The sequence below is a fragment of the Aptenodytes patagonicus genome, chromosome W (assembly GCF_965638725.1).
Source record: "Aptenodytes patagonicus chromosome W, bAptPat1.pri.cur, whole genome shotgun sequence".
NCBI lineage: Eukaryota > Metazoa > Chordata > Aves > Sphenisciformes > Spheniscidae > Aptenodytes > Aptenodytes patagonicus.
The window spans coordinates 31,697,251-31,762,237 of record NC_134981.1 but is presented as its reverse complement, the minus strand read 5'-3'; the positions used below and the strand labels follow the sequence as shown (position 1 = coordinate 31,762,237).

The window sequence follows — 64,987 nt, the reverse complement described above, 5'->3', positions numbered from 1 at the left end:
TCATCGCCTCGTTGGAGCAGAGGTGAGCAGCTGGGAAACTTAAAATGGGATCGCAACTAACTAAGGAGGAGGAATCTATACTATGTATTATTAAGAAACTGTTAGAAAAGCATGGAGTTAAGTATGATGACCATACCCTCCGCCTATTGCTTTCATGGCTAAAACGAAAGGGAATTCCCCTTGATTCGGCTACTGCTTTTAACGGCGAGCGGGAGACCCGCTACAGGGCACGGGACTTGCTCAGTTAATGGGGGAGGACCCTATCAATACGCCGCAACTGCAGGCACGGCTGGCGCCTGAAATTTTAAGACAATCAGCAGACCTTGCGTTTCAAGCAATGATAAAGGTCCCTGATACAGGACGACCGGTAAAATCCTTTACTAGCATTAAGCAAGGGACCAACGAACCTTATATGGATTTTATCGACAAGCTCCAAGAAGCTATTCAAAAACAAATACAAAATCCTGAAGCCAAAGAGGCATTGCTTATGAAATTGGCTATAGAGAATGCCAATGAGGACTGTAAAAGAGTCTTGCAGACATTGCGAAATCCGACCATAATAGACATGCTTGACGCGTGCAATCGTGTGGGTTCAGTTACACATAAGAACGAGGTTTTTGCAGCCTGTTTAGCCGCTGCCTTGCGTCCCGGTAACAAAGCGTGTTTCCGCTGTGGAAACTCGGGGCATTTTAAATGGCAATGTCCTGAGAATCCTGTACAGAAGGGAGGATCGGAAGGAATTCAGCAGCCCCCTGGTATTTGCCCACGCTGCCGCAAGGGGAGGTACTATGTTAATCAATGCCGGTCAAAGTACGATCTCCGCGGTCGACCCTTGTCGGGAAACGGGAAGTCGAGCGCGAGGTGGGGGCGCGCACCGACACAAATGCCACCCCAAAATCCCCAACCCCAAAACCCCATGAGACCGCTGTCTCAGCAGGCCTGGATCACCTCAAGGCCAGAACCATCGGCAGTGCCGGAGTGGATGTCTCCACAGCCACCAATCTCTCTATAAACGATCAGACTGTGCACAGAGTGCCCCTCAATGTGAGAGGCCCCCTTGGCCAGGGGCTGAGTGCCCTATTGGTGGGGAGGTCCAGTGCTACTATACAGGGTTTGTTTGTGTTACCTGGGGTTATCGACTCTGATTATACGGGACAGCTGCAAGCGTTGCTATGGACCCCCTCTCCTCCAGTGTTTATTCCAGCTGGAAGTAGGATTGCACAGCTAGTTCCTTTTAAGAGTATGGTTCGTAATCGGGATCCTATTTCCCGGGGAGCTGGTGGATTTGGGTCCACAGGTGAACCAAATATTTTTTGGACTCAGCTTGTCCAAAGAACTCAGCCCACTTTGACCTGCACTCTAAAGAATAAAGGCAGCAAACCGGAACAACTGGTAGTGAAGGGAATGATAGATACAGGGGCAGACGTTACTATCATCAGTACTGCAAAGTGGCCTGGATCATAGGAAACCATCCCGGTCAACACGGGGCTAGTGGGAATCGGAGGCCTGTCGACGTCCAGGCAGAGTGCCAATTTAATACAGATTGTAAGCCCGGAAGGACAGGTTGCAACTATTCGACCTTTTGTGGTTCCTGTGCCGTTAAACCTGTGGGGACGAGATGTCTTGAGCACTTGGGGACTAGTGATTGGCACTGCTGATTCACATCAACATTTTTAGCGGGGGTAACTGGCGCTCGGCCCACCGTTCGACTCATATGGCTCACCGATCAGCCAGTGTGGGTGGATCAGTGGCCCCTATCACAGGAAAAGGCCGACGCACTGCAAACGTTAGTGGACGAGCAAGTGAGTCAAGGACATCTGGTTCCCACCACCAGCGCCTGGAACACCCCAGTGTTTGTTATAAAAAAGAAAAGTGGTAAATGGAGACTTCTACATGATTTACAGCAAGTAAATGCCGTGATTCAAGATATGGGGACATTGCAACCAGGTATGCCTTCACCGACATTGATACCTCGTCAATGGGACATTGTGATTATCGATTTGAAAGACTGCTTTTTCACGATTCCCTTAGCGCCGGAAGATGCTCCCAGATTTGCCTTCTCTCTCCCAGTTGTAAACCATCAAGGGCCTAGGCTGCGATATCATTGGACGGTGTTGCCCCAGGGCATGAAAAACAGTCCCACAATATGTCAAATGTATGTTGCGCGTGCGTTGTCGCCCATAAGAAACAAATATCCTGACTTAATTTGTTATCACTACATGGACGATATTTTTAATCGCCGGACGAGACCCAAAGGAACTCGTCACAGTTATGAAAGATATGTTGCAGGGGTTAAAGACATACGGCTTGCAAATAGCTCCTGAAAAGGTGCAAGTGCAAGCCCCGTGGAAGTACTTGGGGTGGAAGATTTTAGAACATACGATACAGCCCCAACCCATAACCTTGCAATCTAACATTAAAACACTGAATGACTTGCAAAAACTAGTAGGGACTATCAATTGGGTACGCCCATTGCTGGGAATAGATAATGACATGTTAAACCCACTGTTCAAGTTGTTAAAGGGTAATCCTGAGTTGACATCTCCACGAGAATTAACGACAGAGGCCAAACAAGCGCTACAAAAAATATCACAGGCGCTTACCGAAAGGCAAGCACAACGCGTAATTGAAGGATTAGGAGTTAACTTGTATGTCCTGAATCAGTCCCGACAAGCAGTGGGCCTCTTAGGCCAATGGGACACCAAGGGTACCCAGGATCCCTTAGCCATCATTGAATGGGTATTCCTGCCGCATCAAGCACCAAAAACGATAGTGACAAGGGTGGAAATGTTTTCGATGCTTGTGCGAAAGGGACGCGCGCGATGTTTGGAATTAACGGGCACAGATCTTAAAACAATTTATCTCCCACTGACTAAAGACCACCTTAATTGGTGTGAGGCTAATAGCCTAGAACTACAGATAGCGCTGGAAAACTTTAAGGGACAAATTCTAATTCACTATCCATCTCACAAATTATTCTCCCTTAATGAGGAAATTAGTATAATTCCTGAATCGTTGAGTAAGGAGGTACCTGTCGAAGGACCCACCTTATTCACCGATGGATCAGGACGAACAGGTAAGGCAGTTATAGTGTGGTGTGAAAAAGGGGAATGGAAACATCAAGTTCACCATGTTGTAGGAAGTCCTCAGCTGGTGGAAATATACGCAGTAATTCAGGTCTTTCGGCAATGGGAGATGCCATTAAATTTGGTTACTGATTCTCAGTACATCACCAACGTTGTCAGGCGCTTGGAAAAGGCTTGGCTCAAAGAAGTTGATAACGAACCAGTGTTTTTAATGTTCAAACAGGTATGGGACTTGTTGAATCGCCGCGTAAACCCGTATTACGTGCTCCACGTGAGGAGTCATACCTCTCTCCCAGAGTTTATATCGGAAGGGAATGCGCGAGCTGATCGTCTCGCTGCCCCCGTATGGACAATCCCTGTACCAGACGTTTCTACACAAGCCCGATTGTTGCACAAGTTTTTCCATCAATCTGCCCGAATGCTGCGTCGACAATTTGGGTTGACTTGGGACACGGCACGAAGTATCGCACAAATGTGTCCTGACTGTCAGCAATTAGTTCCCATACCCCAAACAGGGGTAAATCCCTGAGGAGAAAAGGCCCTACAGATTTGGCAATCCGATGTTACTCATATCGGAGAATTTGGCAAACAAAAATATGTGCATGTTTCCATCGATACGTTCTCCGGAGCTCTATGGGCGACCGCAGAGACCGGAGAAAAAAGCAAAGATATTTTACGGCACTGGAAAGGGGCCTTTGCTGCTCTAGGGGTTCCACACCAGATCAAAATAGATAATGGGCCCGGGTACATAAGCGCAAAGACGCAGGCCTTTTTGGCACAATGGGGCATTCGACATATCACTGGTATCCCTTATTCCCCTCAGAGCCAGGGTATCGTTGAGCGGGCTCATCTCACTCTCAAGCAGCTACTACAAAAACAAAAAGGGGGAATGCTAGGGGAATCACCGCAAGCCCGCCTCCATAAAGCAATATATGTGTTAAATCATCTTACAATAAGGGAAGACAGGACAGCAGTTGGCAGCCCTAACACGGTAATAGCGAGACACTTTACATCTTGTAACTCAGCTTCTCCGGTAGGAGAAAGGGCTCGGGTGTGGGTCAAGTCATTGGAAAATAGCCAATGGGAAGGCCCTTATGATCTTATAACATGGGGGAGAGGATATGCTTGTGTTTCCACAGATCGTGGACCCCGGTGGATACCTGCCCGCTGCGTTCGACCGTATCTGGACAAGGAGCCCAAGGAGCCCACAGATGCATCAATGGTTTGAAGTAGATTACTGGGACTTACACAAAGTATCTCATTCGATATTTGGGGAACCACCTAGTGGACCAGGCCGTGCCGGGGTATATAGGGGACCAAGTGGGTTGCCATTAGCCGTGGACTGGGAAAGTACCAAACGACAGTGTGACAAACGACTTGGGTGGAAACGGAACAAAAAGAGAACGTAAACCATGATGCCAGTATGGGGGCGTGTCTTGTGGCTAGTATCACTGTGTGCGGTTGCTGCGTTATGGGCACCCTCACAGCCGAAGGAAAATGTTTGGGTAACTCTGGCCAATCAGACAGGACAGGATTCCATCTGCCTGTCGATATCTTCCCCCGGTAACCCCTTTTCTACCTGCCTAGTGGGGCTTCCTTTAGATAATTGGGACTTGGGCCTGATTAGTCCTTTCAAGGAGGCCTGCGGGGGGGGACGACACGCCACTGACAATTGGGATGGAAGCCTACCACATCTTAATCACTTGCCAATAGAACCTCAGGAACTCGAGCTATTAGGGTCCATAAAAATGGATTGGTGTTTGTATTTCAATTATTCAGGGGCCAATGTTTCCCAAGCCTGGCCTGGCATTCCCTCTCATATTAAAGGTGGGCCGTGTTCGTTGGGAAGATTAACTCTACTAATGCCAAACACATCTATGATCCTAGACCACAGAAGGAGCACCCCTAAGACGCGCAGTAAGCGCAGAGCACATGCCTACACTTCACAATGTGATGATGCTGTCGACCTATGGAACCGGAACACTATAGCTGCGGTTGCAATCTTGGCTCCAGGTGTCGCAGCAGCAAAGAGTTTGGTCACATTAAATAAATTAGGATGTTGGCTAGCGAAACAATCAAATGCAACCTCTGAAGCACTAACGGGATTATTAATGGATGTAGATTCTATACGACATGCTACTTTGCAAAATAGAGCAGCGATAGATTTTTTGCTTTTAGCGCAAGGCCATGGGTGTGAAGAGTTGGAGGGAATGTGTTGTATGAACCTATCTGATCATTCGGAATCAATTCACCGCAGCATTCAGATGTTGAAGGAAGGAGTACAGAAGCTAAGAGTGGAAGACCCCTGGGACTGGTTGGATAAATTATTTGGGAAATGGGGTCTAAGCGGCTGGTTAAAAGGACTAGCCAAGCTAGGAGGGCTATGCTTAGTAATGTTCCTTTGCATCCTGGTTTGTGTGCCGTGTCTGTTACAAGGTATGTGAAAAATGATTGAAAGATCTGTTTCAGCAGTGTTTCTAGTAAAACAAAAAGGGGGAGATGTGGGGATGGGAATCTCACTAACGGACATTCCTGAGTTTGATTTTAATGAGCAATCACTGTACCACCTGGCATGACAAGGCACTTAAGCAGAAAATAACGGAGAAAGGAATGTGCAGCTGGAAGGAGAAAACAAGATAAAGACCATGAAGGCATTTCGCATGATCAGGAAGAACGGGCCAATCTGCTAGAGCATAGATGCGCGTGAACACAAGGCTATAACCTATCTGCAAGCTGCAGGTAGCGCGTGTACACTTCTGCTTGCTATAAAAGATGCTAACAAAGAGCAATAAAGGTCTTTGGTTGCCGTGTCTGCCGGAGTCCGTGCCGCTTTTCACCCCCACACTAACTGTAAGTTTTGTCATACTTTGAATGTTGTTTTGCAGTTAACGGTTCATTTATGTTCTTAATTAAAAAAAAAAGTTAAGGAGACTAAAGTTGCATACTCAAGAGATCTAAACTGTGCCTTGACTTTTAACATATACTTCTAATTTTAAGATCCAAACCACATCTAGTTTTAAAATATGAAAATATATAAGGGTGAATACAATTTAATTATAAAAGTTAAATTGAATTTTTTTCAAAGATGTTACAGCTCTACTCTTTTTAGATGGTGGTCTTTCTACAACAAAAGACACTAAGGAAGTAATCTGTACAAGACTAAAATTCGTTCTACTGTTATGTATACCAGTGTCAATTATTACAGAAAAGCTTTTGTACTGGTCTCTGAGAAACCTCAAAAATCAGCCAGAATTCATAACATTATGCTGAGTGTGTTACTATGGCATTAACCATCATGAAGCTGTGAGTAGCTAATCTAACTGCACCTGTGTCTCACTACCTTCCACAGCCTCTTCAGAGGCTCCTCACTTAAATTTTCAGGCTTCCATCCCTTTCTTCCAAAATACAATAGTTTGTTTTCTTCAAACTAAATTTTTTCAATTATGAAATTCTGCAAGTCCAAGCCTTCATTTATCACGTTTCCAGATAGAGTTAGTTTCCTTCCTAGTAGCTGGTACAGTGCTGTGTTTTGGATTTAGGATGAGAATAATGTTGATAACACACCGATGTTTTAGTTGTTGCTAAGTAGTGCTTACACTAGTCAAGGACTTTTCAGCTTCCCATGCTCTACCGACTGAGAAGGCTGGAGGTGCACAAGAAGCTGGGAGGGGGGCACAGCCAAACTGGCCAAAGGAACATTCCATACCACGTGATGTCATGCTCAGTATATAAACTGGAGGAAAGCTGGCTGGGGGGGCCGCTGCTCGGGGACTGGCTGGGCATTGGTCGGCGGGTGGTGAGCAATTGCATTGTGCATCACTTGCTTTGTATATTCTTTCATTATTATTGTTATTATTATTTTTATTTTATTTCAATTATTAAACTGTTCTTATCTTAACCCACGAGTTTTCTCACTTTTACTCTTCCGATTCTCTCCCCCATCCCACTGAGGGGGGGAGAGTGAGCGAGCGGCTGTGTGGTGCTCAGTTGCCGGCTGAGGTTAAACCACGACAACTTGTTTTCTCTCCCCCACACATGTGAGTTTGTGCTCTCCTGCTCTCTTCAGTAACAAAGAAAGATTTTAATGTAGGTAAAATTAGAGATGTGCACTGCTGGAGTCAAGGCCTGATTTTTTTTTTTCCCCTTTTTGATCTTCAATATTTCCTCTGTTTTCACTACCGATTTTGTTTCTTGTGGGGTGGAGGGGTCACCCCCTCTACATGAGTACAGTCTGCATAGCCAAGGAAAGATCTAATAGCCCCTGAGTAGGAGTTGCTTAACTCCTTTATTAGCTGGAATTACTCTCTTGCACTTTGCTAGTTCTTCAAAAGAAGAATAGAAAAATATGCAGAGAGATAAAAAACACAACTCAACCAATAAAGAAGTAGTTGCTGTCTTCAGTTAACTACAATTTTAGATGAGTATGCGTGTCCTAAATACTCCTATACAATTTTTTTTTTTTGCTAATGAAGGATAGCAAAGCAAAGCTTGTATTCAAACCACTTTCTCTCTTTTTGAAAGTAAATAAAATCAATCTCCCCTTCTTAAAACTAAATTTGCTACCGTGTCCTGCTTTGTGGATGTGGTAGGTTGACCCTGGCAGGATGCCAGCTGCCCACCAAAGTTGCTCTATCACTCCCCCTCCTCAGCTGGACAGGGGAGAGAAAATATAACAAAAGGCTCGTGGGTCAAGATAAGGACAGGGAGATCACCCAGCAATTACCGTCACGGGCAAAACAGACTCAACTCGGGGAAATTAATTTAATTTATTACCAATCAAATCAGAGTAGGATAATGAGAAATAAAACCAAATCTTAAAACACCTTCCCCCCACCCCTCCCTTCCTCCCAGGCTCAACTTCACTCCCGATTTCTCTACCTCCTCCTCCCCCAAGCGGCGCAGGGGGTTGGGGAATGGGGGTTGCGGTCAGTTCATCATGCATTGTCTCTGCTGCTCCTTCCTCCTCACTCTCTTCCCCTGCTCCAGCGTGGGGTCCCTCCCACGGGATACATTCCTCCATGAACTTCTCCAACGTGGGTCCTTCCCACAGGCTGCAGTTCTTCATGAACTGCTCCAGCGTGGGTCCCCCACAGGGTCACAGTTCCTGCCAGGAGCCTGCTCCAGCACGGGCTCTCCATGGGGTCCCAGCCTCCTTTGGGCGCATCCACCTGCTCTGGTGTGGGGTCCTCCATGGGCTGCAGGTGGATATCTGCTCCACCGTAGACCTCCATGGGCTGCAGGGGGACAGCCTGCCTCACCATGGTCTTCACCACGGGCTGCAGGGGAATCTCTGCTCTGGCACCTGGAGCACCTCCTCCCCCTCCTCCTTCTTCACTGACCTTGGTGTCTGCAGAGTTGTTTCTCTCACACATTCTCAGTCCTCTCTTCTGGCTGCTGTTGTGCAGCAGCTTTTTCCCCTTCTTAAATATGTTATCACAGAGGTGCTACCACCGTCGCTGATTGGCTCAGCCTTGGCCAGCGGCAGGTCTGTCTTGGAGCCGGCTGGCATTGGCTCTATCAGACACAGGGGAAGCTTCTAGCAGCTTCTCACAGAAGCCACCCCTGTAGCCCCCCTGCTGCCAAAACCTTGCCATGCAAACCCAATACAGTGGATACTAGGTTTTGCATTTTGTTGGTGGTTATCGGGAGGGTTTTTTGGGAAGGTTGGGGAAAATTGCATTTGTTTTGGAGGAAAAGAAAATTCCTTTGAAACCAGCTTGTATACTGAAAGTTTGCTGATGAGGAATCCACATTAGAATAATCCTTTTGTTGATGTTAATGCTTCTGCAGTTTTCCTTCATTAGGTGTACAGTGTTTCTGATTATCATGTTCTAGAGAATAAACTTGAACACCTAGGAAGATGTAGTGATGTTAAAGGGTTTTCCCTCTCACAGACAGTCTCTGTTGGAGGACTGATCATAAACCTTGTTGGTATCTGTGCCTTTAGCCACGTGCATTCCCATGGGGTTTCTCGTGGAGGTTGTCACTCACATGATCACAGCCATTCTCACCACAGGCACGGCCACAGCCATGGGCATGGCTATTCCCACAGTGACCATGGGCACAGCCATGGATATACCCACGGGTCTTCTGGAGGAGGCATGAATACCAACATGAGAGGCAAGTACAGATTGTTGAATCATAAATGATATATCTGATCTTCAGCAGACTTTGAAAATTTTTCAAAATCAGACTCAGTACTATGCATCATCTCTCCAGAAGTGATCTGACAACCATTTAATGTAGTATACGTGAATTTCTCAAACTGTTTCTTCATTAATGAGTTTAACTTGAAGAAACATAACTTAAAATGTTTCTTTGCATGGCTTTCTCAGATGTGGGTAATACCCAAGGACCAATGAAAAGCATTCATCTACAGTCTTCATTAACATTAGTAAACAGTCATCGTAAACCTTATTGAAAGAGCTTAAAGTCCTTGTTTCTAAGTTCCATCTGGAAATGAAAGTACAAGGTCTCTGTCTATAAAGATATTACCATACTTCTAGGTATCATGTGGCAGCTGGTTGTAAAAACACTGGGGGAAGAGATAAGAAGCAGAAGAACAAATGCAGACCAGCAATCTAGAATATGCTTCTATTTGTGATTCAGAAGATAAAGTGGTAAAGATGAAACTCTTTTTCAAATCTAAAATCAGAAGCTGAGAAGGGCAATATATATAAAATTTCAGTATAGCTACTTGTTAGAATCTATTTCCCTAATAGTTAGAAGGTAGTTATTTACCAACTGCCGGGCTTATAAAAAAATCTATACAGGAATTAATTTTTTTGTGTAAGTTTGTCAGAGCATAAGCATTTTAGCTAATACTCTCATATTTCATTGGTTATTTTACATCAGTCCTAATTCAGTTGACTATTCTGTTGTCTGGCATTTTTATGAAGTCTGCCCATACTCTTAACTATTTCAATATTCTCTCAAATCCTGATACTTAACTAGCACTAATCTTACAAATGGTTAGAGATTATTTTTCTATGCCCTTTGAGTATACACTGAGTATGCTACCCCCCATTAAAGCAGTAAAAAGATTATTCCTAGCAGTAACAGATACACAGTCTTATAAAATTGGAGCAGAGTTGGCATACAAAACTGTTGTGGTTTAACCTCAGCCGGCAACTAAGCACCACACAGTCGTTCGCTCGCACCCCTCTAGTAGGATGGGGGAGAGAATCAGAAAAAAGGTAAAACTCGTGGGTTGAGATAAAGACAATTTAACAGGACAGAAAAGGAAGGGAAAATAATAATAATGATAAAAGAATATGCAAAATAAGTGATGCACAATGCAATTGCTCACCACCCGCTGACTGATGCCCAGCCAGTTCCCAAGAAGCGGATGCACCCCCTCCGGCCAACTCCCCCCAGTTTTTTGTTTAGCATGACATCATACGGTATGGAATATCTCTTTGGCCAGTTTGGGTCAGCTGTCCTGGCTGTGTCCCCTCCCAAATTCTTGTGCACATCTAGCCTCCTCGCTGGCAGGGCAGTATGAGAAGCTGAAAAGTCCTTGACTTAGTGTAAGCACTATTCAGCAACAACTAAAACATCAGTGTGTTATCAACATTATTCTCATGCTAAATCCAAAACACAGTACTATACCAGCTACTAGGAAGAAAATTAACTCTATCCCTGCCGAAACCAGGACAGTATCCACCCCTTATTCTACACCATCTACATCATGCCCGGGTCCCACACTTTCCAATACATCCCAATTAATCACCACCACCTTTCCTGTCTTTTGATATATAAAAACAGATATCATTCCCTTACTCTATGGGCCACCCTCTAAAATGTCCATTGAGTTCATTTAGTCCATGACTTTGGGCTCCATATGTCATAACAGTCCTTCAGGGCAGGAGAGATGGTGTGTGGTGTTGGATTGTTGCATCCTGAAGCCAGTCCTGGCTCCATCACCGCTATGCTTGTCTGGCTCTATCATCGCTGCACTTTGCTCGGTTTCATCAAAGTTCATTCTTAATTAATCTGGGTGATTCTTATTGTAATACCGTTGATATGGCATATAACAACCATAGTAGTGATGATATACAGTATTATATAGCAGTTAACATCATACAATTTAATTAATTCGCTATTCTCACCCAAAATCAAATCCCCTTGAGGTACACATCGGACTTCCCCATCCTCCCGCATCATCCACCAAGTGCACCCAGGTCCTTGAGCAAAAGCAATCCCACGGATGGGTTTGCCTTTGCCCGAGGCAGGAATAACCCAGACTGTCTTCCCCAACATATTTTTTATGTGCACTACAGGAACTTTATTCCCATCTACAGTACGTAAAAGTTCTGACTGGGCAGGGCCAGCTCGATTGGCAGATCCCCTCGTGTTGACTAACCAGGTGGCCTTTGCTAAATGCGTATCCCAATGTTTGAATGTCCCGCCATCCATTGCTCTCAGTGTAGTCTTTAACAGTCCATTGTATCGTTCAATTTTCCCAGAGGCTGGTGCATGATAGGGGATGTGATACACCCACTCAATGCCGTGCTCTTTGGCCCAAGTGTCTATGAGGTTGTTTCGGAAATGAGTCCCGTTGTCTGACTCAATTCTTTCTGGGGTGCCATGTTGCCATAGGACTTGCTTTTCAAGGCCCAGGATAGTGTTCCGGGCGGTGGCATGGGGCACGGGATATGTTTCCAGCCATCCGGTGGTTGCCTCCACCATTGTAAGCACGTGGCGCTTGCCTTGGCGGGTTTGTGGGAGTGTGATATAATCGATCTGCCAGGCCTCCCCATATTGATATTTCAGCCATCGTCCTCCATGCCAGAGAGGCTTTAACCGCTTGGCTTGCTTGATCGCAGCGCATGTTTCGCATTCATGGATAACCTGCGCAATAGTGTCCATGGTCAAGTCCACCCCTTGATCACGAGCCCATCTATATGTTGCATCTCTTATTTGATGGCCTGAGGTATCATGGGCCCACAGAGCTATAAATAACACCCTTCTGTTGCCAGTCCAGATCCACCTGAGCCACTTCAATCTTAGCAGCCTGATCCACCTGCTGGTTATTTTGATGTTCTTCAGTGGCCCGACTCTTGGGTACGTGAGCATCTACGTGACGGACTTTTACAACCAGGTTCTCCACCCGGGCAGCAATATCTTGCCACAATGCGGCAGCCCAGATGGGTTTGCCTCTGCGCTGCCAGTTGCTCTGCTTCCATTGCTGCAACCACCCCCACAGGGCATTTGCCACCATCCATGAGTCAGTACAGAGATAAGAGCACTGGCCACTTTTCTCGGTCAGCAAAGTCTAAAGCCAGCTGGATGGCCTTGACTTCTGCAAATTGGCTCGATTCACCTTCTCCTTCAGCAGTTTCTACAACTTGTCGCATAGGACTCCATACAGCAGCTTTCCACCTCCGATGCTTTCCCACAAGACGACAGGACCCATCAGTGAACAGGGCATATTGCTTCTCATTTTCTGGTAGTTCATTATACATTGGGAAATCCTCAGCACACGTCACCTCATCCTCTGGCGATATTCCAAAATCTTTGCCCTTTGGCCAATCCATGATCACTTCCAGGATTCCTGGGCGACTGGGGTTTCCTATTCGTGCCCGTTGTGTGATCAGTGCGACCCACTTCCTCCACGTAGCATCAGTTGCATGATGTGTACATGGGACCCTCCCTCTGAACATCCAGCCCAGCACCGGCAGTCGGGGTGCCAGGAGGAGCTGTGCTTCAGTACCAACCACTTCCGAAGCAGCTCGAACCCCTTCATAGGCTGCCAAGATCTCTTTTTCAGTTGGAGTATAGCGGGCCTCGGATCCTCTGTATCCCCGACTCCAAAACCCTAGGGGTCGACCTCGAGTCTCCCCTGGTGCTTTCTGCCAGAGGCTCCAGGTAGGGCCATTCTCCCCGGCTGTGGTGTAGAGCACATTTTTTACATCTGGTCCTGCCCGGACTGGCCCCAGGGCTACTGTGTGAACTATCTCCCGTTTAATTTGTTCAAAGGCTTGTCGTTGCTCAGGGCCCTATTTGAAATCGTTCTTCTTTCGGGTCACTTGATAGAGAGGGTTTACAATCAGACTGTAATTTGGAATATGCATTCTCCAAAAACCCATGATGCCTAAGAAAGCTTGTGTTTCCTTTTTGCTAGTTGGTGGAGACATGGCTGTTATTTTGTTGATCACATCCATTGGGATCTGACGACGTCCATCTTGCCATTTTATTCCTAAAAACTGGATCTCCTGTTCAGGTCCTTTGACCTTACTTTGGTTTATGGCAAAACCGGCCTTCAGCAGGATTTGGACTATTTCCTTCCCTTTCTCAAAAAATTCTCCTGCTGTGTTGCCCCATACGACGATGTCATCAATGTATTGCAGATGTTCTGGAGTCTCACCCTGTTCCAGTGCAGTCTGGATCAGTCCATGGCAAATGGTGGGGCTGTGTTTCCACCCCTGGGGCAGTCGGTTCCAGGTGTACTGAACGCCCCTCCAAGTGAAAGCAAACTGTGGCCTGCACTCCGCTGCCAAAGGGATTGAGAAAAATGCATTAGCAATATCAATTGTGGCATACCATTGGCTGCCTTTGATTCCAATTCGTATTGAAGTTCTAGCATGTCTGGCACAGCAGCACTCAGCGGTGGCGTGACTTCATTTAGGCCACGATAGTCTACTGTTAGTCTCCACTCTCCATTAGACTTTCGCACTGGCCATATGGGACTGTTAAAGGGTGAACGAGTCTTGCTGATCACTCCTTGGCTCTCCAGTCGACGAATCAGCTTATGGATGGGAATCAAGGAGTCTCGATTGGTGCGATATTGCCACCGGTGCACTGTTGTGGTGGCGATCGGCACCTGTTGGCACCCTCTCCTGAGGTAGTCTATGCCAAGGATGCACAGAGCCTCTGGGCCAGTCACAATGGGGTGCTTCTGCCACTCATTCCCAGTTAGGCTCACTTCAGCCTCCAATACAGTTAGCTGTTGGGATCCCCACATCACTCCAGAAATACAGATGGGTTCTGCCCCTGTATAGCTTGATGGCATTAGGGTACACTGTGCACCGGTGTCTACTAGAGCCTTATACTCCTGTGGGTCTGATGTGCCAGGCCATTGAATCCACACAGTCCAGTTAACCTGGTTGTCCCTTTCCTCCCCCTGGCTGGAGGCAGGGCCCCTCTTGTCCTGGTCATAGTATCTGTTACTCACTTCTTGTAAATGCGAATCAAAAGTCCCTTTATTAAGATCGGAAGTAAAATCAGCCCTTCTACTCTGTCTGGGGAACTGCCCACTGGAAACTGGAGCAGCAATTTTCCTGGAAGAACCTCTTTCTGTGATTGTTTTCCCTTGCAACTCATGTACCCGTGCCTCTAAGTTTGAGGTAGATTTTCCATCCCACTTCCTCATGTCCTCTCCGTGGTCACGTAGGTAAAACCACAGGGTGGCCACTGGTGTGTATCCACTATATCCTCTCTCTTGAGCAGAGGGACGCTTACACCTAATGGCTGAGATACTGGTCCGTACAGGTGGGGAGTAGGACCTATCCTCTCTGAGTTGCTGGATCTCCCAGGACAGTTTCTCCACAGCCGAGACGAGGGAGGAAGAGAGACTTTCCTCATATTGCCAGAGTTGGCCAGCCAATTCATCCACTGTTTGTTCCTCTCCGTCTTTCCAGGTCATCACTGCCAATGAGTTGGCATATGACGATGGTGAGCTCCTTATAAACTTCCGCCACATGGGTCGTGTGCACTTGACTTCATCTGGATCTTTGGATAACTGCTCATTGTTCAGGTCACCATAAATCACCTCCAGCACAGCTCATTCCCTCAGGTACTGGATACCTCTCTCCATGGTGGTCCACTTGCCTGGGTGACATATGACATCTTCCTTGAAGGGATACCTTTCCTTCACCCCTGACAGGAGTCGCCTCCTTTTCCAATTGCTTTGTCAATGCCCCCTTCCCTGGAAAGGGATCCCAGCTGCTTGGCTTCTTTACCCTCTAATTCCAGGCTACTGGCCCCATTATCCCAGCATCGGAGCAGCCAGGTGACAATATGCTCGCCTGGACGACGACTGAAATCTTTTCGCATATCTCGCAGCTCACTCAGGGACAGGGATCGGGTAGTTACCATCTCATTTATAGGTTCTGCCTCTTCCTGCTCCTGTTCTCGTGATGGCCCTGGTTCATCTTCATCCCTTACTAAATGAGTTGATTTTCTTGTGTATAGGGGCGACTGATACCGGCATGGGTTGGTTCTCTGGTTCAGCCACAGCGCCTGTCGCAGGGGTTTAAGTAGCCACAGTGCCTGTCACCGGGGTTTGAGTAGCCATAGTGCCTGTCGCCGGGATTGATCTCTGGATGGTATTCTTAAATAATTGTTTAACCGTAAACAAGATCAAGGCCTGAACCACATTCAGGTGACAGAGCAATGGGACCATGCTGGTTTGAACATCCCAAGGCTATTCAAAATTCTCAAGAGCTGTTGTAGCTTGCCTGAAGGAGAAAGGGAAGGTGAAGGAGCAGGGGAAAGTGTCCCCCCGCATCTCCCCCATAGATTGGTTCCCCGAGGAGAAAAGGTAAAAGGTGTCATTATTAATAGTTTCCAAAAAGTGACTCCCGAGGTACGGAGATGACGGCAATACTGAGTATAAGTACAGAAGTACAAATACAAAAATTAGTCTCACAACCAAAAATTCTATCACATCATAAACCAGTAGTGTTACACAGTGCAGCAAAATGATATCCTTGATCCAGCTCCCAGAGGTGATAGACAGCACAACAGGGAACATATACAGCAAGTAAGGGGTTACATAACACAACTGTGAGAGCAAGCACGACAACTTTGAGAGTAAATTAATCAACATTGCGACCAGCGGCTGTTAAGCCAATATGATGAATGCTTACAACAAGTTTGCCTTAACACGCTCTGGTCAGATCTGTCGTTATCTCAACCCTTCGTGCCCCACATTGGGCGCCAAAAGGACTGTTGTGGTTTAACCGGCAGGCAGCTAAGCACCACACAGCCGTTCGCTCACTCCCCCTCCACCCGCAGTGGGATGGGGGAGAGAATCGGGAAAAAAAAAAGTAAAATTCGTGGGTTGAGATAAAGACAGTATAATAGGACAGAAAAGGAAGGGAAAATAATAATAATAATAATGATAAAAGAATATACAAAATAAGTGATGCACAATGCAATTGCTCACCCCCCGCCGACCAATGCCCAGCCAGTTCCCGAGCAGCGGTCACCCCTCCCCCAGCTAACTCCCCCCAGTTTATATACTGAGCATGACGTCATATGGTATGGAATACCCCTTTGGCCAGTTTGGGTCAGCTGTCCTGGCTGTGCCCCCTCCCAGCTTCTTGTGCACCTCCATCCTCCTTGCTGGCAGGGCAGTATGAGAAGCTGAAAATTCCTTGACTTAGTGTAAGCACTACTTAGCAACAACTAAAACATCAGTGTGTTATCAACATTATTCTCATGCTAAATCCAAAACACAGTACTATACCAGCTACTAGGAAGAAAATTAACTCTGTCCCAGCTGAAACCAGGACACAATACTACGTATTTCTGTATACAACTTAGCTGGAAATCTGCTTTGCTCTACAGCTTCATTTTCCTGTGAAATATTTGCCACCAATATCCATGTACATGCACAAGTTTAAATGTGTTCTTAAATTAATTTTTGCTAATGTAATTTCTTTATAGATTAAAAAAATAGAGGGAGTCATATCCTACAGAGATCCTCATTTTTGGTGTCACTCTGCGAGTGTTGTGGCAGGTACAATACATGTGCAAGTGGTATCAGATGTGATGGAAAAGAGAATTGGACAGCAGGTAAGGTGCAAGGTTTTTAGACCCTAGTGTCTTCATTTCATACTCTGTAGTCCTATTTCAATCATAGACTGAAGTTTGAAGCTGATGTTTGTGATCATTTTTGCAGCTATTAGTTAATGTCTCAGAGCTGGTCTCTAATGCTGTACTTCCCCTTGCCTGCTAGCTTCAAATTACTTATATAAAGAGTTTTTTGCTAAAATGTCTGCCAAAACAAAAAAAAAAGGTGGTGTTTTTTTTCCTCACTCACTCTGTTGAAAGTGGCACTACATCTGCTCTGAGAAAAGGAGTAGGAGGTTGATTTCATGCTGCAAAACACGTAGTAAATGGGAAGTAGGGATATCTGGATGCTAATCGTGGGTTTATAACTGGCTTACTAATATCTATCTGTCTTCGGTTTTTCTCTTCCTTAAAAAGATATTTATTTCCTTATGCAAGGCACTGAGAATTACCAGTTATGCAGAAGTTGCAAAGCCATACCCTCTGAAGATAGCCTTCACTTTCCAGAAAATTGAATTCTTTATGATGGTATTTTTAATCTGCAATATTTCAGAGCTAGAATACTGTAAGTTATTGTTAGATGCATATAAAGTATAATACTAATGTTAACCGTACTGTTATATTCAGGTTACAGTGATTCTGAAAGATGCTGGTGTAAACAACCTAACTGTCCAAGTGGAAAAGGAAGTTTATTTTCAACACTTCTGGCCTCAGTACAGGATTTCAGGATGTCCTTGCAATGATACGGTTGGACTCGATGATCTACGGTTGGACTCGATGATCTTAGAGGTCTTTTCCAACCTCAATGATTCTATGATTCTATGATTCGGCAACTGGAATCCATGAAATACTACAAAGATGGTAGTATATGCTGCTGGCCCAGGAGAGACTGCGCGGATGGACCGCGCGCTCTCGTGGAGGCCGGAACCCCCGTGAGGGGAAGAGCCCGAAATCGCTTCAGAGGCGCGCACGAGCTGGGTCACCACCCCGCCGCGCGGAGCGGGAACAGCAGATGGTCGCGGCCGGAACCCCGCCTCCTTTTCGAATGCCCAGAGCAGTCCGGCTCTGGTCGCCACGGTAACGCAGGGGGAGGGCCCGTCGGCAGCCAATAGGGAGGCAGCGGGCGGCCAATGAGCGGCAGTGGGTGCGTGGTTTAAACCCGCGGCGGCTAGGTTGGGTTCTGCACTGTTCTTATTAATTCCCTCCGCTGTGGCTCTCACGGTCACCAGGGTAGGTGTGGGCTAGGCAGAGTGGCCTGGTGGGGCCTTACTGTCACGTAGGGGAGGGGGTGGCTGGGGAGCGGGGTGTCATGCTGCGGGGGGGAGGCACGCTGTGGCCTGGCTAAGGCTCGCTGCTCGCCTAAACCTGTAGCAGCGGCGGGGTGGGGAAGAGGCGGCTGTGCGGCCCTCTCGCGCCCTGTTCCCTTTTTTCCCTTCCCTTCCCTTCTTTCCTCCACTCACCCCCCCACAAACCTTCTAGGTTCAGGGGGAGAGAGAGAGAGAGAGGGGTGCAGCAGGGCAACGCTCCTGAATTCTTCCACCAATTTCCCCTTGGTAGGGGGTGGTGTGTGTGTGTGCGCTTCTCCTGGGTCACCCCTCCTTGGTCCCCCCTAAACCTGAGAATTGGAGGGGACCCGGGGGAGGGGTTGCAGTTATACAAACCCCCCAGGTCCGCACCTCTAACCCTCTGGTTCCGTGGGGTGCAGCCGCGCAACCCTTTCCCTAGCTCCTCCCCTTCAACCCACTGGTTTGGGGGGGGGGGGGGGGCGTGCAACTCTCCCCCCGGTTCCCCTCCTCTAACTCTCCAGTTTCTGAGGGGAGATGCAGCCATGCAATCTTCAGGTACCCCCTCTAATCTTACTCCTTGTGGGGTGCACACACGGTCTGTCACACCCCTCCCCCCCCGCTTGATCACCCGTTACGGTGCAGCTGACCATCTCTCCCCGCAGCACACCCGGGCGGCGGCCGATACCGCGGCGAAGAGCAGCTTGTCTGCTGCCAAGCGCAGGGCGGCAGTGGCGGCCAAGGCGGGTCTGTACCCCCGCATTGCCCTGGGGGACCTCGGCAACCGCGGCGCGGGGGACTGCGGGTGGGAGCTGGGCGCTGGGCACCGTCCCCCTGGAGAAGGTGGTGCCCAGGAAGGCACTGAGGGCCGCCGCGGAGCCCCAACTAGAGCCTGCCTGCCTGCAGTCTCCCTGGGGTTGGGTGCCCCCTTCCCAACCCTGGTCTGTGCTAACCTTGCACCGAGGTTGGGGCTGAGCGGGGAGTACAGCCTCACTTGGTGCCCCTGAAACAGGGGTTATGAGCCCCTGCAGTGCTCCCACACTGTGGGGCTGCTGGGTGCTGGTGCAGCTTGCGCCGTGGGAGCCTTCGCTTGGCCTGCAGAGGTGCTGCCCGAGCTGATCCTGAGTTTCCCTGTAGTTGGAGTCTCTGTCTTTAACCCCCATGGAGATGTCTGGATGTGCCCTGTTCGAGGACATGCTGTGTCAGGCTTTTTCTGATGTCTTGCTTGATGTGAAGGACGTAGATGTAGAAGATGGTACTGACCCAAATCTCTGCAGTGAATATGTGAAGGACATCTACAACTACCCGAGAGATCTTGAGGTTGGTAGGAGTAGTTCAGAACTGCAGGGGGATCTTCTGCTGACAATTACAGTGAACTTATTATAGGGATGGTTTGGAGCTGGTATTCACTTTTACCTATGGATTTTCAGGATGCACTAATTGGTGATTCCTCAACTGAAAATACCACAGTAAACTGAGCTGATAACATAAATAGATGTTGGTTGTTAGACCAATCAACTGGTAGTACTAGTATCGCGCTCTCTTTAGCCCATCTCTAGTAAATGAAGAAACCTTATGCCCTGTGGCCTACATCTATGGGGTATGCTTGTACTGAACTCCTCAATAAGCCTTAAGGTGCAACAGAGGCTAGGCATTGCAGATGCTTGAGCTAAGTGACTAGATCTACTAACCCTGTTCCTTCCATGAGAAAAACAAGCTGTCAGACTCAAATACCTGGCAGGCCAGGAAATCACTGGGAATATGTGTGCCATACTAATAGACTGGCTTGTGCAAGTACACATAAAATTCAGACTCCTGTAGGAGATTATGTACATGATGGTTGCTATCATTGATCGCTTCCTGCAGGTGAGTGTCTCTTGCCCAGTGTCAGGTGATGTTTTTTACCCTAAGCTAAAGCACAATGAGTACTGATCAATAACACCATATGTGGTTAGACTTGTTACTCTTAACAAAATACAGTTGACCAACAAAGGGCATTTGATATTGAATTGCATGCACCATATAACCCTCTCAACTATGAACAGTGGCTTGATATATCAAAACTGCTTGCTTCTCTCCCTGAATTGATCTCAAAGCCTTCTAATACCCCTGCAGATGCTAATAGAGGTAACAGATGTACAGTTATTCTGTATATGCCAGTATAAACATCCTGTCATAGAACAAACCTTACATTGGCTACCTTGAAAGTCTGTGTTCTGAGCCAAATCATTCAGATAAACGAATCTCTACTGCTGCTTACTACAGGACAATGCTATTTCCACTGCTGTTGCAGCTGGTTGGTGTCACAGCTATGTTCATTGCCAGCAAATATGAAGAGATGTATCCCCCAGAAATTGGAGACTTTGCCTTTGTAACTGATCATGCTTACACAAAGTCCTAGATCTACCAGATGGAGATGAAGATCCTGCGAGCACTGGACTTTGATCTGGGTCACCCTCTTCCTCTAAGCTCCCTAAAGAGGGCTTCAAAGATTGCAGAGGTAATGCTGAAAATGGGTGTTACTATAAGCAGTATCTGGAAGATGTAACACTTGACTGTGGCAGCTTGTTAAAATGGTTCAAAACTTTTAAGTATTGCAACTGTTTAGCAACTGAGCAGTCTCCCATGTAGAAGCAGGTCTTGTTTGTCTATTTTCGGTCACATGAACTTAACCCAGCCAAAACCAGAGTTAAAATGCCTGCCTAGTACTGCAGGTGACTGCTAGACTGCCATTGAAAGAAGTAGTCCTACATTGTGAGCAGCCTAATATGGCTCTGATTAAGCCACTTGAATTTCAAGCCTATAGCTCTGAAAATGTTTGCTAAGGAAGTATTTCTTCCTGCTTGACTAAACAAAGGCTTGATGGGATGCTCTTGTATTTGCTATCTCCAAGGCTCAACTCTGACTTACTACAGGTGGACTTGGAACAGCACATTCTGGTCAAGTACCTGATAGAGTTGTCTATTGTGGACTATGAAATGGCTTGCTTCCCTCCATCCAAGACTGCAGCTGCTGCTTCCTGTTTGGCTCTGAAAGTCCTCGATGGAAGAGAGTGGGTAAGTCATGCTTGTCAGACCACCTCCTAGTTTGGGACTTGGTGTGTCTGTGTACCAGCTTAAAAGGCTGCTCTGGGCTAAGTGTGTGCCGCCTCTTCCCTCATGGTATCTCAGCGTGTTCTTGTCTCCCCTTGGCCCGTTACAAGGGGACAGAAGTAGGGCAGTAACTGTTAACCCTCCCTTGTTAGAAAGGAGACTGCAACTGCCTGAGCCCAATAGAAGACAAAGAATCTAATGAACTTGGATCGTTCTATAGGCTTGTCTAATAACTTCCCTTCCTTTTAGACACCAACTCTGCAATGCTACATCTTACACTGAGAGTGACCTAGTTACGCAGCACATGGCAAAGAACATAACTTTTGTGAATCAGGGCCTTACCAAGCACATCATTGGAATTTCATGGTGCAGGTGGGGAATATATGTGGTCAAGTGTCAATGCATGTTTTCTTTTTTTTCAAGTTAGCTTAGCTGTGACTTAAATCACTGGTATTAGATTTGTATCAGACCTGCTCACTTCAGCTGAAGATCTCTATCTTGCCAAAGTGGCATGAGCCAGCCATGATCTGGTCTTGGGTGCTAGAACTGGCTTGGCCTGTCTACTAAGCCTCAGATGAGCTGGGGTAGTGTAAGTTTATGAACAGGGTGAAATTAATTGAGCTTATCTCTTTGCTGCTGGCATATTTGTTCTTGATTGTCTGCAAAAAATGCCAAGATAAGAACCTTTGCACAGCTGAACTCCACTGTCACACAATCTAGCAAAACCTCTGGCCAAAGCGTTAAACTTCTACATGAACTCAAGCAGAATGTTGGCACTATGTGCCACTGTGTACATAATGTATCTGTGTGTTTCAGGCTTTTAATAAAGCACTTTTTACCTTTTACTCCAGTGCTGTCATCTTTGTTCTTTGTGATAGTACAGTTGACTCTTTTCCCCTACAGCTGAGGCCTCTCTATAGAGGCTGTGAATAGTGTTGAGAAGTGTTATGCAAGCTCTGGGGTTAGCTCTTCAGAGTTGCTGAGCCTCCAGGTAGGTGTACAGGCAGGAGTGTGGCATAGGCTCCACTAAATGTGGTAGCAGATCTAGCTGCTGCTGCCAGATTAGTTAAATTCTAAGTTCCACAGTTAGAGTGCAGCTCTATTAATATTTATTGTAGGTTATTAACAAAAATATACTATCAGCTATACCTCTAGTAAAATACTAGTCAGAGAGCTGTATTTGCCTTCACTTAGAAGTGATAATTGTTCTTTGCCTACCCCCTCCCCATTTTTTGCCCTTGTTACAAATATTTAACTGTACTCCAGCTTCCCTTCTGTTCTTTATCTGAAAAATACCTGAAAGAAGGGGCTGCCTTGTTCCCTTCTTGTGCCTACTACATGTCAAGGGTTTTTTTACTGGGAGGGCTTGGTGGGGAATAAGCTCAGCAACTAACAAATGTCCTTTTGGTGACCTTTGACACGAGGTGATTAACACAGGGCTTTGATTTAGGCCTAACTGTCACAAGGTAGGTCTGGGGCTGTCCCCCCTCGCTACCCGGTGCGGTTTTGGACCCACTTTGGGGACCGTTTCGTAAGGAAACGGTTATTGCTGTCATCGCCTCCCACCTAGCGGCCGAGCGCCGAAAGGCCGATACAGAGGAAGAGGCCCGGGATTGGCTGGAAGCGCGTGGGCTGCTGGGGAGCCCTGTCCTTCCAGGTGGAAGCAATCGTCGGCTGCGCTGCTGAGGAGCGCGCGCGGGATGTTTGAAGGCGCAGCCATGGAGCAGCTGCAGCGGGAGCTGGGTGCTGTGGCAGAGGCCGAGCTGCCGGACGAGCCAGAGGCGAAATTGGACGTCCTCGTGCTGCTCTGGTCAGTGCTGAGAAGGGCGGGGAGCCGCTGGAGTGTCGGCGGCTCAGGAGAGCGGGGCGGGGGGGAGCCGCTGGGGTGGGTGTGAGGGGCGGTGGCCATGGCAGGGCCCCCTCAGCGCCTGCTTTCCTGGGCCGCGGTGCTGAGTCTGACTGTTTTCACTTTGCCTCTCCTCTAGTCTGAGGAAACAGATGAAGTAGCAGCTCATGGAGTGCAGCGCCGCAGTTCATGCTAGTAAGCTTCTCCCTACTCTAATTTCCTCCAACAACTCCCTGTGCTTTCTCTTAATGGGATGTGATATCACAGCAATAAAGAATGTGGCATGACTAATGTATACATTTAAAATCTTTTTTTAATTTACCAAAAGTGGTTGTTATAACAATGAAATGTTTTTCTTGGCTGAGCATCTTATTGCATTTTCTAGACAGCTCCTGTAGACATGTTTGAGAGCTTACAAAACTGCCATATGAGTATTGCCCGCTGCCCTTTCTCCTCTTGGATATTCACTTTAGATCCCTCTAACGCTCTGACAAAGCTGAAGTTGTGATGATGGCTTTCAGGAATCTGATCACTGGGGCTGAAGCCTTACAATGCAGTGTTTGGCAGCAATACTGATTTAAGGTGTTTCTTCTTGTTCTTGTTCTCATTGTGTTTGTGTTATCTATGTCTTCTACTGAACCAGCGAGTTGCATATATAGAGCAATGCTGTGAGCCAGCTCTGGCATGTCTAAAAAGTACTAAATGGAAATATTTTAAAGCCTAATTATTTCTCTGATACAGTTGATTGATAGTGTAGTCTCACTAACAGTGGAAGAGATGATGAGGTGTGGAGGTAGGAATAAGAAATACCTTGTTAGTATAGCTGTCAAACTACTTATCCTTTATGCTCTATAGATTGTATTTAAAAGTCTGTTGTGCTATTTTAGTGATGTTCTTGCTTTGCAGGTCAAGAAAGCTACCCTGATCATGCCATTGAAGAAAAGCTTATCAAGAGGTATGTTATTTGATAATTTCAAACTTTTGATGTATTTTAAAATAAAGAGGAGAAAGTTTGGGAACTGAGCTTGGAGATTCTCTTCTAGTTACTCCTTTTTAGTAAAAACTCTGGATTAATGTTCAGTACTTTGCAGGAGTCTGGTGAAAATAAAGGAAATTAAGAGGAAAATATGGGGAAGAAATATTTTACTCAGTCTCCTAATATAGTTCAGTATTTGATGTGGTTTCTAAATTTGCAAACCTGGTGATGGCTAGAATTCACTAACATAGTTCCATATGCTAAAATATTCCTGGCCTGAATAATCTGTGGTTTGCAGGAAAAATTCTTACTTCAGGCATGCAGAGAGCAAGTTAAAAATGTGACGTTACTTTTATACTTTTTGTTCTTTTCACACTGTTTTCTTTTGGTTGGTGTTTTGTTTTTGGTTGGTTTATTTTTAGTACTGCGGAAGATTTGGAAAGAGAAATGGAGAAAGTAACAGTCTCTTTCCAAAACAAGACATTAGTCTTGCAAAGATAGATTTTTCTTCCTGTTTATTTGGAGGTTTCCTGTTTGTTCATGCATGCACACATGCATGCATGTATGCATAATTCTGATTAAAATAGGATTTCAAAGTGATATAGTGTGTACTACAAATATGAGATGTTTTAGTACCATCGAACCAGTAGGAATGAAGATGGAGATACCATAGAGAGCAACAAAAAAAATCACAAGTTGAAATGTGCAAACCCCAAAGGTCCTGCAAAATTGTGAAAGTCTGACTGTATAAATTGGTTCTTGGCAGTATTTTATAAATGCCAGTGAAAAGGTGAAAGTTGGTAGGTGTTATGTCTCCTGTGTTATATGGCTGTTCATTTGAATTCCCACCGTCCCTTCTGTAGACTCTGGGATTTAATGGTGTCTCAGTATGTTTGGCAAGAGAAAAATGCATTGTCACTCTTACAAATAATCATTGATATGCCTGTGGTGGGTTGACCCTGGCTGGTTGCCAGGTGCCCACCAAGCTGCTCTATCACTCCCCCTCCTCAGCTGGACAGGTGGAGAAAAAATACGATGAAAGGCTCATGGGTCGAGATAAGGACAGGGAGATCACTCAGCAATTTTACCATCGGGGCAAAACAGACTCAACTTGGGGAAATTAATTTATTGCCAATCAAATCAGAGTAGGATAATGATAAATAAGAACAAATCTTAAAACACCTTCCCCCCACCCCTCCCTTCTTCCCAGGATCAACTTCACTCCTGATTTTCTCTACCTCCTTCCCCCAAGCGGCGCAGGGGGATGGGGAATGGGGGTTGTGGTCAGTTCATCATGTGTTATCTCTGCCGCTCCTTTCTCCTCAGGGGGTGGACTCCTCACCCTCTTCCCCTGCTTCAGCATGGGGTCCCACCCACAGGAGACAGTTCTCCATGAATTTCTCCGACATGGGCCCTTCCCACGGGCTGCAGTTCTCGAACTGCTCCAGCGTGGGTCCCCCACGGGGTCACAAGTCCTGCCAGCAAACCTGCTCCAGCATGGGCTCCTCTCTCCACGGGGTCGCAGGTCTTGCCAGGAGCAAGCTCCAGTGCAGGCTCTCCACAGGGTCACAGCCTCCTTTGGGCACATCCACCTGCTCTGGCATGGGGTCCTCCATGGGCTGCAGGTGGATATCTGCTCCACTGTGGACCAGGGGACAGCCTGCCTCACCATGGTCTTCACTATGGGCTGCAGGGGAATCTCTGCTCTGGTACCTGGAGCACCTCCTCCCCCTCCTTCACTGACCTTGGTGTCACTCCTCTCTTCACTGCCTTTTTTCTGCTGCAGTTTTTTTTCCCCGTCTTAAATATGTTATCACAGAGGCACTACCACCATTGCTGATTGGCTCAGCTTTGGTCAGTGGCGGGTCCATCTTGGAGCTGGCTGGCACTGGCTGTATTGGACATCTTCTCACAGAAGCCACCCCTGTAGCCCCCCCTGCTACCAAAACCTTGCCACGCAACCCCAATACAGTGCCTTCCTTGTCTTGAGAGTTAAGCCCCATTATTTAAGAAGTGTGATATTTTAAAAGTACTGAGTTTTTATATGTAGAATTCCAATGTGAAAGTGAACATAAACAGAACCTTGGAAATATCTCTTCCGATATTTATCTAAATTCACTTCTCAGTTTCTTATCGGTTATGTTTTTTCCCCACACTATGCAGGATCCAGCTTATGGATGCCCTGAGAAATAAAATGAAACAAAATGATAATGACTCATGGTAAGGTGTTTTTGGGGAAAGGATGGCTAGAAAGGAAAGGACTTGACACAGTTTCATGTGACACACTTCTACATTATTTCATTGTACCTTTTTAAAGAGCAATCTTTCTTTTTCTGGCTTTGATTGGATTATATATAGTCCACCTTCTGGCTAGAATCAGCATGATCAGACTACTTATACCCAGGGTGGATTTACATCTGGGCTCTGAATTAACCAACCTTTTGATTACAGAGATCATAATTTTTGATTCACTAGTGAGAACTGTTTGTAGTTAAGAGGGTTTTTGTCTTTAATGCATTGATTACCTGCATTTGTAATAGCTGAGCACGTATTAATGGGCTTGTAACAGAGCCTTGCCTCTGTTTTGCTGCCTTCATTAATTAATCATGTGGGAGCTTAATGTCTTTTTCAAAAGAATTGAAGGTTTCAAACATGTTTAAAATGAACTTTTAATATCCTGTACAATATTAATGGATGCATGCATTTCAAGTGTAATATGAGAAATTTTAATTTCTGACGTAAATACAGCTGAAAACAGTGCATCTCCATGGTGTTCCTGATGCAGGCCGGAATTCAGGAGCTCCAATTGCTAGCCATTCTCAGGTGTCTTGGCTTCCTTGATGCCTCCCAAGCTCTATGATTTGAAATGTTAGACAAATGTAACTGAAACATTAGGGAAACTGAGAGGGGAAATAAGGAGACTATTTGGCCCCTACAACAATACTTAGTATGATAACTGTAAAAAAGAAAGGGTGTAACTTTAAAAAAAAAAAAAAGCTTTATTTTGGTGTTAGGGGAAATGGTGGTGTTTTTTTGTTTGTTTTTAACCAAAGTTATTTGGATTAACATTTATGCTGTTGACACTTATTAATGGTCTTAAGGTATGCAACTGTGTTTCCTTCCTTAGGCTGATCTTGGAAACTATTAAACACATAATAATACTCAGCACTGCAATACTTGAATCTCAGCAGGTAAATGTCAGTTGTAGCTTCTGTTGTGGTTGTGCAGGTCTGCCAACCTCAATACGGGCAGGGGGGCGTGGTTTGAAAGTAACAGGAATGCGCAAGTCATTTGAAGCTAAATATGTGGCCCAAAGGGTGTGTTTTCTACTGGTGTTAAAATTATTGAAGTGATTACTTAAAGTGTGAATATGTAAGAAAGTTTGCTTCTAGAGCTGCCCTTAACTGCTTTTGTGGATTGAATTAGCATCTATCAATATTTATTGGAGACAAGAGTCTAGGAAATACTCTTTTTTCCTTTCAGCAAGCATGTGAGATGGAACAGAAATTGAACAACATTAAAAGGAAAAAGACTCTGTGTGTTAGTTATATTGACTTTGTTTTATATTTGAATGTACAGTTCCTATTTTAAAGTGCTTCTTGTAGCAATATTAATTTACATCTGAAGTAACTACGAAACTCTTAATACAGTTATAAAACTTCTGAAAAGAGTGAAGTTGTGCTGGTTTTGGCTGGGGTAGAGTTGATTTTCTTTGTAGTGGCTGGTGTGGGGCTACGTTTTGGATTTGTGCTGAAAACAGTGTTGATAATACAGGGATGTTTTAGTTATTGCTGAGCAGTGCTTATACAGAGTCAAGGCTGCTTCTGCTTCTCACACTGTGCTGGGGGTGCACAGGAGGTTGGGAGGGGGCATGGCTGGGACAGCTGACCCCGGCTGACCAAGGAGATATTCCATGCCATGTGATATCATGCTCAGCATATAAAGCTGAGGGAAGGAGGAGGAAGGGGGGGATGTTAGTAGTCATGGCGTTTGTCTTCCCAAGTAACCATTATTCATGATGGAGCCCTGCTTTCCTGGAGATGGCTCTAAATACCTGCCTGCTGATGGGAAGGAGTGAATGAATTCCTTGCTTTGCTTTGCTTGCATGCGTGGCTTTTGCTTTACCTATTAAACTGTCTTTATCTCAACCCATGAGTTTTCCCACTTTTACCCTTCTGATTCTCTCCCCCATCCCACTGGGGGGGAGTGAGCAAGCAGCTGTGTGGTGCTTAGTTGCTGGCTGGGGTTAAACCACAACAGAAGTACTGTAAAAATGAGCTGGTGTTCTAATGTGTCAGTCTCATGCTCACATAGACAACAAGAGATGCAAGAAGATACTCAGAAGGAATGTGGTGATGTTTTATTATTCAGTGTAAGCTCCCCAGCAAATTACACCTCACTTAGTAATTTAAATCAGTCCTACAACACCTAAAGGATTTTTTTTGTCAGCTTGCACCTTTGTTGAAATGTTTGTAGAATAGAGGAGGGGATTTACTTACAAAGAACTTGTGTAATAATATATTATGTTGGTATTCAGTATACTTATTGGAGTGGGTCAAATTTAGATTTGAAGTCACTCTTCAGAATTTAAGGTAAATGTTTTTTGAATACTCCTACTGTCATATGGCCAGGTTTGCCAACAGTTTTAACAACTGTTAATTGTTTGTTTCATGCATAGGAAGTGGTGTATATGTTGAAAGTAATGAACAAGCACAATGAAATATTTGTCTTCATAGGAAAAATGAGCACCCTAATATCTTCAGAAATAAGGGAAGGAATGCTGTGTCAGCATTCTTTCAATGTATGAACTGTCCCTAAATAGTTTTTAGTCTAGTTTCCTATAAAAACTAGTAATAGTCACTGGCGTTGTCCATATGTCCCTTGTATGACTTTAGAACTTGGTTTCAATCAAATTTTAAAAAGGGAAAAAGGTCTTAAACATATCTGACTATAATAGTTGTGACAAACAAAGATGGGGTGTAGGAGAGAAGTTCAAATTACTGTCCATGTCTGTTGGAAATGCAGACAGCATACAAAGTACTTCCTGTTTTGCTAGTAGCCGGGAACTAGTTGATCTACATTGATACCAGGTAGCCACAGCACGTGTTGTCCCTTGTGTGAAAGGAATATCTTGAGGTATATCAGAGGAAAGGGATGGAGTGAGAAGTTAGGGTTATTGCAATGGAAGTGCTTTAGATGTCTGTGAGGAAAAAGCATATCTTTTAGTTCTACTGCTCACCAAACTACTTCTTAATGCTTTATTTTCCTGATAATGGAACAGTACTAAAACAAGCTGGATGACAGAAACTACTGCAAATTCATACCATGATGAAAAAATAAAAGAAGGAACTAGTGAGTATGGAAGTGGATGAAATGCTAGAGAAGATATGTAATAACTTACAAAGAGATGACTATATTAATTCAAAACTTATTCCAGGTAATGTGTCCATAGCTTTTGAAGCAAGTTTGCAGTTTTGCATTACAGTCAAGATAAGATACTGTATAGTAAAAGTAACTTCAAACAAAATTGTTTTCTAAAATCCTTAAGTAATGATGGTAATGGAAAAACTACTGTATGAAAAGAAAACTTTATTGTTTTAAAGGCTAAAAGTATGAAATCATCACAGACTTCTTTGAAATTATTTATGGAGTTTAGAAACAGTCTATCAATCTATCTCTATTTCTTTGTTGCCTTAAAGGTACAAAAATAACGCATCTTCTAAGAGAATGTCTGTCACGGCAGTGGCTATATTTCCTTACACTGAGAGTCACCCCTACATCCCTCAAATCAGTTTCCCAATCTCATGGTTAGGAAAAATAAGTAGGTCTTAATCCCATGATACCAGTGAGCCAGACTGCTGCTTCTGACCACATGCACTTCTCTGTTTCACCTACTGCAGTGTTGTAAAAGCCTTCACCTGTGGCCAAGGCCAGTCTCCAAAAATGTTCAGCAGTGTAGCCTTCACCCTCTTGGTTACCCACTTAGCAGATGCTGCTGACTAGCCTGTATCCATGCAGCTGGCTGGCAGGTCATCTGGAGTTTGGGGTCACACAAAGTGAGGAAGAAAACCTCATGATTTAAATGGGGAGGAAGGGCCTCCTGCAGCATCCTGTGCTCAGAGGGTCTCTACTAAAGGTCACGTATGCTGTGCTGCAGTCTGGTACTCTGCCTCTTGCTGTGTGACTTGTCCTGGCTTCCTTCGCCTGACCCCACAGATCAGTGACTTTAAGTACAAAGGTGGGAGGCACAGTGAATTGCAATTGCAGTGCTTGTGAATGGGTTTATGAAATCCCAGTTAAGCGTACACAAAGCTTATTAAAATTTAGACTGGGGAAAAGAGAGAACATATTGGAGGACTTCAGGTAGGAGACAGGATATAACCATTCTTTGAATTTGGATGATCAGAAGAATTTCAAGGACAGAAAGAGACACATGATTGTGTTGCATACTGTGTCTACTACTAGTTTGCATTGATAACAATGTTACATCTCAAATTGAGAATGAGAAATTAAACATTTCGGTGGGTTTTGGGTTAGATTCCAGGAATCTATCTTCTGTTTTGTATTCCTGAAATCTTCTGAGCTGTAAGTAAAACAAATCTTCGGTTAAATTTAATAATTCCCATTTTCAATCCATAATGGCAAGGTGAGAATGTTAGAAACTGTGTTATCTTGTGTTTGAGGCGAACTTTATTTCATGTGTTTAAAAAAAAAAATATTCCTCTAAATTCTATATTTAAAATAGGGATGGTGTGCCAGCACCTCTAGAAAATTCAAAGCACCACTTTTTTTTTGCCTATGTATTGACAATAGGATCTAAACCAATACTTCCCTTTCTTCTCTCCCCCCATCCCACCCATTTCAAACACTGCTGTGAATTTAAAGGGCTTCCAAATTAAAAATTAAAAAACACAGCTTTTGAGAGATTTTTAATAGGAATAATCCCTTTTAAAAGCTTTTTTTAACCAATAATCTTTTTCTCATAGAATATCATAATCGGAAGCAGAGTTAACTGGGCAGAAGATCCATCTTTAAAGGCAATTGTTCTGCAGCTTGAAAAAAAGTCTCTTCTGTGAGTCAGGAGAAATGATGTTTAATTTTATACAGTGTATGTAATCAATATATTAAACTTGATATAGATTAATATGCATCATGAAAGCACACTTTAAGAATCTGAAAATTTAACCTTTCTGGAAGTTGTTCTCTCTAGAGACTCAGAATGTGGCCATGCAACTCTTTGAAGTGAAATTTAATTCCTGATACAAAACAAATGTTCAAACAGGTAGCATAGCTGATAAAACTAACTGAAGAGCCACTTCATAGCTGTCCTGTCCCAAGAGCTCATTTCCCCCTGAAAGGCATCAATAACACAAGAAAGAATAATAATCTATATATTTCGAGCTTTTATGTAAAAGTGGGCTTCAGCCAAGGCTCTACAATTTCTGTCCTCCCTTCTGGGAGGGAGAAGTACCCCAGCACAGTTCCTCCTCTGGGTACCAGCAAGCCCTGGGGAGGAGGCTGCAGAGCTCAGACAGGATCCATGACCCTGCTCTGCCCCTGTAGAAAGCCAAACTGGAAAACTTAGTTAAGTCAGTGTTTGTTTTTTGCCTTTTTATATTAAAGCATTATGTATAATTTTTAAACACTGAAAAGTTTATAATCTTAATTGTAACTATCACTTGTGCCTGTGCTATATGGTGATTAGTTAAGCAAAGCATCCAGGAGTAGGTGCAACCTGTAGATGCTGTCCTACATGGCAAAATGACAACCCTAGAGAAAATGTAGATAAAATGGAAGAGGTGACTTCATCCTGTTAACTATGCAGCTAAGCAGTATTTTAAATGTATTTTTACATTGACAGTTGCATTTTGCCTTCATGTTTGAAGAAAATTGACTAAATCCTAGTGTGTAATTGTATTGAGTTTGTGTGGCAAGGTTTTGGTAGTGGGGGGGGCTACAGGGGTGGCTTCTGTGAGAAGATGCCAGAAGCTTCCCCCATGTCTGATAGAGCCAATGCCAGCTGGCTCCAAGATGGACCCGCTGCTGGCCAAAGCTGAGCCAATCAGTGATGGTGGTAGGGCCTCTATGATAATGTATTTAAAGAAGGGGAAAAACTGCTGTGCAACAGCAGCTGGGAGAGAGGAGTGAGAATATGTGAGAGAAACAACCCTGCAGACACCAAGGTCAGTGAAGGAGGGGGAGGAGGTGCTCCAGGTGCCAGAGCAGAGCTTCCCCTCCAGCCTGTGGTGAAGACCATGGTGAGGCAGGCTGTCTCCCTGCAGCCCATGGAGGACCCCATGGTGGAGCAGGTGCATGCATCCGAAGGAGGCTGTGACCCTGTGGAGAGGAGCACACACTGGAGCAGGCTCCTTGCAGGATTTGTGACCCCATGGGGGACCCATGCTGGAGCAGTCTGTTCCTGAAGGACTGCACCCTGTGGAAAGGGCCTATGCTGGAACAGTTCATGAAGAACTGCATGTTGGAGAAGTTTGTGGAGGGACTGTCTCCTGTGGGTGGGACCCCATGCTGGAGCAGGGGAAGAGAGTGAGGAGGAAGGAGTGGTAGAGATGTGATTAAACTGACCACAACCCCCCATTCCCCGTCCCTCTGCTGCTCGGGGTGGGGGGGGGAGGTAGAGAAATCGGGAGTGAAGTTGAGCCTGGGAAGAAGGGGAGGGGTGGGGGGAAGGTGTTTTAAGATATGGTTTTATTTCTCATTACCCTACTCTGACTTTTTGATTGGTAATAAAATAAATTAATTTTCCCTGAGTTGAGTCTCTTTTGTCTGTGACGGTAATGGGTGAGTGATCTCTCCCTGTCCTTATCTCGACCTCATGAGCCTTTTGTTATATTTTCTCTCCCCTGTCCAGCTGAGGAGGGGGAGTGATAGAGCGGCTTGGTGGGCATCTGGTGTCTAGCCAAGGTCAACCCACCACAGTAATGTTAAATAAAAACGTTTGCACTCTTTATAAGTGAGTGTCAGCTTTTAATCGGTGGATTGGCCGTGTCTTGATCGAGTTCAAATAAAACGCGAGAGCTACTTGAAGCGGTTTTTTACTTTTAATGCGTTGCCCCTGTATTTTGTTGTATTTGTATTATCCACTGCCTCCGACACTCCTCCTTCCGGGCCCTGCCCGTAGTGGGCGTGGCCTGGTGCTCCTCAGGCGCAGGCCGTAGGGCGCTGCGGCGTCACCATGGGCAGTAAGATGGCGGCCGCCACTAGGGTTGTTCAGGTAACGGCGCGCGGCCTGGGGGGCGGCTGCGGTGGCTGGGGCCGGGAGCCCGGCGCGCGTGGCGGGCCTCGCGCGCGGCCGCTGGGGCCTGAGGTGGCCGAGGCCCGAGGCGCCGCCAGAGAGGCCGGTGTCCTTGGCACGGCGGAAGAAGCATGCGGCGGGGCCGGCCCGGTGGCGCCGGTCATTTGATTCCGGTGCCTGGTTCTCCTGGTACCAAAGGATGCTACCGGGCAGCCTGCGGACTGCCCCTTTTATGTGCTGTTCAAGAGGGGAGGGCGCTAGCCAGCATCTCCTTTCTAAGTCATCCCTCTTCCCTTCAAGGTGAAGGTGAAACATGGAGTCGTCTTGAAAAGACACGTTTCAAAAATAAGCAGAGTGGCTTTGAATACTAGGCTTTATAATTTATAGGTTTTTTCTTAATGGAACTAGTCAATCCTATCCAGCCAGCTGAAGAAACACGTACAGGCAGAGCACAGCTAGCAATTCCACGTGCTAAAACTTTATCATTCCATTTATGCTACTGTGGTAGCTATTTCTGCATACACACTGATTGCTGTGAGAAAAGGAAGAGAACGCTTATTCCTGTTCTGGACACTAGGGTGGAGGAATGCCTTTAAAGGTGAAATTTCTCCTTCGGTAAAAATAGAACTTAAGTAGTAAGTTTATCAGAGTGGTGGTGCACAAAGCAGCAGTATAGAATTCTATCCCAGCCGAAACCAGGACAGTTGTTTAATATGTTGTATGTTCCATTTTATTATTGTAAAGTTAATGTTTGTCTAGAAATATATTTTATTTTCCCTGTTTCTCCTATTATCTTGTCTTGTTCTAGGTAGTCAAGCCACATACTCCGTTAATTAAGTTCCCGGACAGAAAAAGTAGTCCCAGACCTAAAAGTAAGTATTTCATCTATAGATACAACTTGCACCACATTTCTTTGCATTAACTGTTTTATATAAGAACCAGCACACAATTTTTCTGCTTCGACTATGCGACTCAACTGATTTTGAGCAGGGTTTCTGAACCGTAGTTGTTTTAGTTTGAAGGCAACTCTTTGACTCTTCCTTTTCAGACTCTATACAACTGTGGGAATATACATAATACATGCATGTCTTTATTTCTTGCTCGAAGCAGATTCATGAAGATTTCCAGTGTTGTTTTCCTACTTATATACAAAGTCCCATTTTTGCAAATACTAATATTTGCCTGAAGTGATAGTGCCCAAGTCAATCTGAAGCAGCCTTAGGTATTCGGTGATATTTGCAGAAATGATGTTGCATTTTCCTCATCCTTTCTTTTCCTAATTGGAGTGTGCAATGTCTGTGGTATTTAAAACCCTGATTATAGCTGAGCGCGCCATCCCACTGTACATTTTAAGAAGTGTTTCCTTGTGCTACTAATTAACGCTGAGAAAAAATTAACTTCATTGCAATCTTTGACATTAATTTCTATACCTATAGCTATGTTTATATTTATAGGAACCCCAATACTGTTACATTTAGACATCAAAATTAATGAGCTGTATGTTGTTTTAATATTCCTTTTGAGTCAATAAAGCATTTGAAACTAAAGTAGTAGATGTTTTAAGAAGCTCTGTTGTTATTCTCACTTGTTTAGAAATGATACCGTACCACATATTTGCCACAGCATTATCACATTTAGCTTTAAGTTTAGTTTATCCATTAACATTGCAAAGTATCTATAGTGCACATCAGTGCCACTTCTGACTTACCTGTGAATTCTTCAGGAACTATTTTCTGCGATAACTTTCAGTCAGAATTTTGTATCTTGTGCCCAGTTCAGCCAATTGCACCACCTCTCGTGCCAGTGAATTGCTTTCTCAAAGGCTTAAAAACATGTTACTTAGCTCATGTTTATCTTTGCATTAGATTTTTGTGACTATATATTTTAAGCATGTTAGACTTTTCTACCTTAATTGATTTCTGTCGCCTCACTAGTAAATTGCAATCTACCTCATTTTGCTTGAACGCTGTAGCAATAACTGTTTCACCGTACCAGACTGCTTCTACATAGCTAAACAGAGCTCTGCAGATCAAGACTATACTTTTAGAGATGTGAGTGCTTGAAAGGCCAGCCAAATTCTATTATCATATTACTACTGCAACATGATGGTCTCAAACAGGGAAGGGAAAACTAGTAGGGACTGTATCTGAGCTTAAGCAACAGCAGTATTAGGTCGGGTATTTTTGAGTCTTTACTTCAGGTTTTTCATTGGCTAATGCTTCTATTCCAACTACACTCCAGACTTTAAGGCATACAATAGAGGAAAATCTTAGGCAAATCTCTAAACATTTATGTGGTATATAAAACAAATTTGGAGAAACTGTTTCTTGTTTTTCATATATAAGCTGTGTTACTTCTTGAAACAAAAATACTTTGTAGTCATTACTAGCCAAAACTATTATCATGTGTGTTGTTTTCTTCTGTTTTCATCTTCTGTTCCCTTTGCCTCCTGCTCTTAAATTTTAAAATTTCAGCTTAATGGCATGCCCCCTGTTCAGATTGTGCTCTTTCTGTTGGGTTCTCTTCCTCCTTACTCTGTTTGGGACCTTCCTTTGTTCCTGAACCACCTGATCAACTTGCAACTTTCAGATACAGTCTTCTGACTGAGAACTTCTGAATATGCCTCTCAATGGTGTGTTTTGTTTTGTTTTTTTTTACCAAAAAACACATTGCTGCAGGTGTTTGACATCCCTGTCATGCAATTAACTCAGACTCACTATGGCTAAAACTGGCTCCTCTCCTTTGTCCTCATTGATCTTGTTGGAGGCAGGGGGGAGAGAAGCAGGCAACGCTGTGGCATTTTAACTCCTTGCATTCTTTGACTCATCCAGATCTGCTCAGTGTTGATGCTGCTTATTTTATAATTATATAGTCCCTCTGTCCCAGCTGTTTAGATGTTGCATTTGTCTTGCTCATTTTTCCAGGAGCACTGGGAGGGACTTCCTGTGGAAGCATTCTGCTTTATCAGGTGTTTTAATCTTATATACAGAGGCCTAAGTGCTTCTGAAGTAAACATATTGCTATAAGACTCAGTCCTGCCTGGTGGGGTAATTGTGTGTTTCCACTGCAAGATCAGCTGTGGTGGGACAGACCTAAGGTTCAAAATTATTTCAGTGCTGACTTTGATAACACAGCCCTTTTGTCATCGGTTCTCCTATCCTTAAACTCAAGGCAACTTCTCTGATGTGAATTTCTTAAGCCTAGTTCCTGGCCCTCACCTGTACAGTACTTCACGCACTCCTTGGTCTCTGTATTTCATTTTGATTGCTGATGCCCAATATGTGGGGTTAATTCTCCACATCATTAACATAATTTTATATGATGCCATTTTTGTAATATTAAAAATGGGTACAGCATTGTATTGCATGTTGTGGTATGTCATAATTGTGAGCTTTATTTTTCTGTAAGCCTCTACCTCTTTCACTCGTCTGTCTTTACAGTTGCAGTAAACAAAAAGCATCATCTTAGTGGATGTTAGTTATTTATCTTAGTTATCTTTCTACATAACCCCCTCCGCACACACATTTAATAATACTTTATGCTTTTTCTGCAAGTACAGCTTCCCAGTGAAAAAGCCTTTGTTTAGGATATATGCTGATTTATCTTCTGTTTCCACATCAGTATTTCTGCCACTCAAATATGCTTTCTTTTACTTTCAGAATTTTTTCACTGTGTTCTTGGTATATTTAACGACAATAAAAACAGCTTGTGAGAAGTAAAGTATCTTTTGATTCTTTTAAGTATTTGTTATAATGAAGAAAATGGTCAATAACTGGTAACTTTTATTGGCTGCTCATTAATTAATTTTACAGTCTTGTTATATTTCTGTAAATGGTTTTGCAATTTGGGTTTCAGTACAGGAATCTCTACAAGCAAGTGTGCCATCTCTTGATGCTTCAAAAGCACAGGAGTCTGTAGGAGGCAGATCACCGGCATTTCAAAATATGTCACCTGTTATTAGAGTACAAGGTATACCAGACACTTCTGAATTAGCAAGAACCTTACCTCAGAAATACAGAAGGAAACTTATGTCAGATGAAGAGACTGAATATATTCAAGTAAGTTTCATTTATTGGTGTGTATTGTCTGTATTTACCTAGCATTTATCTTATTTCTACACCTTCTTCAAAGTTTAAAATATGGTATTACATTGTAATTCTTGGTAAGTGTATACTTGGAGTTTTCACAGCTTTGATGCACAATACCCAAACTACAAAATCTTAATACACAAGGTACCCAACTCTCACTAATTAGTAGCTTGTGGTATCGCTGATTAGAGAGATACAGACTTAAAACAGACATGCAGATAGCTAGCGATAGTCATAGCCTACATTAATCACAGTTACTACCTGTTTTGTAACAGCTGTTTAATATGTAATTTGAATATGCTGGACAGGAGCACAAGAGTCTGTTCTTAGACCGACAAAGGCTATTACCAGGTGACTGAAGTCCAAAATATTTCTCAAACTAGTTTTTATAAGTTATTTATTAGTAAGTTAACTCTTGTATTTCTAGTAGTGGAAACATTTTATTAAACGTGATATAAATATTTTCTGCAATATTTGCAAATATGGCATTGTACATGAAAAGCAAGAAAAACCTACTTTTGTTCTGTAACAATTTTCAGTTGTAAACACTGATGCTTAAAAAGGGAGAATGCACAAAATTTGAAGAACTGGAGAGATGGGTGTGAGTTTGAAATGAAGAGACACTTACATAGCTTTGTTAAATGATAAGGATACCTACAATGTGATCATGTTAGTAGAGGAAATCAGTTTTCCTGCATGTATATCAGTAGGGTATTATAATTAGAAATAAAATTATTTTCCATAGTAATACACTTCTTGACCTCTAGCATAAATTTTCTAATGGTGAAGTAAGTTGTAAAATAATTTTGTTGGCAAAATAATGAATTGAGTACTTTTCTGATTTCTCATAAAGATTGTAATGGCTGACCTTGGCTTTGTTTTTACTTTGCACTTTGGAATTTGGGCAGTGAAAATAATTCTAAAACTTTTGTTTACTACTGCTGTGTTTATCAGACCTTTCTAAAGTGAGTAAGAGTCAGGTTTCTTCAGAGTGGGAGAATTGGAAGCAGCTATAATTATAAGTTGCAGGTGTTGATCTTTTTGTATTCTCCCCTGAAAAAAATGGAGCTGTTATAGGTAGATGCTGATACTTTGACACTCCATGCATGTTCTTATATAAATTAAAAATCAATGTCTAAATCAGAAATTAAAACTAGAACTCTGTTAATCTAGAACAGTGAAAAAGATTTGATCTCCATTTCCCATTCTTTTAGTGGAATATATTTAACTGTCTGCTTTTATTTTACAGCGTGGAGGTCCAGAATAAGCATGGAAGATAGTTTGTTTGCCACTGTTGAAGAATGAAGTATTGTATTCACAATAAATGCATTTCCTTAATATTATGATTGTATACTAATAGCTTTAATAAAAACCCATATGAAGGGTGAGAAGGTTGACACAACACACTATATATTAATTTATGATTGAGAAAGCCATCATTGGAAAATCTAACTAGCATTTGATATCTACACCATTAAAATATTTTTCTAATTAGCCATTTGCAAACTTGCCAATAGAACCGAGTTGTTTTCTTTTTCTATTTAAAAAGATTCAGATGTCTCATCAAGAATGATTTTATGGGCAGGAAAGGAACACTGAAGTATTCTCAAAGATTATTAGGACTGTGTGATTGTTCTTAGTAGTTATACAACTGAATATCAGATCTGAGGTTGGGAAAAAATAAAAATAGGTTGCTCTGGGATTATTTAAATTATTAACTGTTTCAGAAGAGAGTCCTTTGGGTCCAATTACAGTTAGAAGTCCACAATATACCTGATCTCTAGGCTTAATTTGCATAATCCTTAATATGCGTAGTCCATAACTACAGCCTTTCACGTGGCAGACAGAAGTGAGCCAGGCTGTGCACCTTAGCGTCAGTCACGCTGCTTTCAGCCAAGGGGCTATGTAGTGCTGTAACCTGTGGTATTGAAGAGCAGCTGCGTGTTCCCCTCCCGGGCTGTGCCCCAGCCTCCTCTCCTCCAGCACTGGAGATAACGGCGCCAATTGCTTCATCAGCCCTCTTCCTCTTCGCGCCTCTTACGAGTTACCGGGAGCTGGGGACAGTGCCAGGCGGCTCTCGCGAGGCGCCGCCCGGCGCTGGTGGGAAGCTGCGGGCGGGGCGGCGAGGGGTGTGGTGCCGGCGGCGTTTGCCAGGGGCGGGGCGGGGCGTGGGCGTGCGCGCGCGCGCGCGCGCGCCTCTCCCTCTCTCCCCCTCTTCCCCTCCCGCCCCGGCAGCGATGGGTGTGTGAGCGCGCGCCAAGCGCTATGAGAAACTTGACTTCTTGGGGGAGGGACAGGTTGGTGTATGCAGAGCTCCTCAGCTTCCCTCGGCCCGCCAGGTGCGGGGATCCCCTCTGAGGGGTCGGCCGGGCCCGGCCGCTCTGTGAGGGATGGTCAAGCGGCTCTGGTGACGGTCCTCTTGTGACTGGAGGGGCCGTGGTGGAGGGGAGCCCAGCTGCCCGCAGCGGCGCTGGCTCTGGCGGCCTCTGCTCGGCCCGTGGGCTGGCCTGGCTCCGTCTCGCCTTCCGGACGCAGCGGTGGGGCCCTGCTGCGAGGCGGGGTGATACTGCAGTTATAGGGTGCGGGGGAGGCGGCTGAGGGAGGCAGGTTGTCCCCCACCACCGTGCTGACACCAGGATTTCATGGTCTCCTCCTGAGAGAAGGCCGTGGCGCGGGCACCTCTCCAGCCCGAGGAGCTGGGTTCGGTGGCTCGGGAGCTGTGTCTGCCGTGGCAATGTCCGAGCCTCCGACGAGGCTGCGCTGGCACGCGACTTGCATGCCCCTGTAGTCACACGAGCCTCTCTCTCTCCTTAGTTTGCTACTGTCTATAAAGCAAGGGTTAAGAACACCAACCAAATTGTTGCTATTAAAAAGGTGAGCGTCAGAATATTTTCCCACTGTGTGATCAAGTGTCTGGTTGCTCTTGACCTACCTAATGATTTTTTTGACCGACTTAATGGGTAATGGGGGAAGATTTTGTTTCTAGAGTGTTTTGTTTAAATGATCCAGTTAAGTCGTCTTTAATACTTTTTTTTTCCTCCAAGAAGACAGACTAGCTTCAGCCTTACTACATTTCTGAGTTTCTGAAGGGTTACCTGGTCTGTAACTTGAAATTTTGGTTATTTGTTAAACAGGTGTATCCTTAAAACAAAACACACATTTCCAGAATTCAGGCTTTATTAGTCCTTGCTAGTGGCTTGCTTTTTGAATCTTTCTTCCTGCCGTACCTTATTTCGTTCAGTCCGGGAATGTTACTCCTGATGAAGTTCTTCAGAATTGATGGTAATTTTTTGACAGAATTTGACAAAAGTGATCTTAGATCTGCAACTTAACTGTTTAAATGTAAATGTTAAAAATGTCTGTTTTCATAAAGCGTTTCACTTCATACTATCTGAAGAGATTACAGAAAGTTTTTGTATTAAAAATAGGTGATTAGTTGTACTTTGTGAGGGATAAAAAAATGTATGTTACAGTATTTTGGTTAGTTAAAGGGCCTACTTTACTAGGTGAATTAAACTATATAAATAGTAAGTAATTTTGTTTGATACACTAATCCATTTTAGCATTATAATACTGTTCCTGTTTGGTTGCTACTAGTAGCAGCTGTTGTGAAAAACATTCTTGTTTGTATCGGAATATTTTCCTAACTTTTATCATCTGGAAATATCAGTGATGGGATTCTGGACTTGAAAATTTCAGGGCAGTAGATAACTGAGATAGAATGATTCTAGTAAAATTAGCATACTCTAAACTTGGGCTGACTTAAAGTCCTTCTAAGACAACTGTTAATTACTTTGGCCTCATTTCTCCCTGGGGACAACCTCGTTAGTGGTATAATAAAGCTTTGTGGCTACAAAGCATTTTATGCTGCCAGTTTGCATTATGTCTGTTTTCAACCATCATGACTATTTTTAAGCTTTCCTAAAAGCTAATGCTGTGAAGAAAATTCTCTCTTTTCTTTTTTTTTTTTTTTTCTTCCCTTAAAAAAACCAAACCACCACCTAGCTGGTAAAGCACTTCATGGTACTAAAACTCATCCTGTCTTAGAAGAATAACACTAAAGAATGTGTCCCCTACTGTTGGGGCAGATGGCTTAACCTTGTATAATATGAAACATTTCTTTTCAGATTAAACTGGGACATAGATCATACACTAAAGATGGTGAGTTTTAAAACAAATTCATGCTGCAGAAGCTGTGCTTTGTTTGCTTTGCTTTTGTAAATTCGTGCATTAATTTCCCACACCATAACTTGGCTGAGAAAAATTAGCTCAACTCTTTTAGTGTAAGGCTTAGTAGAGGATTGCTTCCCAAACTGCAGGGACAGGAAAAAAAAACAGCAGAAATATCTGCATGCATAGTATATGTCTAAATATGCGTATATAACTGTCTAGCTTCTCAATTTAAGCAGAATACAAACATGAATATAGCACAGAATAATAATCTTTACAGCACTGAGTTAAGAATACCTTTTTGTATTGATGCATCTCTGTGCCTTAAATATGTAAGACAGGTGAGAGTTTATCTTGGTTTTCAGATGTTTCTTTTGTTCTATTTTTGTGATTTATGCTGAGACAAAAGTTAATAAAAACAAGATCTTAAAACTCTTGTCTCTGGGTTTGTTTTATGTTGAGAAATCAGGTCCATAGAGCAGTGTCTTTTGATCATGTGCTCTGACTAGCCATGTGCCTTTAGGCATGGATATTGCAAGTAAAAACCCAATAATCGTGGTCTTCTCTTACAGCCTGTGCGGTGTAGTGGAATTTTGTATGTGTGTAGGCTGCCATCCTTAAGGGATCCTGCATCAGGTTACCAACTTTCTGGTGAAGAACCTTTGTTCTCAACTCTCCAATTCCGTTCTAAGGGAAGAATTTTTAAATAGAAACTGAGCACTCATCCCGGAGTCTCCCAGTTGGGCTGACACAGTTGTGATCCACCTGGCCTTCAATAGACTAATGTCCTTCAAGGACAGTCATTCAGTCATTACTTTTGGCCTATACAATGTCTAGCTATAGTTCAAAGAAGTTATTAAAAATAATGATCATGTCTGGTTTCCCTGTGTTACCAGATAACTATGTTGTCTGGTAACCTGGCATGCTTTTTTCTGAATCTAAGGCTTTGCCCACCTGAAAGCAGACATTGTCGACTTGATTCTAAAATAAGTAATTAAAATAGGCAAAGCAGGAGTGTAAAGTAATCCATGTAGCTTTACCCAAAACTTTGCTAGAGTCTTACACATTGAATCAGATCCCATGTTTTGGGAGAACACTGTTTTTCAGCTCATGCGCAGCTGAAACTCTTGCTGCACAACATACCACAGGAGCATTTGCTTGCCGGTCAGTTTTCGTACAAGCGATACATACCAGCATTTTTGAAGGAGGAATTGTTACCCTGCAGGAATTGTGGTTTAATGCAGCGCAGTCAGTGTGACTACCAAAGTATACCCCCCCTAGGTTTTCCCTCTATAAAATCTGGCTATTAAAAGGATTCAAGCAAGGGTAAGCAGGTTTTGGCCACTGTAGCTTTTCTATACTCACGTGTGGTATAAAAGGATGTGTGCCTTGCCTTATTAAATAATGCTATTTCAAAAAGAAGAGAGATACATTCATGAGGTTTCAGTGTGCCTCTCTCTGGAAGTGAGACACGTTGAAGAACTGATATTTGCAAGATGTAAATTTTCTTTAAAACAAAACCAAAGCTTAATATACCCTGAAAAAGGTGATTTTTTTTTTTTAAATTTTTTCTTAAGCATTTTATTAGAACTTCTCCTTTTTGCTAAAAGGGGGAGCATGTTGTTTCATAATCTAAATCTAATTACTGTGGTGTGGTGGGTTGACCCTGGCTGAATGCCAGGTGCCCACTAAAGCTGCTCTATCACTCCCCCTCCTCAGCTGGACAGGGGAGAGAAAATATAACAAAAGGCTCCTGGGTCGAGATAAGAACAGGGAGAGATCACTCAGCAATTACCATTATGGGCAAAACAGACTCAACTTGGGGAAATTAATTTAATTTATTACCAATCAAAATCAGAAGAGGATAATGAGAAAAAAAACCCAAATCTTAAAACACCTTCCCCCCCACCCCTCCCTTCCTTCCAGGCTAAACTTCACTCCCAATGTTCTCTACCTCCTTTCCCCCCGGCCCTGAGTGGCATAGGGGGACAGGGAATGGGGGTTGCGGTCAGTTCATCACACATTGTCTCTGCTGCTCCTTTCTCCTCAGGGGGAGGACTCCTCACACTCTTCCCCTGCTCCAGCATGGTGTCCCACCCACGGGCGACAGTCCTCCACAAACTTCTCCAATGTGAGTCCTTCCCACAGGCTGCAGTTCTTCATGAACTGCTCCAGCATGGGTCCTTTCTATGGGCTGCAGTCCTTCAGGAAAAGACTGCTCCAGCGTGGGTCCCCCACAGGGTCACAGATCCTGCCAGGAGCCTGCTCTAGCACAGGCTCTCCACGGGGTCGCAGCCTCCTTCAGGACACATCCACCTGCTCCGGCATGGGGTCCTCCATGGGCTGCAGGTGGATATCTGCTCCACCGTAGACCTCCATGGGCTGCAGGGGGACAGCCTGCCTCACCATGGTCTTCACCACAGGCTGCAGGGGAATCTCTGCTCTGGCACCTGGAGCACCTCCTCCTCCCCCCTCCTTCTTCACTGACCTTGGTGTCTGCAGGGTTGTTTCTCTCACATATTCTCATACCTCTCTCCGCTGCAGTTTTTCCACCGCAGTTTTTTTTCCCCTTAGTCTGGTTTCAAGAAGAGGGTAGGAGTTTTGTAGAACAGCTAAGCTTAGGGAGACGACAAGGTGTGCATTAGAATACCTGTTGTAGCTAACATGGTAAAGCTAACACTGTTCTTAAAATTTCTGACGCCAGTGTCCTGGTTTCGGCTGGGACAGAGTTAATTTTCTTCCTAGTAGCTGGTATAGTGCTGTGTTTTGGATTTAGGATGAGAATAATGTTGATAACACACCAATGTTTTAGTTGTTGCTAAGTAGCGCTTACACTAGTCAAGGACTTTTCAGCTTCTCATGCCCTGCCAGCGAGAAGCTGGGAGGGGGCACAGCCAGGACAGCTGACCCAAACTGGCCAAAGGGATATTCCATACCATATGATGTCATGCTCAGTATATAAACTGGGGGGAGTTAGCTGGGGGAGGGGTGACCGCTGCTCGGGAACTGGCTGGGCATTGGTCGGCGGGGGGTGAGCAATTGCATTGTGCATCACTTACTTTGTATCATTTCTTTTATCATTATTATTATTATTATTCCCTTCCTTTTCTGTCCTATTAAACTGTCTTTATCTCAACCCATGAATTTTACTTTTTTTCTCTCCGATTCTCTCCTCCATCCCACTGGGGAGGTGGGGGAGTGAGGAAACAGCTGTGTGGTGTTTAGCTGCCTGCCGGGTTAAACCATAACAGTCTTTTGGCGCCCAATGTGGGGCACGAAGGGTTGAGATAACGACAGATCTGACCAGAGCGTGTTAAGGCAAACTTGTTGTAAGCATTCATCATATTGGCTTAACAGCCGCTGGTCGCAATGTTGATTAATTTACTCTCAAAGTTGTCGTGCTTGCTCTCACAGTTGTGTTATGTAACCCCTTACGTGCTGTATATGTTCCCTGTTGTGCTGTCTATCACCTCTGGGAGCTGGATCAAGGATATCATTTTGCTGCACTGTGTAACACTACTGGTTTATGATGTGATAGAATTTTTGGTTGTGAGACTAATTTTTGTATTTGTACTTCTGTACTTATACTCAGTATTGCCGTCATCTCCGTACCTCGGGAGTCACTTTTTGGAAACTATTAATAATGACACCTTTTACCTTTTCTCCTCGGGGAACCAATCTATGGGGGAGATGCGGGGGGACACTTTCCCCTGCTCCTTCACCTTCCCTTTCTCCTTCAGGCAAGCTACAACAGCTCTTGAGAATTTTGAATAGCCTTGGGATGTTCAAACCAGCATGGTCCCATTGCTCTGTCTCCTGAATGTGGTTCAGGCCTTGATCTTGTTTACGGTTAAACAATTATTTAAGAATACCATCCAGAGATCAATCCCGGCGACAGGCACTGTGGCTACTCAAACCCCGGTGACAGGCACTGTGGCTACTTAAACCCCTGCGACAGGCGCTGTGGCTGAACCAGAGAAACAACCCATGCCGGTATCAGTCGCCCCTATACACAAGAAAATCAACTCATTTAGTAAGGGATGAAGATGAACCAGGGCCATGACGAGAACAGGAGCAGGAAGAGGCAGAACCCATAAATGAGATGGTAACTACCCGATCCCTGTCCCTGAGTGAGCTGCGAGACATGCGAAAAGATTTCAGTCGTTGTCCAGGCGAGCATATTGTCACATGGCTGCTCCGATGCTGGGATAATGGGGCCAGTAGCCTGGAATTAGAGGGTAAAGAAGCCAAGCAGCTGGGATCCCTTTCCAGGGAAGGGGGCACTGACAAAGCAATTGGAAAAGGGACACGAGTCCTCAGCCTTTGGAGGCGACTCCTGTCAGGGGTGAAGGAAAGGTATCCCTTCAAGGAAGATGTCATATGTCACCCAGGCAAGTGGACCACCATGGAGAGAGGTATCCAGTACCTGAGGGAATGAGCTGTGCTGGAGGTGATTTATGGTGACCTGAACAATGAGCAGTTATCCAAAGATCCAGACGAAGTCAAGTGCACACGACCCATGTGGCGGAAGTTTATAAGGAGCTCACCATCGTCATATGCCAACTCATTGGCAGTGATGACCTGGAAAGACGGAGAGGAACAAACAGTGGATGAATTGGCTGGCCAACTCTGGCAATATGAGGAAAGTCTCTCTTCCTCCCTCGTCTCGGCTGTGGAGAAACTGTCCTGGGAGATCCAGCAACTCAGAGAGGATAGGTCCTACTCCCCACCTGTACGGACCAGTATCTCAGCCATTAGGTGTAAGCGTCCCTCTGCTCAAGAGAGAGGATATAGTGGATACACACCAGTGGCCACCCTGTGGTTTTACCTACGTGACCACGGAGAGGACATGAGGAAGTGGGATGGAAAATCTACCTCAAACTTAGAGGCACGGGTACATGAGTTGCAAGGGAAAACAATCACAGAAAGAGGTTCTTCCAGGAAAATTGCTGCTCCAGTTTCCAGTGGGCAGTTCCCCAGACAGAGTAGAAGGGCTGATTTTACTTCCGATCTTAATAAAGGGACTTTTGATTCGCATTTACAAGAAGTGAGTAACAGATACTATGACCAGGACAAGAGGGGCCCTGCCTCCAGCCAGGTGGAGGAAAGGGACAACCAGGTTAACTGGACTGTGTGGATTCAATGGCCTGGCACATCAGACCCACAGGAGTATAAGGCTCTAGTAGACACCGGTGCACAGTGTACCCTAATGCCATCAAGCTATACAGGGGCAGAACCCATCTGAATTTCTGGAGTGACGGGGGGATCCCAACAGCTAACTGTATTGGAGGCTGAAGTGAGCCTAACTGGGAATGAGTGGCAGAAGCACCCCATTGTGACTGGCCCAGAGGCTCTGTGCATCCTTGGCATAGACTACCTCAGGAGAGGGTGCCAACAGGTGCCGATTGCCACCACAACAGTGCACCGGTGGCAATATCGCACCAATCGAGACTCCCTGATTCCCATTCATGAGCTGATTCGTCAACTGGAGAGCCAAGGAGTGATCAGCAAGACTCGTTCACCCTTTAACAGTCCCATATGGCCAGTGCGGAAGTCTAATGGAGAGTGGAGACTGACAGTAGACTATCGTGGCCTAAATGAAGTCACACCACCGCTGAGTGCTGCTGTGCCAGACATGCTAGAACTTCAATATGAATTGGAGTCAAAGGCAGCCAAGTGGTATGCCACAATTGATATTGCTAATGCGTTTTTCTCAATCCCTTTGGCAGCGGAGTGCAGGCCACAGTTTGCTTTCACTTGGAGGGGCGTTCAGTACACCTGGAACCGACTGCCCCAGGGGTGGAAACACAGCCCCACCATTTGCCATGGACTGATCCAGACTGCACTGGAGCAGGGTGGAGCTCCAGAACATCTGCAATACATTGATGACATCATCGTGTGGGGCAACACAGCAGGAGAAGTTTTTGAAAAAGGGAAGAAAACAGTCCAAATCCTGCTGAAGGCCGGTTTTGCCATAAAACAAAGTAAGGTCAAGGGACCTGCATAGGAGATCCAATTTTTAGGAATAAAATGGCAAGATGGTCGTCGTCAGATCCCAATGGATGTGATCAACAAAATAACAGCCATGCCTCCACCAACTAGCAAAAAGGAAACATAAGCTTTCTTAGGCGTCGTGGGTTTTTGGAGAATGCATATTCCAAATTACAGTCTGATTGTAAACCCTCTCTATCAAGTGACCCGAAAGAAGAAGGATTTCAAATGGGGCCCTGAGCAACGACAAGCTTTTGAAGAAATTAAAGAGGAGAGAGTTCATGCAGTAGCCCTTGGGCCAGTCCGGGCAGGACAAGATGTAAAAGATGTGCTCTACACCGCAGCCGGGGAGAACGGCCCTACCTGGAGCCTCTGGCAGAAAGCACCTGGGGAGACTCGAGGTCGACCCCTAGGGTTTTGGAGTCGGGGATACAGAGGATCCGAGGCCCGCTATACTCCAACTGAAAAAGAGATATTGGCAGCATATGAAGGGATTCGAGCTGCTTCAGAAGTGATCAGTACTGAAGCACAGCTCCTCCTGGCACCCTGACTGCCGGTGCTGGTTTGGTTGCTCGAAGGGAGGGTCCCCTGTACACATCATGCAACTGATGCTACGTGGAGGAAGTGGGTCACACTGATCACACAACGGGCTCGAATAGGAAACCCCAGTCGCCCAGGAATCCTGGAAGTGATCATGGATTGGCCAGAGGGCAAAGATTTTGGAATATCGCCAGAGGAGGAGGTGATGCGTGCTGAGGAGGCCCCAATGTATAATGAACTACCAGAAAATGAGCAGCAATATGCCCTGTTCACTGATGGGTCCTGTCGTCTTGTGGGAAAGCATCGGAGGTGGAAAGCTGCTGTTTGGAGTCCTATGCGACAAGTTGTAGAAACTGCTGAAGGAGAAGGTGAATCGAGCCAATTTGCAGAAGTAAAGGCCATCCAGCTGGCTTTAGACATTGCTGAACGAGAAAAGCGGCCAGTGCTCTATCTCTATACTGACTCATGGATGGTGGCAAATGCCCTGTGGGGGTGGTTGCAGCAATGGAAGCAGAGCAACTGGCAGCGCAGAGGCAAACCCATCTGGGCTGCCGCATTGTGGCAAGATATTGCTGCCCGGGTGGAGAACCTGGTTGTAAAAGTCCGTCACGTAGATGCTCACGTACCCAAGAGTCGGGCCACTGAAGAACATCAAAACAACCAGCAGGTGGATCAGGCTGCTAAGATTGAAGTGGCTCAGGTGGATCTGGACTGGCAACAGAAGGGTGAATTATTTCTAGCTCGGTGGGCCCATGACACCTCAGGCCACCAAGGAAGAGATGCAACATACAGATGGGCTCGTGATCGAGGGGTGGACTTGACCATGGACACTATTGCGCAGGTTATCCATGAATGCGAAACATGTGCTGCAATCAAGCAAGCCAAGCAGTTAAAGCCTCTTTGGTATGGAGGACGATGGCTGAAATATAAATATGGGCAGATCGATTATATCACACTCCCACAAACCCGCCAAGGCAAGCGCCACGTGCTTACAATGGTGGAGGCAACCACCGGATGGCTGGTAACATATCCCGTGCCCCATGCCACTGCCCGGAACACTATCCTGGGCCTTGAAAAGCAAGTCCTATGGCGACATGGCACCCCAGAAAGAATTGAGTCAGACAATGGGACTCATTTCCGAAACAACCTCATAGACACCTGGGCCAAAGAGCACGGCATTGAGTGGGTGTATCACATCCCCTATCATGCACCAGCCTCTGGGAAAATTGAACGATACAATGGACTGTTAAAGACTACGCTGAGAGCAATGGGTGGCGGGACGTTCAAACATTGGGATATGCATTTAGCAAAGGCCACCTGGTTAGTCAACACGAGGGGATCTGCCAATCGAGCTGGCCCTGCCCAGTCAGAACTTTTACGTACTGTAGATGGGAATAAAGTTCCTGTAGTGCACATAAAAAATATGTTGGGGAAGACAGTCTGGGTTATTCCTGCCTCGGGCAGAGGCAGACCCATCCGTGGGATTGCTTTTGCTCAAGGACCTGGGTGCACTTGGTGGGTGATGTGGGAGGATGGGGAAGTCCGACGTGTACCTCAAGGGGATTTGATTTTGGGTGAGGATAGCCAATGAATTAAATTGTATGATGTTAATTGCTATATAATACTGTATATCATCACTTCTGTGGTGGCTATATGCCATATCAATGGTATCACAGTAAGAATCACCCAGATTAATGAAGAATGAACTTTGATGAAACCGAGCAAAGTGCAGCGATGATAGAACTGGACAAGTGCAGTGATGGAGCCAGGACTGGCTTCAGGATGCAACAATCCAACACCACACACCATTTCTCTGTAGTAGTTTAACCTCAGCCGGCAACTGAGCACCACACAGCTGCTCGCTCACTCTCCCCCCCCAGTGGGATGGGGGAGAGAATCAGAAGGTTAAAAGCGAGAAAACTCATGGGTTGAGATAAGAACCGTTTAATAATTGAAATAAAATAATAATAATAATAAAAGAATATACAAAGCAAGTGATGCACAATGCAATTGCTCACCACCTGCCGACCAATGCCCAGCCAGTCCCCGAGCAGCGGCCCCCCCCGGCCAGCTTTCCCCCAGTTTATATACTGGGCATGACGTCACGTGGTATGGAATATCCCTTTGGCCCGTTTGGGTCAGCTGTCCTGGCTGTGCCCCTAAAAAACCACTCAGCCTGAGCTCTCTCCCTCCCGGCCCCCGCAGGGGCGGGAACGGTCATCAATGGCGGGTGGCTCCTGCCCAGGCAGCACCGCCTGCCCGCTTTGCGCTCAGGAGAGAACACCCCGTTCCTCCTCGTTGCTTGTGACGCTTTACAGGTCCGATCACTCTCCTCTAGTCACCAAGTACAGAAATGACCCCTGAAACTATAGTCCTGCTCTGAAGGACTGTTATGACAGATGGAGCCCATAGTCATGGACTAAATGAACTCAACAAACATATTATAGGGATGGCCCATAGACTAAGGGAATGATATCTGTGTGTAAATATGAAAATACTGGAAAAGTGGTGGTGATTATTTGGGATGTATTGCTGTCCTGGTTTCGGCAGGGATAGAGTTAATTTCCTTTCTAGTAGCTGGTACAATGCTGTGTTTTGGATTTAGGATGAGAAGAAAGTTGATAACGCACCGATGTTTTAGTTGTTGCTAGGTAATGCTTACACCAGCCAAGGACTTTTCAGCTTCCCATGCTCTACTGACTGAGAAGGCTGGAGGTGCACAAGAAGCTGGGAGGGGGCCACAGCCAAACTGGCCAAAGAGACATTCCATACCATGTGACGTCATGCTCAGTACATAAACTGGGGAAAGCTGGCCGGGGGGGCCGCTGCTCGGGGACTGGCTGGGCATTGGTCGGCGGGTGGTGAGCAATTGTACTGTGCATCACTTGCTTTGTGTATTATTATTATTATCATATTATTATTATTATTATCATTTTATTTCAATTATTAAACTGTTTTTATCTCAACCCACGAGTTTTTCTCACTTGTGCTCTTCCAATTCTCTCCCCCATCCCACCGGGGTTGTGGGGGAGTGAGCGAGCGGCTGCGTGGTGCTTAGTTGCCGACTGAGGTTAAACCACGACAACTGCAAAGTATGGGGACCTGGGCATGATGTATCTTTGCATTGCTTGTTTTTCCCCCCCCTCTCTTTCTTTCACCTGTTAAAGGCTTTCTCTTTTTCCCACTCTGCCCCTGCCCCAACGAGTAGGCTGGGGGTGGGCAACGAAGCTGTTGAAGGGTTTAGAGCACAAGTCTTATGAGGAGCAGCTGAGGGAACTGGGGTTGTTTAGTCTGGAGAAAAGGAGGCTGAGGGGAGACCTCATCGCTGTCTACAACTACCTGAAAGGAGGTTGTAGCAAGGTGGGTGTCGGTCTCTTTTCCCAAGTACCAAGTGATAGGACGAGAGGAAACAGCCTCAAGTTGCGCCAGGGGAGGTTTAGATTGGATGTTAGGAAGAATTTCTTCACCGAAAGGGTTATCAAGCATTGGAACAGGCTGCCCAGGGAAGTGGTTGAGTCACCGTTCCTGGAGGTATTTAAAAGACATGTAGATTTGGTGCTTAGGGACATGGTTTAGTGGTGGACTTGGTAGTGTTAGGTTAACAGTTGGGCTTGATGATCTTAGAGGTCTTTTCCAACCTAAATGATTCTATGATTTTATTCTATGATTCTAAGTTGGGAGGGGACACAGCTGGGACAGCTGACCTGAATTGGCCAGAGGGGTATTGCATGCCATATAATGCCATGCTCAACAGTAAAAACTGGGGTAGAGGAAGAAGGGAGTTTTTTGGCTTCCAAGGTGGTTGTTGCTTGGAGACTGGCTGGGCATCAGTCTGCTTGTGGGAGGTAGTGAGTGATTTTTTGTTGCATTGCTTCCCCACCCCTTTCTTTCACCTGTTAAACTGCCTTTATGTTGCTCCATGTGTTTTCTTGCTTTTGCTCTTCCTGTTCTCTCCCCTGTCCCACTGGGGTAGGGGGCTGGGGTGAGGAAGGAGTGGGTGAGTGGCTGTGTGGGTGCTTGGCTGCTGGCCAGGAGTCAACCCACAGCACACTGCTACTGTATTAAACTGTATAATTTCCATGATTTCTACAGTTATCTGAAAAATTAGCAAGGTCTTTTTATTATTCATTTGGGAACTATGTAGTAAGACAACTGCTGTTTCTGCAGCAAAGCTAAAACCTATCAGGAGGCAGCTTTTTTTAAGCTCTGCAGCTTAAATATCATAATATTCAAATGGAGGTGTTTGACTATGGTTTTCATGTATGATGAAATACTTGATTTCCTGGTTTTGTTTTTTTTTCCTCACAATGTAGACTTCTGATAGAGTCAAAAGTCTGCATTTTAGAATACTGTTATTGCACACCTGCTGGGAGGTTCATTATATGTCTGGTTTTATCAACACTGACAAAATTAATTTTTTGCTTTCTATACTGACAGGATCTTAAGCCAAATAATTTGTTATTAGATGAAAATGGGGTTTTAAAATTGGTTGACTTTGGCTTGGCAAAATCTTTTGGAAGCCCAAATAGAGTTTATACACACCAGGTAGTAACAAGGTAAGACATACTCTATTTTGTTTCTTAGATATTGATTATGTAGCTGTTTTGCATTGCCTCTTGAAATATGTCATGGCACATCAACATGTTCAGAGTTTGGCATCTAGCTCGTGATATGGCTGTAGTGACAAGAGCCTCATAACAGAAAACACAAGAAAGCATTTTTATAGCAAGGTCTCTCTAAGAACTGCTAGAATATTGCATCCATGGGGGTTGTTCTGGGGGTTGTTCTGTGGTATGATGTTTTTTTGAAACACATGGAAATAATATGTATCTGCCTATAAGCCTAGCTTTCAGAGCAAGACGACTGTTACTTTCTGTTAATCATGAGACCTAGAGTCTTTTTGTGTAGCTAGTCACATTACCTATTATGAGACAAAAGCTTGAGCCAATTAAAATATTTATTAATGTTATTTATGGCATGCTTATTTAAGGTATGTACTCCTTTAAAAAGCAGGAGTGCAGAATACACAAGAGATTTCCTTTTGTCTGCTGTAATGCCAAAACTATTCAGGCGAAGTTGTTTTTTTAACACCTTTATTCAAAAGGCGTATATAATATATGCAGTAGTTTCAAATGCAGTGTGTATCAGATCATTGCATTTAACTTGATTGTTCTTAGGTGGTGGAATAGCTGCTTTAAACAACTGTTGTCAAGGTTCATTTTGCACAAAACTAATCTCTATCCTTAGGTCTGTTGGTACTGAGATTTTTGAAAGCTGAAAGGAATTCTGTCTTTAACTTGTGTCATTTCTTGAACATAAAGTTTAAAGAAAATTTTGGTTTATAACACACAAACCTCCCTGTTAAATACTTTTTCCTTTGCACATCTGCAGTTCTGTTGCTTGTTAATCAACTCAGCTAAAACTGTAGTTAGTTTGCGGTTATATGTGACTCCGTGGTGAGAAATACACAATTTTGTTCAGTCTTTCTTAAACAAAACACTTCGCAGGGTAGAGTACAGTTCTTCAGTGTCTGAAAAATATACAGGCAGGAGCAGTATCCTCTTTGTAGTTCTTACATTGCTGCAATATACAGTGCTTGACATCAGCAAAACCAGGAGATTTTCCCCAAATGTGTCTTCTTTTCAGGTGGTACCGAGCCCCAGAACTATTGTTTGGTGCTAGAATGTATGGTGTCAGTGTCGATATGTGGGCTGTTGGTTGTATTTTAGCTGAATTGCTCCTCAGGGTAAGTCTTCAAATGTAATCATTTTGTATTTGCTCTTCAGTGCATTTCAATTATTATGTGTGGGCTTCCTCTTTACTGCTAACAGCAGGAGGAGAAGGAAATTAGGCTACTTCTTAGGTGTTGTGGTTTAACCCAGCAGGCAGCTAAACATCACACAGCCGTTCGCTCACTCCCCCACCTCCCCAGTGGGATGGGGGAGAGAATTGGAAAAAAAAAAAAAAGTAAAATTCGTGGGTTGAGATAAAGACAGTTTAATAGGACAGAAAAGGAAGGGAAAATAATAATAATAATGATAAAAGAATATACAAAATAAGTGATGCACAATGCAATTGCTCACCACCTGCCGACCGATGCCCAGCCAGTTCCCGAGCAGCGGTCACCCCTCCCCCAGCTAACTCCCCCCAGCTTATATACTGAGCATGACGTCATATGGTATGGAATACCCCTTTGGCCAGTTTGGGTCAGCTGTCCTGGCTGTGCCCCCTCCCAGCTTCTCGCTGGCAGGGCATGAGAAGCTGAAAAGTCCTTGACTAGCGTAAGCACTACTTAGCAACAACTAAAACATTGGTGTGTTATCAACATTGTTCTCATGCTAAATCCAAAACACAGCACTATACCAGCTACTAGGAAGAAAATTAACTCTGTCCCAGCTGAAACCAGGACATTAGGAAAGGAAGAAGGGGAGATGCGGGGGAAAGCTTCCAAAAGCTTGCTAACTGTAAGGAAAGTGAAATTTTAGAATAGACTGAGGTTCCATAACCATCACAATCATTGGAAGTCTTTAAGAACAGCTAGGTAAAAAATTGCAACAAACTGTCACAGTCCTGCCTTGGGGAAGGTCAGTAGAGTAGATGACTCTTCTAGTCCTCTAAGTGTTATCCTTTTACGCAGTCTTCTATCAGTTTTCATTTGCTATCTTTCTAGAAATCTGACATCATAGATACATACTCTGTCCCTTATACATTGTTTCCCAATAACTGGAAATAATTCTCACTAGTATCTTAACTGTGGATTTATTCGTAATGAGCAGATGTACTGATGTTGTTCTAAGCTGTTAGTTGACAATATTGGAATGAAGATGAAGGTTAACATCAAGCTTCTACTATGCCACTCCTGAGTAAGGTGAACAGATGTAATGGTCTTTAAGTATGTTTTACTGAAGTAGACCATTTATTATGCAGCTCTTAGCCAGCAGGGAAAAAGACTGGCCTGGCTGAACAGAGAGCTTTGGCTGGAACTCAGGGGAAAAAAAGAGTTTATGAACTTTGGAAGAAGGGGCAAGCAACTCAGGAAGACTACAAAGATGTCATGAGGTTATGCAGGGAAAAAATTAGAAGGGCCAAAGCCTGACTAGAACTAAATCTGGCTACTGCCATAAAAGACAATAAAAAATGTGTCTATAAATACATTAGCAACAAAAGGAGGGCTAAGGAGAATTTCCATCCTTTATTGGATGCGGGGGGGAACATAGTGACAAGGGATGAGGAAAAGGCTGAGGTACTTGATGCCTTCTTTGCCTCAGTCTTTAATAGTAAGACCAATTGTTCTCGGGGTACCCAGCCCCCTGAGCTGGAAGACAGAGATGGGGAGCAGAATGAAGCCCCCATAATCCAAGGGGAAATGGTTAGCGACCTGCTACACCTCTTAGACATACACAAGTCTATGGGGCCAGATGGGATCCACCCAAGGGTACTGAGGGAGCTGGTGGAAGTGCTCACCAAGCCACTTTCAACCATTTATCAGCAGTCCTGGCTAACCGGGGAGGTCCCAGTGGACTGGAGGTTAGCAAACGTGATGCCCATCTACAAGAAGGGCTGGAAGGAGGATCCGGGGAACTACGGGCCTGTCAGTCTGTCCTTGGTGTAGCCATATGTTTGGGTTAATACCTAGACTGTAGTCTTCATTGTACTAGCTTGATTACCTTGTATAAACAATGCATGCCTTACAACGACTATGCCCTTGAAGAAGAACTAGAAGACTGATAAAAGGGGAACATCCTGCCCTAGAAGGTGTCAGAGGCTAGATGATTGCCAAAAACCCAAGAAGTCAGCAAAAAACTGCGGTAACTAGGGGAAAGGTAAAGGCGGCAGGGGGAGATCACGACCACCAACTCCATTCAAGACTGGAAAGACTCGCCCCCCCACACCTGCAAGGAGCATGTGTGCTAATTTACATGGCAAGCAAGGCTAATTTGAACATAACTAACCAATGAGCATGAACTTAGGCGGGCTTTTACTAATCATGTAACAATATAAATATGCTGTAGTTCTTTTGTGTGGTGTGCTAGCTTTGTGGAATTACCACCTAGCACCCATCTTTGTGCAAACATGAGATAACTAAATATCTCGGCTCTGTGTGTAAGATTGGTTTATTGCACACCGGGTACCGGACCCCGCTTGTGGGAGAACAGTTTCCGGAGACCCAGATGGGACCGCTATTTTAAGCCTTGCCTGGATTGTCCTGCTGCTCCGGATGAGAGATGGGACCGGGAAGGACTCCAGTGCGCACTGACCTTTTGATCGGGGAATCCACCGGTTCCTCTCTGCGGACGGACGACAGGCAACTCAACGGTGCAACGCCAATACGAGATATTTAAAAGGAGGCAAGGGACTACAGAGGTAAGTAGCCGCTTTTGAAATGGCTTGGAATTGCTCTGCATAAGATGCACCAAGAAAGGCCCGCAGCAGGAGCTTAAAAAGGATTCCTATTCCGAGAGGGGGTCAGAATCTGGTAAGCTGAGTGGCTCAAATTTGCTCTACATAAGACGTGCCAAGAGAGGCCCGCAGTAAGAGCTCAGAGGAATCCTATTCCGACAGGGAGTCGGAAACTGATAATATGGGTGCGGCTGCCTGTACCGAAGTACCCCTGTGTACTCCCTTAGGATGCATCCTGAAAAACTGGAGAAGGTTTGGAGGGGATCCCCTAAAGAAAGATAAATTAAAAGCTTATTGTGCCCAATGGTGACCGATGTATGAACTGGATGATGGAGAAAAATGGCCAGGGAATGGATCATTGAATTATAACACTATTTTGCAGTTAATGCTGTTTTGTAGAAGGATGGATAAATGGGATGAGGTTGCGTACGTCGATTTGTTTTTTGTTTTGAGGCCTGATCATGAAAGAAAAAAAAAAGAAAAAAAAATGTAGATCGTTGATGGACGATGCTGATGGGATGTATGTATTAGCAGAAAGTGTTAATGGGAAAGGAAAGAAAAAGGGTTGTTGCAAAGAACGTGAAAAGAAATGCATTGAGGACAGTTGGGGAGGCTGAGGATGTGCAGGCAATCAGCCCCTGACATTAGAAAGAAACTGCAACAGGTAGATGGAACTGGAGGAATGTCTGCATCACAGTTGATAGAAATAGCATACAAGGTTTATAATAATAGAGATGAGGGAGAGAAGAGGGAAAGACTTAAAGAAAAGCAAAAAGGTATAAAATTATAACCCTTGCTGTTGGCAGCAGCAATTGCAGGAAACCCCAGTAGGGGTAGAGGTAGGGACCGAGGTAGAGATAGGGGAAAAGGTGGATGGAGCGGAGTGGGGCAGGGAGTTAATTCCTCAAACCGTACTCCTTTGGGTCCTAATCAGTGTGCTTATTGTAGAAAGAAAGGACACTGGAAATCTGAATGCCCACAGAGAAGACAATCGTTTGCTGAATCCTCAGGAGAAGGGGGGCAAGAATCAGATGCTAATCTGATCATGTTAGGGACATCTGATACTGAATGAAGGGACCGGGGGAGAATATCAAGATTTCCCCAGCCAATCCCCTGGTTCCCATAAAACTGGGGAATGAGGTTATAGATTTCTTAGTAGATAGCGGGGCAACCCATTCGGTAGTAACTAGTTGTAAAGGGCCCTTAAGTAAAATGTATATGCCAATTGTTGGGGTCACGGGAAAGCGAGCTCTTAGGCCATTTTTAAAACCTATGGAATGCACAATTGGAAGCACTACATTGACTCACGAATTTCTGTATATGCCAGAATGCCCCCTCCCATTGCTGGGACGTGATCTATTGTGTAAAGTGAAAGCGCAATTAACATTCTCTGATAAGTCCATTCAGTTACATGTGCCCGAGGAGACAGCGTGGAGAGCTCAACTGTGTCTATTGACTGAAAAGAAACAAGAAGGGACTAGAATCCCAGAGGAAATTTTGAATGCTATAATACCCCTGGTATGGGCTTCCAAGAAACCTGGACGAGCCAAGAACGCTGTTCCAATAAAGGTCAAATTAACATCGGGAGCTCAACCGGTAAGAAAAAGGCAATACCCTATGAAATTAGAGGTTAGAGTGGGCTTAGAACCGTTGATTAATACTTTTATGCAGTATGGACTGTTGTGGGAGTGCCAATCAGAGTACAATACTCCCATCTTGCCAGTTAAGAAACCTCGAACTCAAGTTATACTCAAGATACCTCGAGTATCGATTGGTACAAGACTTAAGAGAAATTAGTAAAATCACAGTTGATGTACATCCAGTTGTACCAAATCCCTACACCTTGTTGTCTGCAATAGCTGAAGACAATGTGTATTTTACAGTGTTAGATTTAAAGGATGCCTTCTTCTGCGTTCCCCTGGAAGAGGAGAGCCAGAAGATTTTTGCCTTTGAATGGGAGAGTCCCACCACTGGAAGGAAGACACAGCTCTGCTGGACTGTACTGCCGCAAGGATTCAAGAACAGCCCAACCTTGTTTGGTAACGTACTTGCCAAAGAATTGGAAGAATGGCAAGGTAAGAATCCTTCCACTACCCTGTTACAATATGTAGATGATATTGGGGGCGAAGACTGAGCAGGAATGCAAAATTGCAACCATAGTTTTGTTGAATTTCTTAGGACTGGCTGGGTACCGAGTATCCCAGAAAAAGGCCCAAGTTGTGCAGACAACTGTAATTTACCTGGGATTTGAAATATCTCGGGGGAAAAAGGGAACTGGGCGTGGAACGAAATGAAGCTATTTGTCGAATAGCTCCTCCGCAGTCTAAGAAAGAACTGCGAGGATTCCTGGGAATGGCAGGGTGGTGCAGACTTTGGATACCAAATTTCAGTTTAATTGCCAAACCATTATATGCTGCTATCAAAGGACCTGGGGAAACTTTGGAACGGACTCCAGAATGCCGGAAAGGATTCGATACCATCAAAGCTGAATTAATGAGGGCCCCCGCTTTGGGGTTGTCGGACCTGACAAAACCATTAGGAGTTCTGACCCAGACTCTGGGAGACTAGAGAAGACCGGTAGCTTACTTCTCCAGTTAGATGAAGTAAGCAAAGGATGGCCTGCATGTTTGAGAGCTGTAGCTGCAGTGGTGCTGCTAGTCAAAGAAGCCCGGAAATTAACCTTGGGGCAGCCTATCATAGTTTTTGTACCACATGCAGTGATGGCTGTACTTGAACAAAAGGGGCACCACTGGATCTCTCCTAGCAGGCTAGCCCAATATCAGGCGGTGTTGATCAAACAAGACGATGTCACTTTAAAAATGTCTTCAACCTTAAATCCTGCCACTTTAATGCCAATAGACGAGAAAGGAGAGCTAGAACACGATTGCCTACATGTTATCGAAAAGGTATATTCCAGCAGACCCGATTTGAAAGATGTACCATTAAGCGATCCAGAAGTTGAACTTTTCACAGATGGAAGTAGCTTCACAGTGAAGCTGGAGAACGAAAAGCTGGATATGCCATGGTAACTCTACAAGAGGAAGTTGAAGCACGAGCATTGCCACCCAATACCTCCACTCAGAAAGCAGAAATCACAGCTATTACTTGAGCTTTAGAACTATCCAAAGATAAAAGGGCAAACATACACACAGATTCCAAATATGTGTTTGGAGTGGTCCATGCACATGGAGCCATTTGGAAAGAGCGTGGACTGTTACCCTCTCAGGGAACCCCTATCAAGTATGGACCAGAGATTTTAAAACTGCTGCAAGCTGTTTTGGGACCAAAAGAAGTTGCAATTGTACACTGCAAAGCCCACCAGAAAGGACAAACTGAGGTTATTAAAGGAAATCAAAAGGCATATGAAACAGCTAAAAGGGTTGCTGAAAAGGAATCATTGATTGGAGCATTGATTCCACTGAGAAAAGTTCAATGGGAACCTCCTCTCGGGGAAGTGAGATGGGGTCAAACCCCGGGGGAATACTGGCAAATAGATTTCTCTGAGTTACTTAAACTGGTTACATATTGGTATCTCTTGGTGTTAGTTGATACTTTTTCTGGGTGGCCTGAAGCCTTCCCGTGCTGTACCAACAAATCCAGGGAAGTGGTTAGAATTCTGCTCAAAGAGGTGATTCCGAGATTCGGCATCCCTGAAGGGATGTCATCAGACAATGGACCTCACTTTGTAGCAGAAATAGTTCAAGGAGTCTCTAAGTTTTTACAAATACAATGGGATTTACATACCCCTTGGAGGCCACAGTCAAGCAGGAAGGTAGAAAGGATGAATCAGACCCTGAAGAGACAGATCTCGAAGCTATGTCAGGAAACGCAAATGAAGTGGGTGGATGTCCTACCTATAGCATTAATGAGAATTCGGGTTACTCCTAGAGTAAGAGAAAAAGTGAGTCCTTTTGAAATACTGTATGGAAAACCATATTCTGTAAATTTGATGACAGGAAAAGAGGACCAAACGCACATGAAAGGAGAGGGAATGCTGGTCAATTATTTATTATCCTTGTCGCAGACTTTGTCTTCCTTGCACAGGTACCTTAACCAGCGAGCTCCTTTGCCTTTAGATTCACCGGTGCATGAATTTCAACCTGGAGATGAAGTTTACATCCGCACCTGGAAGGATGAGCCTTTGAAAGAAAGGTGGAAAGGACCTTACCTGGTGCTACTTATCACTTATACCGCTGTGAAAGTGAAGGGTACAGATTCATGGATACACTATACCCGCATGAAGAAAGCTCTGCAGAAGGAGTGGATCCCTGAAGAAACGGGACCACTGAAGCTGAAGCTCTCTCAATCCCAATGAACTGTAGTTGGGACTCTGGAAAGTCATATATTGAGCTAGACTGTATACAAGGCTTAATACCTTTGTATTGCGTTTTGGTAATTGTTTTCATATCTTTGCTAGTGTATTTGTGTAGGTATACAGATCTCTTTAGGAAAAGAAATGAAGGAGCTAAGGGGGGGGTGATACTCCTCTGTTGCCTATGGATGAAATTAAGAAATGCTGAAGTGTCTTATGGGGAACCAGGAAATCCGTGGGAACAGAATTGGCATTTTACTTTGATGCAAAAAAAATCCAAAAAAACCTGAAAAAAACCCCAGCACAAATGGTGAACAAGTCTAATTGTTGGATCTGTACTCATTTCCCTGCGCATTCTAAGAAAGGTATTCCTTTAATAGGAATACCCCTCAATTTCTCTTTCCTGATATTTGTAAAACATGTACAGAATAACAGTGAATTGGCTAAAATCACTTTACAGAACAGAATGGCTCTAGATATGATGCTAACCTCCCAAGGAGGAGTGTGCACAGTTTTAAATACAAGTTGTTGTGTATATGTAGACCAGAATGGTAGGATTTATACAGATTTAGAAGAGATCTGGAAACAGACTAAAATGCTCCATGAGATATGAAGGGATGACACATCTTACGGATTTGAAGAAACATTTAAATGGTTGACTTCCTGGTTCCCTGATCTGAGCGTATGGATAAAAAAGTTATTAAGCATTATTATAATTGCCTTATCAGCTTTTGTATGCATCTACGTAATAACACAGTATTTTTGGAAATGTTGTTCTATAATAGGGAGACAAAGTTATGAGAGGATGAGACTAATATAAGAGAAACTACAGTGAAGTTCCTCTTCTATAGTCTCAAAGGGGGGAAAATGTAGCCATATGTTTGGGTTAATACCTATCCTAGACTATAGTCTTTGTTGTACTAGCTTGATTACCTTGTATAAACAATGCATGCCTTACAACGACTATGCCCTTGAAGAAGAACTAGAAGACTGATAAAAGGGGAACATCCTGCCCTAGAAGGTGTCAGAGGCTAGATGATTGCCAAAAACCCAAGAAGTCAGCAAAAAACTGCGGTAACTAGGGGAAAGGTAAAGGCGGCAGGGGGAGATCATGACCACCAACTCCATTCAAGACTGGAAAGACTCGCCCCCCCACACCTGCAAGGAGCATGTGTGCTAATTTACATGGCAAGCGAGGCTAATTTGAACATAACTAACCAATGAGCATGAACTTAGGCGGGCTTTTACTAATCATGTAACAATATAAATATGCTGTAGTTCTTTTGTGTGGTGTGCTAGCTTTGTGGAATTACCACCTAGCACCCATCTTTGTGCAAACATGAGATAACTAAATATCTCGGCCCTGTGTGTAAGACTGGCTTATTGCATACCGGGTACTGGACCCCACTTGTGGGACAACATCGGTGCTGGGGAAGGTTATGGAGCAGATCATCTTGAGTTCCATCACACAGCACGTGCAGGACAGCCAGGTGATCGGGCCCAGTCAGCATGGATTTCTGAAAGGCTGGTCCTGCTTGACTAACCTAATCTCCTTCTATGACAAGGTGACCCACTTAGTTGACAAGGGAAAGGCTGTGGATGTTGTTTACCTGGACTTTAGTAAAGCCTTTGACACCGTTTCCCACAGCATTCTCCTGGAGAAACTGGCTGCTCATGGCTTAGACGGGCGTACTCTTCGCTGGGTTAAAAACTGGCTGGACGGCCGGGCCCAGAGTTGTGGTGAATGGAGTTCAATCCAGTTAGCAGCTGGTCACAAGTGGTGTTCCCCAGGGCTCAGTATTGGGGCCAGTTCCGTTTAATATCGTTATCAATGATCTGTGTGAAGGGATCGAGTGCACCCTCAGTAAGTTTGCAGATGACACCAAGTTGGGCAGGAGTGTTGATCTGCTTGAGGGTAGGAAGGCTCTGCAGGGGGACCTGGACAGGCTGGATCGATGGGCCGAGGCCAATTGTATGAGATTCAACAAGGCCAAGTGCCAGGTCTTGCATTTGGGTCACAACAACCCCATGCAGCGCTACAGGCTTGGGGGAGAGTGGCTGGAAAGCTGCTTGGCAGAAAAGGACCTGGGGGTGCTGGTCGACAGCCGGCTGAATATGAGCCGGCAGTGTGCCCAGGCGGCCAAGGCCAATAGCATCCTGGCTTGTATCAGAAATAGTGTGGCCAGCAGGAGTAGGGAAGTGATCGTGCCCCTGTACTCGGCACTGGTGAGGCCGTCCCTCGAATACTGTGTTCAGTTTTGGGCCCCTCACTACAAGACATTGAGGTGCTGGAGTGCGTCCAAAGAAGGGCAACGAAGCTGGTGAAGGATCTAGAGAAAAAGTCTTATGAGGAGTGGCTGAGGGAACTGGGGTTGTTTAGCCTGGAGAAAAGGAGGCTGAGGGGAGACCTCATCACTCTCTACAACTACCTGAAAGGAGGTTGTAGCGAGGTGGGTGTCGGTCTCTTTTCCCAAGTACCAAGTGATAGGACGAGAGGAAACGGCCTCAAGTTGTGCCAGGGGAGGTCTAGATTGGATATTAGGAAGAATTTCTTTACTGAAAGGGTTGTCAAGCATTGGAACAGGCTGCCCAGGGAAGTGGTTGAGTCCCCATCCCTGGAGGTATTTAACAGACATGTAGACATGGTACTTAGGGACATGGTTTAGTGGTGGACTTGTTAGTGTTAGGTTAATGGTTGGACTCGATGATCTTAAGGGTTTTTTCCAACCTAAATGATTCTATGATTCTTTGGAGAGGACATGAAAGTGTGAGGTGGGGAATGGAGGGTAAGGGTATAGACACAGTTGAAATCATGAAGTAGCTGATACCGAAATACTAAGGAGACATACGGTTTTCTTTGTCGAAGCGAAGTAACTAAATGTTCTGCAGACTGGACATTCCATAGATAAAAGGAATCCTTGAAGCTGTGTGTACAGGGGTGGAATGGATAAGGAAGTTATGCTGAAATCAGCTACTGCAACTAGGTGAAAAGACTGAGTTCAATTAGTGGACACAGTGAGGAAGACTATCGACGACCACCAGAGGACCCTGGAAGACCACCAATGAACATAAGAGCACATGCGTTCAAGACTTTTGCATATGTTAATGAGTTCCAAGAAACAACATGAATATGCTAATCATTTCTCAGAAATCTAATGAATATGTATATTCTGATTGTACATAACTCCCATAGTTGAGCAGCCCGGCGCGCACACTAGGTGGAGCGATCCCCTGCGCGCCCGGCGCCGCAATAAAGAATGCCTGCTTTCTAAAACTCCAAATTGAGTCTTAGAGAATTTTTCATCTGCCGACTTACGGTAACAGTTTTGGCGACCCAGATGGGACACTGCTCTTGAGCCTCGACGGATCCTGGGATCGCGGAACCTCAGCCGGCACCGAGGGATTCTCGGAGAGGACTTCTCCCGATCCCCGGACCGAAGAGCCCCTGAGCGAAGAACACTGCTTTGTGAGTAATAAGGCATTCTTTTTGGAAATTTTGGAAGGGGTTAGAGTCCCCACTACCTGCCCGTCAGACACAGCAAAAGCTCCGCAGGGTTGGGTATAAGACCTGGGCTAGGGGTTAGAGTCCCCGTTTGGAAGGGGTTAGAGTCCCCACTCAAGATAAACATTAAGAGCAGCTGCGGTAACAATTATTGTAAATACTTGTCTATTATTGTATTTGTTTCATATAGTAATTAGTTATTTGTATTATTGTTGCTGTACAAAAGGCTCGTCTGTGTGTGTGATTCTATTATTGTAAGTGTTTGTTTGTAGTTATTTGTATTGTTGTTGTTGTACGAAAGACCTGTTTGTGTGATTCCCTGTATATAAAATGGGCGCTGGATCATCCGCCGGATCATCCACTGGTGGGGGAATTTTAAAGAAATCACCTTTGGGTTGTATTTTAAAGTATTGGAAACAAATTGCAGGATCCTCTGGTGGGGTCGCAAAAAGGGATGATCTAATTAAGTATTGTAATCAATGGTGGCCACTATACAAACTAGAAGATGGAGAAAAGTGGCCAAGGAATGGTACTTTGAATTATAATACTCTGTTACAACTAATGCTGTTTCTAAGGAGAGAAGGAAAATGGGATGAGGTATTGTATGCTGATATGTTCTTTACATTAAGGCAGCACCCTGAGTGGCAA

The 64,987-nt window shown here is 44.7% G+C and overlaps 1 protein-coding gene, 1 non-coding gene and 1 pseudogene across 3 annotated transcripts; 2 read left to right on the top strand and 1 right to left on the bottom strand.

Annotated features, from left to right (window-relative positions):
- Positions 1-16,865: 16,865 nt before the first annotated feature.
- Positions 16,866-23,268, top strand: LOC143172230 (G2/mitotic-specific cyclin-B1-like; annotated as a pseudogene).
- Positions 22,963-38,930, top strand: LOC143171903 (alpha-ketoglutarate dehydrogenase component 4-like). Of its 2 annotated transcripts, XM_076361073.1 has the most exons (7): positions 22,963-23,071; positions 23,247-23,302; positions 24,014-24,062; positions 27,211-27,274; positions 34,145-34,208; positions 37,192-37,394; positions 38,674-38,930. In XM_076361073.1, exons 2-7 carry the CDS (start codon positions 23,275-23,277, stop codon positions 38,689-38,691), a joined length of 426 nt encoding a protein of 141 aa, XP_076217188.1. In that variant the 5' UTR covers positions 22,963-23,071; positions 23,247-23,274; the 3' UTR covers positions 38,692-38,930. The 2 variants fall into 2 exon arrangements, with proteins under 2 accessions (XP_076217188.1, XP_076217189.1); XM_076361074.1 differs by lacking the exons at positions 22,963-23,071; positions 23,247-23,302; positions 24,014-24,062; positions 27,211-27,274 and adding an exon at positions 33,245-33,315.
- Positions 38,931-50,291: 11,361 nt separating this feature from the next.
- LOC143172298 (small nucleolar RNA U3) lies at positions 50,292-50,501 on the bottom strand. The gene has a single exon (XR_012997321.1). It is a non-coding gene; the product is annotated as a small nucleolar RNA U3 (small nucleolar RNA).
- Between the last annotated feature and the right edge of the window lie 14,486 nt (positions 50,502-64,987).

What these genes read in the sequence shown, in the direction of transcription:
- LOC143171903 (XM_076361073.1), top strand. Translation starts at nt 23,275, where the DNA reads ATGGAGTGCAGCGCCGCAGTTCATGCTA. An exon ending in GAAGAAAAGCTTATCAAGAG is followed by an intron (nt 24,063 to 27,210) that starts GTATGTTATTTG and finishes TTCCTTCCTTAG; the next exon opens with GCTGATCTTGGAAACTATTA. An exon ending in AAGTAGTCCCAGACCTAAAA is followed by an intron (nt 34,209 to 37,191) that starts GTAAGTATTTCA and finishes TTTGGGTTTCAG; the next exon opens with TACAGGAATCTCTACAAGCA.